This window comes from Xenopus laevis, chromosome 1S, assembly GCF_017654675.1.
Source record: "Xenopus laevis strain J_2021 chromosome 1S, Xenopus_laevis_v10.1, whole genome shotgun sequence".
NCBI lineage: Eukaryota > Metazoa > Chordata > Amphibia > Anura > Pipidae > Xenopus > Xenopus laevis.
This window is the reverse complement of record NC_054372.1, coordinates 985,944-1,058,032: the sequence shown is the minus strand read 5'-3', so window position 1 is coordinate 1,058,032 and position 72,089 is coordinate 985,944. Positions and strand designations below refer to the sequence as shown.

Below are 72,089 nucleotides of genomic sequence, written 5' to 3'. Positions count from 1 at the left end.
TGTGCAGATCCTCTTTCTTTATAAAATGAGGGTTGGTTTAGCCAGAAACCTTACTCTGTTCTACACATGCAGTCCAATCCCAGAATCTCTGTTCCTCACTGCTCTACTGACTGCTGCTGGGGGGACTCTCTGATACATTATCTTCTATTGGGATACATTGTTTTCTTGGGGACTGCAATGCTGGGAGGCTCAACTTCATCCAACCTCCTAAAAGTGCTGATGTATCTGATGGTCCTGTTTGTGGGACCCTGCACATCCGTGGTTCAAACCAACAAAACTGCTTGTCGCTTGAAGACCATTAAAGCAGTTGAGGAATATGAATATATTAAGGAAGGAGACATCATGATTGGAGGGGTGCTGACTGTCAGTGCTTCAGCAGGAGTAGAGCTGAAACGATTACAAGTGGAGTGTATTCGGTGAGTCCAATTTAGTAGAAAAAAAGTGGGGGAAGAAAAACATGTTCTGCTCTGTATTGTTTCTTAATATTTATCTTAGAGCCATGTAGACAAACGGGAAGGACAGAATCTGTACATACTATATATGTGTCAAAATACAATCTATGTGAAAGAAATGTCTCAGTATTTCACCACAGCAACACACTCATCAATGCACATTCTGGGTGTGAATTTTCGCCTCCTCTAACTCCTCCATAGTTTATCCTCATTTTTTTTAGTTATCCTTACCTGACACCCCCCCCAAAAGTTTTTGCTTGCAACAATTAAACACATGGTAAATCCCTGTTACACATTCTACCCGTGTGCTGTGGCTTTTTAATATTTTTTTTTTACTTATATTTTAAGAATTTTTTTTTTTCTACAAGTAAAAATGTACACTACAGGAATAACATAAAAAAGAAAAGAAAAATACAACAAAGAAACAATAAAAATACAAACAACATATAAACAACAACAAAACTCTTTTTTGATATCCATCAAAGCCTGAGCATTTATTTTCATGTGTAATCTCCCTCGAATCCTCCTCCAACATATCTCCATTTGTATATTTTGCTTATTCTCCCTTTCATCACCTGGAGCCCCATCTTTTCCCCATCTATACGTTCTGACATTGGGCCACATTTCATCACTATATCAATGTTATTCCTTATTGAGGAGCTTCCCTCTTTTAAGCTTCAAATTATATATAGGCTTCTCATCCCCCATATAGGCCCCACATACTTATCCAGAGATAGTAACAGCCCATTTCCACCACCCTATCTACCAATTGTGGCTATCAAGTGATAAAGAAAAAGAGAGAGAAGAAAAAAAATACTCCCAGAAAATGTATATCCCCGTTCAAATAAATATAGTGTAAAAGCTTGAGTGTGAGCTTGAAATGTGAGTTTAAGTGTGAGCCTACAGTGTGGGCTTAAGTGTGTGCTTAAGGTGTGAATTTAAGTGTAGTCTTAAGTGTAGGTTTGAAAGTGAGTTTTTGAGTGAAAGCTTAAAGTGTGAAAGCTCGAGTGAGAGCTTAAGTGTGAAAGCTTAGGTGTGGGCTTGAGGTATGGCCTTCAGGTGTGAGCTTGAAAGTGAACTTGAGTGAAAGCTTGAGGTGTGGGTTTAAGGAGTGAACTTGGATGTGAGCTTGAGGTGTGCGCTTGAATGTGAGCTTGAGGTGCAGGCTTGAGTGTGAGCTTGAATTGTGAATTCAAGAGTGATCTTGAAAGTGAGCTTAAATGTGGGTTTGAGGAGTGAGCTTAAGTGTGTGCTTAAGTTTCTAAAGAGAGAAAGACTACTCAGTCTTATTTGCAAAACCTTCCAGTTCCCAAGTAGACCATATTTTAAGATGTTGGGGAATTGTATTTTGTATATGGGCTATATTTGCTTCAAACAGTTTATTAGCATTCACTCTACCGATAATTTCCTTAATGCTCGGACCCTCAGCGGATTTCCATTTCGATGCTATCGATATCCGAGCAGCCATCAAAATGTGATTAGCCAACTTTTGGCCCTGATTTTAATATATTTTAGGTACGTTGGAGGTGCCGTCCTCCTAAACTCTGCAGCCCCGGGATCTACACGTACTACAAAAATAGAGGCATGGGGGTAGATTTATCAAAGAGTAAAGTTATAGATATCTACAGTCTGCAGAGTGAAATACCGTCTCTCTCCATTCATTTCTATGGGATTTTTAAAGGTGTATTTATCAAAGGATGATAGGGAAAGTTTACCATTTGATAAATACGCCATTAAAAATGCCATAGAAATAAATGGAGAGAGGCAGTATTTCATTCTGCAGACTGTGGAGATCTCTTATGTACCCCCAGGTCTGTGTGTGTATCTTTAAGTAAGTTGGCATTTTCACCCCATCTCCCCATATTTCCACAATCAGTCTTATACTGATGCTAGAGAAATGGGATTATTTTTTCCCTTGGTTTAAATTCTCTGTGAAAATTCACCAGTTCATTTTCCCCATAATATTGTAGTGGTGAACAATTTCTAGAGAATTTGCACCATAAAGAAATTCCGTATGTGGGATATTAACATGCAGGAGGTGCTTTATGATGCAGGTCACCAGCCTGAACATGAAGGTTTTTCTTGGCCAAATATCACTGTCTTGGTTAATTGGTGAATATTCCCTGGACAAAACAATACACAGATTTTTAATTTGAGAGATGAGACTGAGTGCCAGATGCAATTCACTTGCAGCTTCTTATTCATGTTATTATATTTGTTTAAATTATATAATGAAATCCTTGTGATTTCCACAATGCACAAAAATCTTAAGAGGGAGTTATTCTACAGAAACACAACACCCTCGGAATTCCCGGCAAAAATCTCTGTATAAAATGTGGTTTACGACCTACACTTGGGCATAATTAATAATGTGATGTGTGATATCCTTGCATTCCCTGGAGCTGCTGAGGGGACTGTGAGCACAGCAAGATACATGGGATCAGTAGGCATGAACATTTAAACATAAGGAACCGTTCTTAGCAAAATAAAACATAAACACTTTGTTTTGTGTGGAGAAAGGCCACAGCCAAGTTTATTAAACAGCATCTGTAATTACTCCATTAACATTTACTGCTTAAATTAACAGTAATAACCAAGCCCAGCTCCGTACAATTGCAGAGCTTGCCATTCAGTGTATATATGAGCCCCGCCATGGTATCGGCCAGGAGCCAATTAACATTTTAAACATCCGCCATTAATGAATCCATTTATTATGAACCATATAATTGGCTGTGACATTTTTTTTTTTTTTTTTTTTTTTTTTTTATAAATTTATATAACATGAGGGTGGGTGGGTGGGGAAATTCTTCTGAAGCTATCCCCAGGCTGCGCTGACACGAGTGCTGCGAGGAGGGCTCTATATATAACTTATTTTCGCGGGCTTTCAGCCAGCAGGGGGCCCTCCAATCACATACCTGCTGGCCCAGCTGTGAATTTAAAGCTATAGGATGCCCTGTAATTAAACTTTTATAACTAAACTTATATAATGATATGAATGTATCTGGGATCTGAGCCCATCTACCTCATGTCATGCCACCATCCCATGCCCACAAGAGGCTAATTTGGCCCCCAATGGGACATGGGATCAGTAGGCATGAACATTTAAACATAAGGAACCGTTCTTAGCAAAATAAAACATAAACACTTTGTTTTGTGTGGAGAAAGGCCACAGCCAAGTTTATTAAACAGCATCTGTAATTACTCCATTAACATTCACTGCTTAAATTAACAGTAATAACCAAGCCCAGCTCCGTACAATTGCAGAGCTTGCCATTCAGTGTATATATGAGCCCCGCCATGGTATCGGCCAGGAGCCAATTAACATTTTAAACATCCGCCACGCCAAGACCAGTTAAAACCTTAACTTGGGCTTGGCCCCCCTCCACAAAACAAGGCTTTTTCCACTGCATTTTGCAGTCCAACATTGAAAATATCCAATCCTATTTCTGACAAGTGGACCTTGTCCTCTCTAAACAATCCTTCAAAACCATTCTCTAACTCATGGTGTCTGTATACAGTTATGTTCAACTTGCCTGCAAACTTGGCAATTGAATGGTTAATTTTACGTCTGCATTTCTCAAGTGGTTTTAATAGTTGGGATTGCCAGCACAGCCGAGGGACAATTTCAGACCAAATCAAATAAACATCAGGCATAAATAAAGAAATTTGGCACAAATCTTGTTTTATGGACTTAATCAATTGGATTGTTTTTATAAACCCTATATCATTTCCACCTAAATGTATCACAATCACCTTAGGGTATCCCCATGTTTTTAACATCACTGTTAGAGTTTGGAAGAGCTTCTCCCATCTCATGCCCCTAATACCATTCCATATTACTTTGTACTTTTTATCTGAAAGGTATAAATTTGCTGCACCCTTCCGGATCTGTGCTCTCAGCTCTGCCCAGTGTACATAAGAATGTCCTAAAATCCAAATTCTCTGAATGTCGCCTGTAAAACAATTGTAAATGTCAATGACAAAACCTCATAACAGAGAAATTAGACCATTGTAGGTCTCACGTATAACTTGTAGCGATTTGATTTCCACCGTCCTATCTTCTTTATTGATTGTTCACTTAGGCCCCAAAGGGCTGCCTGCGTTGCTGCCCCGATCCGAAAGGAGTGTGAGCGGTATTTCTTATCTGCTAAACCAAGGGTTTCAAAACAAAAACTGAGAATTCTGGTGAATTGGAATTTCGATAAAAATTGCAAATTTTTATGTATGAACAATGGGCCTTCAACTGTCGGCCGTCTTTCAATGAAATTCTTGTAATTGGTAACTGGGCACATTAAGGGGTTAACAAACTGACCTAACCAAATTAAACAACCTCTTGCTTCTTGGTCCGTTTTGGAAGAACGTATGTTAATACGCAATCTTCCATTTATTAACTGGATGTCATTTTGAAAAATACCTCCAGGCCTAAATTTGGATGGGGAAACCACCTCGCTAAGCCTTAGTGCAGCAAAATATGACAAAGAAAAAACCAATCTGAATAAAGACGTCTTGTATTCATTTCTACAAACTTGCGGCAGCACCAACATCAGTTTGTTCAGCACTGTTACAGTAATAGGTTGTCTATCATCTTCTCTGGCATTATGACGGGCTAACCCTTTAATTATTTGTTGCACCATCGGGTTCTTTGTTACATTAGCTGGTAACAGTAATTTAGCCCAAAAGGAAACTCCTGCTAATTTCTTCTTGATAGAAGCTATGGACTGCCCATTCTGGCTACATTCCAAAATGAAAATAATTAAGAGATCCTCTTCACTTAAATTAAACTTATTTTGGCACTTAAATTGTTGCCATTCCGACCAAGATGATTTATAATCCACCCAAGTTTTACAAGCCACAGAGCCTTGTAAAATGGCTATCACATTGGATATATCAGGTTCCAAAGGTGAGTCGGATAAGGGGTCCCAACCGCGCTCGCTTGTTCCTCTAGTTGCCAAAAAATATCGAACTGCATACGAGATAGAGAATCAGCAGTTCGGTTAACTAGACCTGGAATATGTTTAGCCTTTATCATTATATTGTGTTTAAGGGCTCTGAGAACTAACTGGCGTAATAGGTTTAATACTGGTGGTAATGAAGATGTTAAATTATTTATTACATGTACCACTCCAAGGTTGTCACAGTGAATAATTATTTTCTTATTTGCCAAATTTGGGCCCCAAATATCAATTGCTGCTAGGACAGGAAAAAATTCCAACAGGACTATATTTTTAGTTAATCCTGAAGAAATCCAATCTTCTGGCCATGTTCCCACGCACCACTGGTTTTGGAAGAATATTCCAAAACCAGTTGATGCTGCGGCATCAGTATACAACTGCAGGGCCTCATTGTCTATGAATTCCTCTTGCCAACATGTTTTTCCGTTATATTGTTCTAAAAATTGTTGCCAAATTCGCAAATCATCTTTCACTTCAGATGTGATGCGAATATGCCAGTTATGCTTAGTCACTCCAGCAGTCAATGAGGACAAACGCTTTAAAAACACTCTACCTATTGGCATTATTCTGGTGGCAAAGTTTAAATGACCAATAAGGCTCTGCAGCTGTTTCAGCTTCATTTTTGTGGCTGATAAGGCATTAGCAAGCAATATTCTCAATTTTACTATTTTATCAGATGGCAACCTACTCTCCATATTAACTGAATCCAATTCAATACCCAAAAAGGTTATAACTGTTCCTGGGCCGACAGTCTTTTCTGGGGCCAAAGGGACCCCAAATTCCTGTGCTATCCACATAAAAGTATGTAGAAGTCTTTTACAAGTGTCTGTCCCCTGGGGTCCCATAAATAAAAAATCGTCCAGATAATGGATGACGAACTGGGACCCAGATTCTGTTTTTAAGGTCCACTCCAAAAAAGTTGCAAAAGACTCAAAATAAAAACATGAAAGGGAGCACCCCATGGGCAGACACCTGTCAAAGAAGAACTTGCCATCAAAGTGGAATCCTAATAAATGAAAACAGTCTGGGTGTATAGGAAGAAGACGAAAGGCAGATTGTATGTCGCATTTTGCCATCAATGTGCCTTTACCGCAGATGCGTAATAATTTAATGGCTTCTTCCACTGAGGAATATGATACCGTGCAAAGCTCAATATCGATGCCCTCATTCACCGAGTTCCCTGATGGAAAAGACAAGTGGTGTATTATCCTAAAAGTACCCGGCTCCTTTTTGGGTACTACACCTAATGGTGAAACTTTGAAATTTTCAAAAGGAAACTCGCTGAACGGACCCATGATTCTCCCCAGAGACAACTCCTTAGAGAGCTTGTCTCTGACAACCTGAGGGTGATTGTAAACAGATTGTAAATTATCGGTTACTGATACTGATGGCTGAATTCTAAATGTTGGAATCCAAAATCCAAACTGAAAACCGAACTTAATTAGATCCGCCTTCACTTTGTTTGGATACTTGCTTAGCCAAGGCAACATTTTTGCTAAATTCACCGGCGATGTTGCCTTTGGCCATCTGTTCTTTTGTATTGGTTTTGCTGTTGGCAGAGAATTTTCATACGCAGCGAAAGGCTGGGTGATTGCCTGCGCAGTGAGAACACTCGTGTTTGTACCTACATGAGTTTTGAAATTTGCATATGGTCTCGTTGAATGCCCAACATGTGTTGGGTTTTGGTGGTACTTGACGGGATGTGGATGGAAATGCCGGCTTTGGTGCCAACATTCCCATCCAAAGGTCCACATCCTTTTGTCCCCATGACAACCCTGGGTGTACCGCTAACTTCTGACGAAAACGATCATCATAGATGAACCATGAAATACCGCCATATGTGCGGTAAGCTTCCAAAATGATGTCAAGGTATTTAAATAAATGAGGGGATAGTTGAGGTTTACTAGAACATAGAACATTGGCAAATATGCAAAACGCTTGTAGCCAATTGCTAAATGTTCTTGGGACTGGGCGTCTATGGATTTCTTCGCTATCTCCTTTCTTATCAGATTTGAGGAACTCCTTGTAGGCTGGTAACAATGAGAGAATATCTATATAATCACCCTTTACTATCTTGTCCTTCACTGAGGTGGACAAATGTAAACCTAATGGGGTTGGCTGACATGTCACTATATCCCTTAAACTGGTTTCTGCCACTCCAGGGGGCAACCCTCCTTCTTACCTATTGACTCTTTCCTGCATATTATCAAATACATCTGATAAACATGTTAAAGCATTTTTCAGAGCATTCATTTCAGTAGCATAATTACCTGCTTGCTGAATGGAGGGTCCTGGTTGTTCCCTGCTCACACTGCCTGTGTCACTCGGTGCCTGCTGGAAAGAGAATAGGGGAGGGGAAGACATAACAGGCAGCGTTTTATTAAACATTCCACTGGACTCAGTGGGCTGGAAAAACTCCCCCTGCACAGCCTGACTAGTGCTAGCCATAGGCGGGGACATCGCTGGCCAGGCATTCCTGCTGTTAACAGTCTTTATTGCAGCCTTCTTTGTCTTTGCTGCATATCTCTGTGTGGAACACTTCAGAGCCAGCTTTCTCTTCACAGTGGGTCTGCCTAACGGACTGGGGGCGTCTTCTGAATCAGGAGTAGCCGCCTCCTCCACGTCCTCATTGGTGTGCAACGCAATGCCTGTCTGCTGCATCATTCGGCTCAGTTCTTCCGGCCGTGCTGTCTGTATCCAGCTCATTATGCGCTCCCTATCAGTCGGAGCAAGTCCCACAGCCTGTCTATTGCTGCTCCCTGGTGCTGACATCTTCCCAGCGACGAGCAGGTCAGAGGTGAAATTCTTCTGAAGCTATCCCCAGGCTGCGCTGACACGAGTGCTGCGAGGAGGGCTCTATATATAACTTATTTTCGCGGGCTTTCAGCCAGCAGGGGGCCCTCCAATCACATACCTGCTGGCCCAGCTGTGAATTTAAAGCTATAGGATGCCCTGTAATTAAACTTTTATAACTAAACTTATATAATGATATGAATGTATCTGGGATCTGAGCCCATCTACCTCATGTCATGCCACCATCCCATGCCCACAAGAGGCTAATTTGGCCCCCAATGGGACAGGAGACATACAGAATAAACAAATAATGTCCTCCGCACTGCCTTTTCAATCTTTTTTTAGGAATGCATCGATCCTCGCTTGGGTAAACCGCTATCCCAACCAGTGACAAATTTTCAAAAATGAGGAGAGCACTTCTCAATAGCAAAATTGCTGTGGTTGTATTTATTTAAAGGCTACTACACGACATGTTTCGGGTTATTACATACCCTTTCTCAAGTGTCTTGAGAAAGGGTATGTAATAACCCGAAACATGTCGTGTAGTAGCCTTTAAATAAATACAACCACAGCGATTTTGCTATTGAGAAGTGCTCTCCTCATTTTTGAAAATTTGATACAGGAGACATACACCCAACTCTAACTCCGAGTAAGAGTGAGACACAGTTGAGCCATACTTTGTAGAGTGAGACATATTAGAAAAGTGAGATTCCATGTTTGCATCTTGATATAAAACACTTGGTATAAAATTAGGGATGTGCTGAATTGAACCTTGGACCCTATACAAGAGTACATTTGTGAGCACTTTGGGGTATATTTATCAAAGAGTGAAGTTAATAGTGAAGTTCCGCCACTTCCCATTCATTTCTATGGGGTTTTTAAAGGCGTATTTATCAAAGGGTGAACTTTCACTTTCACTCATTGATAAATATGCCTTTCAAAATCCCATAGACATGAATGGAGAGCTGCGGAATTTCACTCTAGTGGTGGAACTTCACTCTTTGATAAATGTACCCCTTTGTGTGCAAATCAGCATTTTCAGACCAATTTCTAGGGGTCGCCAAGGATTCAGATTCGGTTTGATAATTTGTCAAAATCGATTTGCCAGGGTTCGATTATTCACTCCCTCTATAGTATCAATTGCTTTAGTGATTTTTGCATTTGTTTTTTTTTTTTCTCCCAGACCTAGTGTCCAGAAATATCAATATCTTGTGGAATTTATATACCTTCTTAAGGTAATTAATGATGACCAACTTAACTTAAACAATGTAACCCTGGGATACCATATACTTGATTCTTGTGGATACCCACTCTGGGCTTTGAGGAGTGTATTACAGATATTATCTGGTACCCGGGAACCAGTGCCAAATTACTCCTGTGTGGGAAAGAGAAAAATTGCTGGATTTATTGGGGATTTAAACTCGGACCCAACTATATCTATGGCACATATTCTTGGTACACTTGGTTATTCTCAGGTGAGAACATTTCAGTAAGATTTAGAACTTAATACTGATATTTGTCAGCCACCTGTTTAGGAAAAATGTATAGTAAAAATGGTGACAATTTTGCTGAAATTTCAGGTTGTGGTTGTTAATTAACAGGACCTTTTTTATGATGTTTTAATTAAAATAAATTTTTGGGGAAACCATTTTATTATAATATCTCCACCTCAAACTGTTTAAATACATTATGGGGCCGATTCACTAAGCTCGAGTGAAGGATTCGAATGAAAAAAACTTCGAATTTCGAAGTATTTTTTGGGTACTTCGACCATCGAATGGGCTACTTTGACCTTCGACTACGACCTTCGACTTCGATTCGAACAAAAAATTGTTCGACTATTCGACCATTCGATAGTCGAAGTACTTTCCCTTTAAAAAAAGCTTCGACCCCCTACTTCGGCAGATAAAACCTACCGAAGTCAATGTTAGCCTATGGGGAAGGTCCCCATAGGCTTGATAAACTTTTTTTGATCGAAGGATTTTCCTTCGATCGTTGGATTAAAATCCTTCGAATCGTTCGATTCGAAGGATTTAATCGTTCGATCGAACGAAAAATCCTTCGATCGATCGAACGAACGTTTAGCGCTAAATCCTTCGACTTCGATATTCGAAGTCGAAGGATTTCAATTCGAGGGTCGAATTTCGAACTATTTTTAACTTCGAAATTCGACCCTTAGTGAATCTGCCCCTAAATGTGTGGGGACTTAAGTTCAATTTTTCCTGAGGAAGTGGGGAGCAAAACACAATGTGTCAAGGGCTTCATATACTTTGTGACTATCGGTTCTATACAATGATGTTGTAGTGATTGGCAAATGAATTCCCCAGGCATGGATTCACTGTGAATTTTTTTCATTTTGCCAGCTGCAATTATAAAATTAAAAATTGCACAATTGACTCTGATGCATTTGGACAAAAGTTGCGTGCGTCAAATTTGTTGTGCATCAACATGATTTTGAAGCACATTGATAAATGCATTACATGGATTTTTTTTTTTTTTTGCAAATTTTTCCACAAAACGGGACAGATTCGCCCATCACTATTAGGTTGCAGATAAATAACATTTCATGATAACTAATGCATCATAAATAACTTCCATTTTCTTGAAACTGCCAAAGGTTTACAGAAGGCTTATCAAGAACATTTTCAAGACTGTAAGAATAATCATTTAATTTTGTCATGAAGAAAGCACAATAATCAACCTTATTCATATGTTCTCCCAATGTCTGCTTGGCTTTCCTCCTGGAAGTTTGGTTTCCTCACACTCCACAAAAATATACAGGAAATTGAATTGGTTCCTGGTCTGAGTGTGAAAAAAACGGGAACCTTAGAACCTGTAGGCTCTCCTGGAGCAGGGACTTCATACAAAGTTTTAATACTGTAAAGCACTGTGGAATGACACTCTATAAATAAAGTAATATTTAATCAACATGCTCATATGAGTGGACCTGTAGCCCCTACTGTAATTTATAAACATTAAAAGTTATGTGACCGTATACAGAAGAGATACAGAAGAGGCCAAAGCCCGTTTTAAAATTCATAACCAGGTTTAATTACAAAGAATTTGGATCTCAAGTTCAATTTGAAAAGGAGTTTTATTAAACAGCTTCTTAATGTGACAGGTGACGTGTCCCCTTAGAGAAAGTTCTCATGAGCTGTGCACATCTCTGCACATTATATCTACAATTATATCAGATTTGAACAAAAATGCATTATTTGATATTCTCTAAACAGATGTCCTAGCCAAAAAGAAAAATACTGTGGCCTTCTTTTGTTTCCCTTTAGAACCCAAATTGAGCAAAAGCTATAGAAGATATGAATGAGGTGGACCAGTCTGTGTAGTGATTCTAACCAGTTTATAAATTCGATAATGAAATAAACATTGCTATTCTAGGCCTATTCCTTACCACTACAATAAATGGCCTCTGTCCAAACTGTTCACTAGAAGCCTAAAATATATTTGTGGGAGGACCACTTGTAGCTGATCTTTACATGCTCACTGTCCTGTACAGCAGCAGTACCTGGTGGCCCCAAACCTAAAAGTGGACAAACTATAAATCCATTGCACCTAACACAAACCACATACTCTTAAAATGTGTCTTTCTGTTACAGATCAGTTATGGAGCTACAGACCCTTCCCTCAGTGACCGAGTCATGTTCCCATACTTTTTCCGCACAGTACAAAATGATGAGGAGGAGTGTATTGCTTTAGCTAAACTACTAAAATACTTTGGTTGGAATTGGATTGGAATGATTTATTTTGATGATTATAGTGGGTACAGAGATCATCAACTGCTGATAAAGTCTCTTTCCAGAGAAGGCATCTGTGTTGAGTTTTCAGCAAAATTAGGCTACAGAGATATACTACGGACTCGCTACATGATCAAACAATCGTCTAGTGATGTCATTCTGATATGTGGAGAAGTTAACTTTGCTCATTCTTCAAGTTTATTCATGCTTCATGGGCTTGTAAAAAAAACTTGTATCTTTTTATCAAAATTCTTAAATAATTTTGAGGAATTAAATGACTATGAGGATTTGTTTTCTCATGGAAAATTACTAAGTGGCAGTTTGACGTTCATGCAGAATAGATTTTATGACCCGTCTGATTACCAATTTAGAGAGTTTTCAGACAGCATGCATCCATCTAAGTACCCTGAAGAGAACTTGCTGGAAAATATTTGGATACGGTACTTTTCCTGTTTGTCTAAAAAAAAGAAACAAAAGATGCATACCATTAATTCCCCATATTACGGTGGTCCTTATAATTGTTCAGGAAAGGAAAAACTTACAGATATTCCTAATTATTTTGGCCTTTATCACTCTGAAAGCTTGATAAATGCTGTGGATATAATGAATATTGCACTACAGGATATGCAAACATCTGTAAAGCACAGACCGATGCCTAATTATAACTACCAGGTAGGCTGGATGCTTTGCAGTGCATTGTCTATTGTTTGTTTTTGGTGTTTTATTGGGTTGATTGGGTCAACAGGCTCAGAGTAACTGATTTTAATAGACAAAAAAGAAATTCCACTGTTTTGATCACATCATAGTTATCTTCCTCAGGGAAAAAAAACTAACATTGTATGTAAACATTGCAAACCCTTAAGAACCCACCCCCTGTGCTAAACATACATGTGGGGGGAGGGTTCTTAATATATTAGGTTTAGTTGGAAACTTCTACATTTGTGTTGGAAGGACAGCGACAGCTCATTCAACTTCTTTCAAGGTTTATATGGCTCTCAGCAAGCTTAGAATATCCACAGACCTAGGAAGCTTGCAAAGGCCACAAGGACTTAAGAATTAAGGAAGAAGCTGGTACTGGGGAAATGGCAGATTGGGCAAAACTCCACCTGTCATATAAGAAGGTTTAATCAAAGGCAAAACTCCACCTGTCATATAAGAAGGTTTAATCACAGGCAAAACTCCACCTGTCATATAAGAAGGTTTAATCACAGGCAAAACTCCACCTGTCATATAAGAAGGTTTAATCAAAGGCAAAGAATCATTCGCTGAAATATTAGATATTATAAAACAAAGTACACCTAAAAACTTGGGAAAGTAAGACCTAGTTAAAGACAATGCAATGGTATCAGTGGGGGCAATAATTACAACAATCTAAGCATGGGGGCTGCACTAAAATCCTTTATGTGGATCACAGAGCTACTGTTACTCACTCACACGGTCTACCTAATACTTATAGATGCTTCTATAACAGGTACTATCTGCCACTAGCTTCACCTTAGTCACAGGGTCCCTTTTACACAACTTCACTAAGGATTTTAAAGGGTTTCTATTATGATTTTATGGTGTAGTTTTTCTCTAAATTGCACTATTTGCACAAATTCACTCTACCATATCAAATTTTATTCCTAAAACAGCAAGTGTATTTAGTTGTAATATTGGTGTGTAGGTGCATCTCAGCTCATTTTGCCTGGTCATGTGATTTCAGAAAGAGCCAGCACTTTAGGATGGAACTGCTTTCTGGCAGCCTGTTGTTTCTCCTACTCAATGTAACTGAATGTGTCTCAGTGGGACCTGGATTTTACTATTGAGTGTTATTATATCTAAAAGGGAGCTGTTATTTGTTTACCTTCTCATTGTTCTGCTGCTGGGAGGAAGGGAGGGGCTGATATTACTCCAATGTACAGTTCAGAAGTAAAGTGAGACTGAAGTTTATCAGAGCACAAGTCACATGACTGGGGGCACCTGGGAAACTGACAATATGTCTAGCCACAAGTCAGATTGGAAAATTAAATATTAAATGTGTTTTTTCTTTTGAAAAAAAAAAAAATTGGTGCAGAATTCTGCTGGAGCAGCACTATTAACTGATGGGTTTTTAAAGACTTTCCAGAGACAGAATCCCTATGTTACATCAGGACTCATTACAGTATTTAGTAGAGAGGTCTAAAGTAACTGGACTTTTTTAATATTTTTAAAACCTTTAATCCATCAGTTGAGCAGATTCTTCAAATGAATATACCCCTCCCACTGGCAATAGACAATTCTCCACAATATCTCCTATGGCTCACTGACTCTGATGTGAGTGTGCATCTTTTTTTAGAAATATACAATATGCCCTATTAATCAAATAATATGCAAATTATAACAATACATCTGTCTGCAATATTTTAAATACTATATTTCTTGCACTCTTTAGCTACATCGCTTCCTTAGATCTGTCTCATATTCAATGGATAGGAGTCCAAAAGCATCGTTTAATGAAAAAGGAGAATTGCCTAATAAGTATGAAATTTCAAATCCACAACTTGGTCCTTTAGATGAGTGGTCTTGGAATATAGTGGGACATTATGTTCCCTGGGCTCCACTGGAGCAAAGATTAACATTAAACCCAAGTAAAATAATATGGAAAACCCCAAACAAGGTCAGAAACTGCTTCTTTCTCTTTCCAGTATAAAAGAAGTGTCAATGTGTGTAATGAATAGAACAGTCATGATTATTTACAGAACTGTTTCAACTGAAATATCTTTTTACAATCACATTATTGAAAATCTAGAAAACATCAAGAACAGTTGAATGAAATTGTTGTTCCTGTATAGAAATGAGAACTTTATTGCATTTTTGTTTTTTGCCCTGCATCTTTCTTCCTGAACGTTAATTCTACCAGTGGTTAATTAATCTTTATTGTAAATGCTACAGGGACTGAAGTGCTTATAAAACAAAGCAATTACATGGAAAACTGGTTTTTAGTGATTGGTTTTGTCACAATGTGATGTATCTGAGACTGTCACAAAACAGGGACATGTTGACATGTGAACAGGGTTTATACAGGGGCTTTATTGCACCAGGGTAAAAAAGTGGGAGAAACAGAAACAAAGTAACACGTAAGATTTACGAGTTGATAAGTGATGCTCCATAAAACGGTCTCCAGGTGAACTAGATACAATCCTCTGATGGCAACCCAGTGGGCACCTAATATAAAGTTCTCATTATTAACTCCAAGGCACAAATCCTTTGATACAGATAATGGGGCAAATTTATTTTTTAGACATAAATACACAAGAAAAGGTACAGCCCAGCTGTGTTCCAAATAGTAGCAGTGTCGGGTTCAATTAGTGAGCTCATTCATTCTGGGGAAAAACAGAAGTCAATTCATGTCTTTATTTAAGGAAAGAAGGAGCAAATGATGTGCTACTGGTTAGTGTATTTCTTTCTGAAACTCACTCGATTGGCTCCACATTGTTCAGAAGAGCAGCCAACTTGGATTCAAAAGTTCATTGGAGAAAACAATTGCAGAAAATGAGATGCTGCTCAGCTAAAATTATTTTAAATGGCACCAAAACTTGAAAGCTGTGGGAGAAAATTGAAAGCAACCATAGGAATGGATAGAATAGACACAATGGAAAAGACTCTGCAAATGACCAGCTCCATGAAGATCATTAAAGGTCGAAAGTTACGTGTGATACTGTTACAATTAGAAGATGTCTATATGAAGGCAAGCAATTGGCAAGAAGCCCCTGCATGTCCCGTTGTGTTTGACGTGTGCTGAAGAGCTTGCAATTTGCCAAAGAACACATTTACTGGCCTAAAGAGAAATGGTGCAACATTTTGTGGACTGATGAAAGCAAGATTGTTCTATTTGGGTGTAGGGGCTGCAGACAGTTTGTCCGATGCCCCCAAACACTAAATTCAAATCACAGTACAGAGTGAAGCCTGGTGGCACAAGCATCATGCTACGGGAATGTTACTTATACTTTGGTGTTGGGCCTATTTATCCCTTTATACCAGGGATCATGGATCAGTTTTAATCCAAATACTTTGAAAAGCTCAAGCAGCCTTATGCCCAAGAGCAAATGCCCTTAAATGAGGGTTCAACAAGACAATGAGCCCAAACACACCAGTAACTGAGCAACATCTTGGTTCCACAAGAACAAGATTGAAATTATGCCCCCCCTCAATCCAATAGAAAACTTGTAGGGGTAAAAAAAGCAAGAAATGCATTTGGAATTGTGGAAGAGGTTGTTGGAAGTTGGTGGAGTCCAAACAACACACAAACACTTTTACACAAATATTAGTTCCCTCATTCAACACAAACATCTTTCACTTGATCCAGTCAATGAGTTGGGAAAGAACAATGATATTCCCTAATATTCCCTTCACAAAATGGTGTGTGTGTATTTGACTATATATATATATATATATATATATATATATATATATATATATATATATATATATATATATATATATATATATATATATATATATATATATATATATATATATATATATATATATATATATATATACGGTATCACAATCCAGCACCAAGGGTCTTGCAGTGTCATTATTATTGCATAGTATGTACAACCAATGTTTTGGTCCACATTGGAACCTTTTTTAAAATAAGGGGTCTCTGTAATTTGGATCTCCATACCCTGAAATTAATTTTAAAAAATGTAAACATTCCATAACCCCAATAGGATTTCTTTGGACCAGTAATTACTCATATCTCAGTTGGTATAGAGTACGAGCTACTGATTTATTACAGAGAAAAGGCAAATAGTGTAAAAAAGGTAAAATAAAGTCTAAAGGAGATGGCCTTTCCATAATTCATGGACAATGGATTTCCAGATATCAGATCCCATACTCTGTATATGTCAACTTAGAGACTCTCATTTCCCATACATAAAATTAGCCATCACAACCTCACTGTCCTGAATATGATGAACCCCCTACTCTGTTCCTTTAAATGAAACTTCTTTTCCTCTAGTCTGAAGGGGAGGCCTCTGGTTCGCGATTCTCTTTATGGGTAAAAAGGTCCCCTGCTATTTGTCTATAATGTCCTCTAATGTACTTGTAAAGTCTAATCATGTCCCCTCACAAGCGCCTTCTTTCCAGAGAAACACTCGGTTTCATTCTTCTGTTCACTTTACCAGGAGTTTTCCATTGACTACAATGTGTTTAGGAGGAATCCTCAATGTGTCACCTCTTAACAAGATGGACCTTTCAGCATCATTGTAACACTCACTGTTTTCTATATTTAGGTCCCAAGAGCACAATATTCTGACAGCTGTGTCCCTGGCTACAGAAAGGCAACAAAGTCCGGAATCTTTCCCTGCTACTATGACTGTGTCCCATGCCCCGAGGGAGAGATATCTAATACAACTGGTACAAATACTTGATTTATTCACTTCACTTTTCTCAGTGTAACAAAATAAAATGAGGGTATGAGGGTAATGCAATGTAATGCTATTTTGATCTAAAATAGTCTGGCCAAAGAGGAAGGGTTACACTTGATTCTAACATACAAAGCAGGGCCTTCGCTAGGTGGAAGGTAGGAAGAAAAGGTGTAGTTAAACAATAAATTACATAGGCTCCATGGAACAGATCCAGCTGATTCAGCAACCAGAAGAGGAAGCTCCACCCCTAACCAGGCGCTATGTTACAGTGTGGCAGGACGTGGTCATGGACCAGTAGGCCAATAACACCAATAAGTAAATGAAGAAACTAGATACATGGGCATCTGCCCAGCTACTAGGGAGATAAGGAAGTGTGTAGGGATTTAAAGCCATAGAGGCATATTAAACCTATGGGTCCCTACAGCAATATAACCATTATTATTGGGGGAGGTATAATATGGACCAAAGTGCCCCAATTTTATGTGTTTTTATTTTGCATTATTAGCCATCACCCAATTTACATAACATACATGTAAACATTTCCACAAAACAAATAAATCACCCTGGGTAGACCGGTTTTGTATTTTAAATAGAGCAAATGACAAGTAAGCAAATGCTTCTGAATGAAACAATCACACCAGAACAAAGTACAAACCTTGTATTAGCTGTATAATGAATGCAAAAACATATTTGAGGGGTATTGAGACTTAATTAAAATAATGTCTGGCTTTGGCAGTAAAGTACTTGAAACCAATGACAGGGAGGGAACACCATTTAGCAGTAGTTTCTAAAAATTTGTTTTTTTATTACCAAACTACAAATATCTCTTTCAGACTTTTCAATCAATTTAAATTATTATTTTGTCCATTAAAGTGTGCCATGTCTGATATCCAATACTAGGGAATCAACTCCCCCAGCATAAACATACAAATAATGGTGTATAGTTCTGTCCAATAAACAAAAAAAAAAATTAATAAATAATCCAAAAAAATGCAAAAACTAGTAAAACTGATAAAATGATTTCTCACCAAAACAACCCCCAGTCCAAGGGTTGCCAAACAGTTTTTTCAATATAGTGGATTGAGGACCATTTCCAAGTGCACAGTAGCTCAAGTCTTGATGAATTAAAAAGACTTTATTAGGAAATGCATAAGCCCAACATGTTTCTTGCCTGTGTGAGCACTTAGTCATAGAAAAATACCTAGCAAATTATATGATTCCAAGAGGCCTTCGAATCAAACTCCCCCAGCATCCTTCCAATGAACTTCAGACTGAGCTTTTCATCCACTGCAGATTAAATATCCCTACAAATAATATATTGGATTGGTTTGGATTAGTTTGGTGGGTTGGACAGTTAACTAAAATGATTTTATGCACCTTGGTAATAGCAGTCTATAATGGAGTATTAATGATATCTATAAATAAGGCTGGATTCTTCCCAACACCAAGAAATAAAACGTATTTGTGGCTCATAAATAACCTCTTGATCAAGAGAATCATTTAATAGACAAAACTCAGGGGGTCATTTTCAAAGCAAAACTACAAAAACGTTATCCACCATCAGCAATTTGCTTTGTGCTCTGCACATTGTGTTCTTCCTTTTTCAAATACCCATAGGCCTGTGCGCTTCTTTATGGAATGTTGAGACCTGTGGCTCCCCAGTGAAATTAGACAGACATTAATTTTACGTTAAATTAGACATTAAAGAAGTACCAAGTCCTGTATCAGCCATTGCCAACGGGCCTGAGCTGAGCAACTGCAGAACATTCCTGAAACTCTTCTCTCTTCTATTGTAGAAATCGAATGAACTGCCGAAGCACAAGTTCTCATTCACAGTCCATTATTCTCACTTATCTTACATTTTAGAATGTTGGTGGAATGTAAAACAATCTAGAACATGTTTTAATCAAGAGAATTGTTTATGCACATTGATCCAGATAAATATTGCTGAGGAATATGTTGGTGCTTTATAAATACATATTGAGAATATTAATAAATTACACTTCTTATTTTGACAGTTTACTCAAAATAATTATGCAGCATACACTTTTTAAACAGGGTTCAAATACAACATGGTCTTTAGCACTGTATTGTCCTGCAAAGTTTTCAAATTCCTGATGTAGCTGGCTTCAAATTATTTTGTTTTTTTTAGTAAAGTAAATAAATGGGCAGTGTCAAAGTATCTATAATTTGTATTGTAACATATACAGTATGAACAGAACTAAGCTTTCAGTTTTGCCCCTTTCTTATAATTATCACCCTGCAGACAGTGAAATGTGCTTCAGATGCCCAGACTTGGAATGGCCCAATGAGAAGAAGAATACATGTTTAGCAAGGACCGAAGAATTTCTCACTTACAATAATGATGTGATTTCAGTATTTTTTTCATCATTTTCTGTTCTCTTCTTTATTTTAACTGTGCTCATATTAGGAGTGTTTATTACACACTGGGACACCCCCATAGTGAGAGCCAACAACAGGAGCCTGAGCTTCCTCCTCCTTGTCTCCATCAAGCTGAGCTTCCTCAGTGTGTTTCTGTTCCTCGGTCGCCCTGTGGATATAACCTGCATGCTGCGTAACATCACTTTTGGAATCACCTTCTCCATAGCTGTCTCTTCTCTCCTGGCCAAGACTATCATGGTTTGTGTTGCTTTCAAAGCCACCAAGCCAGGGAGCTCATGGAGAAAATGGGTGGGAGTCAAACTGTCCAATTCTGTAGTCTTGTTCTGCTCATCCATTCAAATAATAATCTGCATGACTTGGTTGGCCATTTCTCCTCCCTTTCAGGAACTGGACCTTCACACTTACCCTGGAACCATCATCATTCAGTGCAATGAGGGCTCAGCTATTGGCTTTTACTCAGTTATTGGGTATATGGGGCTTCTGGCAGCTGTTAGTTTTGTTTTAGCATTTTTAGCTCGGACATTACCGGACAGTTTTAATGAGGCCAAGTACATCACTTTCAGCATGTTGCTCTTCTGCAGTGTTTGGATCACAATGATCCCGGCCTATCTGAGCACCAAAGGCAAAAACACTGTGTGTGTGGAGATATTTGCCATACTCACCTCAAGTGCTGGACTTTTAGCCTGTATATTTCTGCCAAAATGTTACACAATATTGTTTAGACCTGAAATGAACACAAAAACCCATTTACTTGTAAACAAACCTTGAGAAAATGATAAATACTATAATAACATTAGCACAGGAAGCTCTTAATATATTCTTGAGTAGAGATGTCTGCTACACAATTAACATTTTTCTAATGTTGAACAGATTCAAATATCATACCAGAAGTGTACATGTAAAATTATCTGTCACATTTCAGTATTTATTACATCATTTTGACAATCATGAATCTCTACTGTACATGGGTTCAGTCCAGTCAATCATAACTAGTACTGCAGTGGACAGTTAAGAAGTAGAATGTGCTTTAACACTAGAAATGGCATGTGGTGGTGTTTTTGATCTAGTCAGATACTGACAGGATCCTATCCAGGCAGCAAACCTCTGGTTTTAAAACTTTTTTCACGAACAAGAAAAACACCAGTCTAACATAGCACATCTAAAGTGGCAATTTTGTGGACCTTTTTAAGCTACAATTATCCATTTAATGTATGTACCCCCAAAATGGGCCAGCCCAAAGTCCCAGGAGCATAAAAAATTATGGAAAAAGGTTTATAGTGTGTTCCTTGAAATTTTGGTGAGGGGTTACAAAGTTCATGAGATCTTTTTGCAGGGATAGCAGGGACAAAACATCTATACAATGCAATAATTAGTTGGAAGAATGTGTCATAGCTGAACTGAGCTGAGCCATGATGAAATCTTTGCTCCTATTCAATTGGGAGAACCTATACATTTGTCAAACAATCTCTGCAACCAGTAGTGACAAACAAGAAAATTACATCTAGAGATGCTACCAAGCCAATGTGTTGGTGGTGGGGCTTCTGTATTTTCTAGCTGTCCTTTTTATTTCAAAGTATATACCCCAAAGTGGACCACCAAGTTTCAGGAGACAAAAATCAGTAGGTATGCTGAGGAATGTCTGATGTGTTTTCCTCAAAACTTGCTTTTTGCTCACATAGTTAAAGGGTTTTATTGAGACAGAAAGCATGGTGGTAGTTGCACTTACTGTGTCATCTGCTTTAATTTAATTAATGAGATAGGCACAGGCTATTGTTAGAGGTTATAAATAGCTTAGAGATAAGGCATTATAAGCCAAAGTTGAAAATCATGACAATCCAGTCTCACAGCACATCGACAGGTGTTTCTATGCCAAAAGTGCCAGAAACTAGTTTGTGGTAATTTGTCCATGCCAAACTTATGTGGTGAACTTCTCTAGTAGCTCATCTCACCCCCACCCCATTGATGTTAGGAAAGCATGCTGGGAGTGGAAGTTTAAACTGACCTCGAGAATTACGGTTAAGATGAAGGGATTCAGGACTGAACCATTTTATTTCATTTAAATTGATAAGACACAAGAAGAACAATTAATATTTTATTTTCTGGTCCTGAGGGAGGTGAAACCAAAATACCTAGCAAATTGTTGGGAGAAAAAATTCTCCTTGACCTCAATGAAAGTTATTGGATATTTCCCTGGACCAAGTTAAAAGTTTTAGGTGTAGATAACATGAATGCTGCAGAAGCTGAATTGTTTCCCCCCCCCAGATATCTTATAGACTACCAATATCTTCAACTTCTCCATTGCTAACTGTGCTTCTTTCTTTAAACCTGAAAAAAGATACAATATACTACAATGGCTGAACTATATGCAGTAGAGAGCAGAGGGAATACGAGAGTGGAAGGTGGATAGAGGATGTAGGAAGTGGAAGTTAGGTTAAAGAAGAGTAGATATATGGTGGGTTAAACTAATAGACTAGGAAATCACAAAATTTAAAAGGTTTAGGGCACAATAAATTAACCTTTGGCCATGATTTTCTTTTCCTCAAACAAACTGTTGGTTTCGGGTGTAGATTTAATGATTATGATAAGTGATGGCTACTCCTTCACTCAAGTGCTGACTTTGTCCTGACCACTCTGATTTCCCTCTTCCTGACCTCCTTTTTTCAGTTCTAAAGTATATAATATGTATTATGAAAGAAAAATATTATGAATCTGTCGGGTAGATTTTTAAACAAACATGCCCATCTGCCAGTCAAAAAGATTCAGCCAAGAATAGAAGAATGTAAGTAAGTTGGTGTTATCTACAAAGAAACAAATACATAGAAGATATGAGTGCACAAATAAAGAAATAGTTTATATTAAAACAGGATGATGACTGGGGTGTATGTTATTGAAAATCCAGTAACAAATATTTTGTAAACATACGTTTATCATATAATTTATATATAGTCTGTCTGATTTTTTTGTAAACATTTAGCATGCACACATATACACAAATATACACATGAAACGTTACACATAAGTAATTGCTAAGTAGAATTGTTGTTTTCAACAGAATACTTTTATGAATAGTTAACATTACCCTGATAATGGTCTGCTTGTGTTTCACAGTTACTAGTGATCAATGCTATCACTTAACCCTTTCCATTAAAAACTTTGAAATGGAATAGATTGGAAAAATATAATTCATTACAATATCTTGATGAAAACAAAAGCCATTTGTTGTAAAACTATTCATCATATTAAAAGTAATCACAATAAATAGGTTGTAAATATATATATACTGTTGAATATGATATATGTAGTTGAATTGTGGCATGGTACTTAGAGATGGAATTACAGTTACAACAAACAATATCAATAAATGTTTTAAAGAGTTAATTAATGCAAAGTGATGGTACATTGATAATAATAAAGTTAATTGATACTAGAACTATGTAACATGTACTAACACTCTTCCACATGGTCTAGAATCATGTCCCAAATTATACATGTTATATAAACAAAAAATGTTCAGATATCACATTTTTAGACCATACCATAAATGAAAAAATATCCCATATAAACCATAGTACAATGTTATTATACTAGAATACTTATGTTAAAATATCACAGTAAACTGTGTTTAGGATAACATTTATGAAAAAATAAAAATATGTCAATAGAATATGTGATGGCAAAAATCTTGGGCTTTTGCTTTGCCAAATGGTTTTTTACGTATTGTTTTATATTAAGTGTTTAGACTTGGAATTGGTTAGTAAAAGTTTAGTAGGGATACTGCCATTCATGCAAGTTAGTTAACAATCAATTAAAAAGGAAATGCATTAGTGATATTAGAGAAATTAGTAATTTTACAGTAGAGCGACAAAAAGAAATAAAAAAAAATAATTAGAAGTGATAAAAAGCATATAAAAGTAACTATACAGAAAAGGAATATTAATTAAACAATAGAAAGTTAAAACAAATACAGAAAGAATAAGAAGGAAACAAACATGACATTAACTTAGAGATGTCCGATCTCTCCTGCAGACAGATATCTGTGATCTCGAGGTTGAACAGCTGTTAAAGAGATAAACTGATCTACTAATCAATCTGTCATTGTTGTCAAATCTTCTACTAAGAAAATTAATTATAGTGCATCTAAATTTTAAATGCAAACTAATATTACTAAAAACATTACATTTAGTCCTTAAGTATTATTTGAATGTCTTTCAGTAGCGTCTAAAACTACTCAAACAGATCAGGTTCTCTGGTCTGAAGCTTTAAACACCTGCAAAATAAAACCTACATTAGAGAAATTCACACCAGTGCTGATGGTTTCCATTAATCAAATAAAACAAACATTATACTAGATTCCCAACTCTGATATAAAAAGAGATGTATAAATGCAAAATTATTTAATTTAATTCATTTACAACCTTTTTCAAATATCATAGAATCCAGAATATCTTTCTTCTACTTTAAACCTAACCTCCATTGTCAAAACAGAACACGAGGGTTACATTTGTACATTTACACTTTTTGTGTAATTTATTTGTATGTATAATTGCTGCTCTCATGATTTTTACATATACATTGCTGTATGTTTCAATTTTACAAGGAAAAGTGGGAATAATTGCAGAATTCAAGTTGTTCAAATTGTTGAAACCCACCAAAACCTTTTCATTATATTGAAATAACACTGGTGCAATATTAGATACTTCAGAGCCAGTTGGATTAACCCTGTTAGTTGCATCAGTTGAAATGTTACAATTAGTGATGGGTGAATTTGCGGCGTTTCGCCGAAAAATTAGCTAATTTCGCGCGAAATGCGCGTCTCGTTTTTGACGCCGGTGCCCATTTTTGACGCCGGCATGCGAATTTTTGACGCAAATTTTTGCGGGCGTTTCGCGAATTTATTCGCTGGCGGTGAATCGCGCAAATTCGCCACGAATTCGCGCCTGGCGAATAAATTCGCCCATCACTAGTTACAATGATCATTTTCTTTAGTAACAACACAATTCTTATTACTTCTCCTATTTAAATGTCAGCTGTCAGTTTGTTGATCCTGTGCTGGAGGAGGAAAGCTGAATGTCTACAATTTTTTGACTGAACCAGCAGTCTTTCTATATAAGAATAATGTAAATTATAACTGACCAGCAGCTTTACAGTTAATGATTGGGAAAGGATTACTAAATCCATAATTTACCTGTAAATCCTTCCCTTTTTTATTTATTCATCATTGGGATACAGTAACCAGACTGTCCTCAATTATCTATAAAAGGCCACTTATTCATATAACCTGCAACAAGACAAAAGGAATCATTAACAAGACAAGGGTATAAAAGCTTCTGTGCTGCCTTGCAAAACATTACTTTTAGATATATCATTACTTAGACTAATAATATCTTCATTAGGTTGCAAACCTTGTGGCACCATTCTCTCGAGTTTTTAAAAAAAGAAACTTACCAAGAGCTGAGATGATCAATCCTCATGTGATCAGAACCACAGGACCGTAACGAAGACCCCATAAATGTCTGATAGATGTCATATTCAAATTTAGGCATAATATATATAGAATATATTCTTGTATATATTGTATCCATATGATTCTCAACTAGGGATATATGATTCTCACCCACAATGAGTAAGTCCCTCTTGGATTTAAATAAATAAATACTCAAATCGAGCCTGACCCCGAAGTTCCCCCTGGGCCTGACTTGAACCAATCAGATTCACTCAGGATATTAACCAGACCGCTTTATTTGAGGTATACATTAATACAGAGTATTACAATACAGAGTATTAAATAATAGCTCACACACCCTGAAAGCTCGTGAGGACGTTGGGGGGCAATAAGCAATACAACAGATGACTATTTAACCATTTCTTCTTCCATGGGGCTGATCCAGAGGCATCCAATCATCATTCTTGTTTTAGCATAACTGTGTCACTATTTCCATCTTAGGGTTAGTCTCATTACAAAAGCCAAATAAGGTACAACTACTGTGTCAGCTCAGTGTCCAGAATGGTATCTATGCTGTTGTTTCTGAAACTATATGTGTCTTACTTGGCCTTGCATTATACTTGTGACATGAGACAACAGACGTATTCCTTGTTCTGTGCAAACATTCTACATTCTAATAACAGAATGGCCTTTAACCTTGAGCTTCTTCTACAACACAGCAATTCTGTAACTAGTGTTGTGTTCTATAATCTTTGTTCTTTGATAATAACCATTTATGGCTTAAATCTAAAACCCTGATCAAGGGGTAGAAAGAATGGATGGCTAACATGTCCTTTAATGTAAGGAAGACCTCAGTTTCTTTAGGTTGTACATACTCCTTGGCAAGTTTACATCCCAGTTTCAACAGAATAATGGTAGACACCTATTTTTTGCCCATCCATGTTTTAAGAGTTCATGGATATGTTTAATTTCTAAATACATAACTAGTGACGGGTGAATCTATTCACCAGGCGCAAATTCGAGGCAAATTTCTGATTTTTGCCACCTGTCAGTTTTTTTGACACCGGCGACAATTAACGGACACCCATTGACGTTAATAGGTGCTGGTGCGAACTTTTAAGCTGGTGCCCATTTTGATGCCGGCAAATTGTCGCAGGCATCAAAATCCGTTATGTGAAATTTTGACCCATTTTGCAAATTTTGGAGGAAATTCGTGGTGAAGCTAGACGGGACAAATTACAGATACTAAAATAGAAAACTTGGCAAACTCTGGTAAAATGTCAATGTATATGATTTTTTTCATCTTATTTAAATGTAGTTATGAGTGTAAAGATTTAAATCGATAAAGAAAACATAACATGTTTTAACACAGTAAGTTATCATTAATTGTATTAGTCTTTCAGTTTGTACTTTACTTGTTTTTCACGTTACTCATAATTAGGAACGAGAGAAGCAAGAGACATGTTTTGCAATGAACTCACTTTTTTCAGGACGTTCAGCTGCAGCTTTATTTTGTGGCATCTGCTTCAACAGTCTTTCTTTTGCTTTGGATAAACTATCTTAAATCTTTTTTCAACCAAACTTGCCGATGATGCTTGTTTTTTACAATGGCTTGTTGTCTAAGTACGTTTCTGTTGTATAACAGAAGACAGCAAGGCTGGTTCTAGCAATTATGGAGTCCATTCTGAAGGACAAACGCTTTGGCCAATACTTCAGAACCTTGCTGTGAAAATGTTCAAGTTCTCCTGTATGGCAACATTTTTCAACTTTGCAAAGGTCCTTTAAAAACAAATTGTATCCATAATGATCTTCCGCAAGGCTGCATGTGCAGGGTGTGTGGGACCAATCTATTTACAGTCCTTTCTTTGAGCTGCCGCTACCTTTTATGCTGCCGTTTTTTGTAACATACAAGTGAAGGAAATCTGTGTTTATCCGCTAAGTGAAACCGCATCTGTCACCATAATTTTTACATCAATTTTTCTTCACAAAAGTTTAGGAAGAGGGTTTCCATATCAAAAGGTTTACTGGTTTTTACTGATTGATTTTCATCATCGAGTAGGTACAATACTTTGCGCAGTGACCTGGGCTATCAAACTGCCATCGCCAGCTAATACAATTGTTTGACCTTCCAATGTTTTTTTAATACTGTCATGTTTTTTTCCATTGAATGTCAATGGCTGGGAAAAGATTTTTGTATTTTTAGAAAGTTGTGTGTCAAAAGAATCATTTGGTAGGTTTATCCTACCAGGATAATACAGTTAGCCAAAGTGATGTTTAAAAATTGATATTTCACCTGAAATAGTCTGAGAATTCTAAAGCAGAGAGGCATGTCCATTAAGACAAGACAGTTGAATTTTTAACATACCATCATTAAACTTTATTTCAATAATTGGAGCAGTACAGGGAGGATCTGTGTACCAGATTTAGCAGCATATAAAGCTGTTGTTCATATGCTATGAACTTTCATTGCTTTATATAATCATAATCCTCTGTAATATGTTGGTTCATCCTGAGATCCTGTTGTAATATCTAAATCATCTGAGGATGACTGAGATTGTATTTTAAATGTAGTATCTTTAAGATCTGCTACAGAAGGTGAAGTTTCTATTATGGACCTTTCTGCAGGACCCAAAACTGTTTATTTTGTAGGTGAAACAAAACCAAAGGGAGGGAGACTGGGGGGGAAAAAAGCAGAGGGAGTCTGTACAATCGGTGATCCCAAATCGCTGGTCTGGTTCAATGTTTGTTTTAGTGAAGTGGAGAAACAAACCAGATAAGTGTGGTCTTTAATAACATTGTACATTTCTGCGGGTATAACATCATTTGTTTGTGTAGAAATTGACTTCATAGTGACAGAATTGTATATGCCAACAGTAGAGGAAAATTGATTTGGCGATGTCATAGTTCATTTGGTAGAAAAAAACATATCTTTTGTTTGTGTTTGAAGTTGTTACAAGCCTTGATACTATACCAACTATAGTTTGGGAAGTTGATGGTTGTTCTTCATCTTCTACTGTTTTCCATTTTGCCGGAGGAATAGATGTTGGTAAAGGAAGAGCGGTAATTACTGCAGGCCTTGGTATCATTGGAAATATGGTTGGCACTTTTTTGTTCTTCATCATATAACAATTTTCTGCTAAATGGTTTGAACACATTTGAAAACTTGAATGTTTGAGACCTTTGACTATTTTTCCAGTCAACATCTACAGATCTTCAGAATACTGCCCTGTCTGCAATAGCCATTTTTTTATCTATTCTGTGTGGAAATTGATGTAAGATAACAACATCTGGATGTAATGACTCTTGTGTGAACAATGTTTGACTATGCAGCACGGCATTGTGAATAATATGCTGAAATATAATAAAATATAAATTATAACTTTGATAATAGTTAATCAACGATCTATGTTTACATGATATACAAGAACAAATGGAGATGTTGGAGAAGGATTGGAAATGGATCATTGATTATTTAGGGCAATGGCACAACAGGAGATTCATCAATTACATTTAGGGGGTTATTTACTAAACGCCAAATTTCAAAAACCCCCGTTTTTTTTGTATAAAATCATAATTTTTTGTAAAAAAAAAAAACAATTCTTTTGGAATTTATTATACCCCGAGGATGGAAAAAGACAAAATCTGAAAATGCCCCATCTTAGACCTTCTGAGGTTGCATATAAGTCCAGTGGAGAAGTCAAAAACATTTTTTGATGTGCGCTGCATTTCATGCAATAATGCAATATTTTCAGACAGAAATCGTGAAATGCGTATTTAATAGAAGAAAGTAAGTAAAGGTGGTGTTATCTACAAAGAAACAAAAATATAGAAGGTATGAGTGCACAAATAAAGAAATAGTTTATATTAAAACAAGGTGATGACTGGGGTGTATAACCATGGTATAAATGCTATTGAAAATACAATAATAAATATTTGGTAAAAATATAACATTTATCATATAATCTATATATAGGCTGTCTGATTTTTTTTTTTGTAAATATTTAGCATGCACACATATACACAAATATAAACATGAAAAGTTACACATAAGCAATTGCTGAGTAAGTAGAATTGTTGTTTTCAGCAGAATACTTTTATATGACTACAAGAAGTTGTTAACATTACCCTGGTAATGGCCTGCTTGTGTTTTAGTTACTAGTGATCAATGCTATCAATTAACCCTTCCATTAAAAACTTTGAAATTAAATAGATTGCAAAAATATAATTAATTACAATATCTTGATGTAAAAATTGCTGTAAAATCATTGTCATCATCATATATAAAGCACTCACAATAAATAGGTTGTAAATATATATACTGTTGAATATGATATATGTAGTTGGATTGTGGAATGTCACTTAGAGATGGAATTACAGTTACAACAAACAATATCAATAAATGTTTTAATGAGTTAATTAATGCAAAGTGATGGTACATTGATAATAATAAAGTTAATTGATTCTAGAACTATGTAACATGTACTGACACTCTTTCACATGGTCTAGAAAAATGTCCCAAATTATACATGTTATATAAACAACAACAAAAAAATTCCGATATCAAATTTATAGATCATACCATAAATGAAAAAATATCCCATATAAACCATAGTACAATGTTATTATACTAGAATACTTATGTTAAAATATCACAGTAAACTATGTCTAGGATAACGTTTATGAAAAAATAAAGATATGTCAATATAATATGTGATGGCAAAAATCTTGAGCTTTTGCTTTGCCAAATGGTATTTTAATTATTGTTCTATGTGAAATGTTTAGACAGCAATTGGTTAGTAAAAGTTTAGTAGGGATACTGCCATTCATGCAAGTTAGTTAACAATCAATAAGAAAGGAAATGCTTTAGTGATATTAGATCCGCTCCAAGCAGTCGGCACTGGCTTCTCTGTTACTCAAAGCCGGCGATGTTTCCTGAAGTTCTTGCCGCTCCTCTCTGTGTAGCCGGCTCTGTGTGCAAGTTGGGGGGCGGCACTGCACATACATGAGATACCCCGAAGGCTTTGAGAGTGATTCGGAGAGTGGTGGGTTATTTGTGAGTCCGTCTGGTACAAGATGAATGCCATGCAACTCCCCTCTGCTCACCGTGCGGGAGGATAACGGAGAGATATCGACAGGGAACAGCTGTGCCAGAAGAATTCCAACTCCATAGAGTTTGATGTGATGCTGTCAGTAGCCAGGGAGGAGAAATCCAGCGCCGCACAATGGATGGTCGCCCTTTCGCCTTTTCTGAACAGGACAGGAAGTGGAGTTTCGGTAAGTTATTTCTTAATAAAGTCTTTGCAATTTTAAAGTTTTATTTGTCTTGGTGTTTATTTTTTGATGTGTAGTAACGAATTTTTTAAAAATGTTTTTTGATGTTACTGGTCCTTTAAGCACAATTCTTCTAATCTAAATGAGTATAACACACTGGTACATTCTTATTTTACAACAGCGCCACCTGCTGGTCAGTTTCCCACCAGTCTGACCAGCAAGTAGTCAAGGAAGTTGTCAGGAGAAAGAAAGAGGCTGATGTTCTTCTGCTTAGGAAAGATGTGAGAAAGGTTTCTAATTTTATTCCTAAACAGAAGAACATCAGCCTCTTTCTTTCTCCTGACAACTTCCTTGACTACTTGCTGGTCAGACTGGTGGGAAAATGACCAGCAGGTGGCACTGTTGTAACACAAGTCATTCATATTAACAGCACATGTATCCCTTAATATCTTGGAATAAAGAAAGAATAAATAATGAATGTAAATTAGAAAACTGCTTAGAATAGCCCCCCTCATCAATTTTACATTTACTTATTTTAAAGGTTTACTTTTTCTTTCAAGATCCCAGGCCAATATCCGGTTTGCTGAAAACTGCAGCAGCATCATGTCGCAATTGTCTTCTACTTCTATCTTCTTCCATTTAGCCCCAGGGCAGTACACATGCACTTTAGAGTAAAGAGTTAACTTTTTATTTCTACGTTTGGCTTTCCAATTCACTACCCATTCGTCTGGCCCAGGGTGAAGAACATGGTTACATGGTGTTCCTACAGAAGTGCCCCAACTGGTGCAGGATTCTGCAAACAGGAGCATCAGGCTGGGGTCACAGGAAAGGAAATATGTTCACTGGGAGTTGCTAACATTTTGGCACCCCCTTCCCCCGGTGCTTAAAACTTTCATTTATTGGAGACGATCCAACCCTACTCCTACCCTAAAGTCTTTGGATTGTCTGGTGAACTCTCAAATGTTTTTGAAGGCTGTAGAAATAGTAAACTTACTGTCTCCAAGTTTATGTAAAGAAAATAAAAATAGAAAACAAGATGATTTTTTGAGATTCAGTGGGTGTTTCAAGTGCGGGCATAATCGTTGTATTACATGCAAGTACTTGAAAACCTCTAAAGAATTTAATTCAACTGTGACCAAAAATACATGCAGCAAAGGTATTGTTTACCTCATTACTTGTACCAAGAGTGGTAAGCAATACCTGGGCTGTACAATTAGATCATTAAGGGGCCGATTCACTAAGGGTCAAATATCGAGGGTTAATTAACCCTCGATATTCGACTAGGAATTAAAGTCCTTTGACTTTGAATATCGAAGTCGAAGGATTTAGCGCATATAGTTCGATCGAACGATTCGAAGGATTTTAATCCAACGATCGAAGGATTATCCTTCGATCAAAAAAAGTTAGCCAAGCCTATGGGGACCTTCCCTATAGGCTAACATTGACTTCGGTAGCTTTTAGATGGCGAACTAGGGGGTCAAAGTTTTTTTTAAAGAGACAGTACTTCAACTATCGAATGGTCGAATAGTCGAACGATTTTTAGTTCGAATCCTTCGATTCGAAGTCGTAGTCGATGGTCAAAGTAGTCCATTCGATGGTCGAAGTAGCCCAAAAAAAACTTTGAAATTCGAAGTTTTTTACCTTCGAATCCTTCACTCGAAGTTAGTGAATCGGCCCCTAAAAGTACGTATCAGAGAACATATTAACCAAGTGTGTAATACTAAACTAAGTAACAAAACCAATGTCACTAGACTTTTCCATGAATGCAATGAGAGTAATTTACAGTATCTTTCTATACAGGGGATTGAACAAATTAAGACAGGTATTAGAGGGGGAGATCTTCTAATGAAATTAAAGAAAAGAGAGGTTTATTGGATTTTCCATCTACAAACCAGGTTGCCACTTGGACTTAACTATACTTTTGATGTCACTTGTTATATTTAATTATATTTATATTATTTTATATTGTGTAAATTATACTTTTTTAAATGCCCCGCAACATGGATTATTTAACACATAGATCATTTGAAGTTTAACAAAGCCATTAGCCCTGTGGATGATATATGGCAGTTGTAACACATGTGTAAGATTGTGATTGGTTTTATTGAGGGGAGGGACTATGAGCGCTAGTATTTAAGGAACAAAAAAGGAGAGACTAGTCAGATTTTGCCTATGACTAAGTGCTAGGTAAGCATGAAATGCGTTCGGCGCTATAAGGGGATTTTCTAATGTTTTTTAATACCTTGATGTAATAAACTATCTTTTAACTTATAAGCATGCTTTGGAGAATTATTTAAGAATATATGGTTGTACCTCTGTTTGGTCACTAGAGGACTCCGGCATGCTCAAGATTAATGTTTATTGGTCTCTACTTCCAAGTTAATTAATATACTTAATGCGGTAGATGACATCTGCACCAACACACGTAAAAGAACCCTTAGATGTTGTGTTTAGTGCCTTGTTGTGGATGTGTAATGGTATTACCCGCTATAATACCGTTACAATGTCCACAATTTCTACATGGAAATGTTCCTGTTGACTTTCAATTTATGTTGATAGGGTTTTATCAGTCATATTGTATTCCTGCCTATATGAAAAGAGCGGAGGTGCTTGAAATATATGACCATACTTAGGGTCAATTTTCAGTATCTCCCAGTGTCTTGTAATAATACGCCTGATAGTTTGTGTTTTTGTCAATTAATAAAGAGAACTCTGTATTTTAGTTATTAGTAACCCTTTTAGTGACCAACAATTAATTTTTAGGGATTTGTTGCACCTCCTCTTTTTCTCTATGAGGTTATCCACATTATAGCCTTTTTCACAAAATTTAGATTTAGTAATTTAGTTGCTTCTATCTCATACAAAGAATCTGTAGATGCTACACGTCTGGCTTGCAGGAATTGACTTTTAGGAAGGCCTTTAACCAAACCTGGCGGATAGAAGCTATTAGATAATAGGTTATTCCTATCCCTAGGTTTTGTGTAAACAGTAGTTAAAAAGGCTGACCCTGTAAATGTGATATTGAAGTCCAAAAAGTGCAATTCGGTAGGACTTACCTCTAATGTAAATTTAATAGAGGAATGTGGATTGTTAAGATAATGTAAAAAACATTATTCAACATGTCAAGGCTCCCTGTCCAGAGAAAAAAGGTATCGTCCATGTAATGCATGTATGAAATGGGCAAACTCATTCTTGGAAAAAATAAACATTTTTCAAAGAAATACATATAAATATTGGCATATGCTGGAGCCATGTTTGCCCCCGTGGCACAGCCTTGTAACTGTAAATAAAAATTCTCAATGAATTGAAAACAATTTTTCTTCAGTACATTTTCCAGTAAGTCACATATGAGGTTTATCTTAAAATTTAGCAAAACCCCCTGGGATAGATATGTGTGAATGCACTCAATACCTTCATTGTGAGGAACAGGTGTAAAAAGATCCTTTACATCGAGGGAGCAAAGGAAAAAAGCCTTAGTTGGCAATGTTACATTAGCAAGTCTGGTTAATAAATCAGTCGTATCAACTAGACAAGGTTTTAGCTTTGGCAAAATCTCTTGCAGAAACATATCCACATATATCGCTATTGGTTGCCAAATTGATCCAACATTAGAGACAATAGGCCGGCAAGGTGAATTACTTCAACTTTTGTGAATTTTTGGGAGAAAATAAATATATGGAGTTGATGGATGTTCATTAAACACAAGAAGATAAACTTCGTCTGTAATTAATCCCTCCATAACTGCCGCATTTAACATGATATTATTATTATAATATTATAATAATAATATTATAATAATATTATTATGATTATTATTATAATATTTTTAAATGTCAAGGTAGGGTCTCCCCCCATTAGTTTATTTAACATCGTATTAGTCAAATGGCGATCTGCCTCCCTCTCATAATCGCTGGTATCAAGAATTACTGTACCCCCTCCTTTATCAGCTTTTGTAATGGTTCTAGCTGTATTGGTTTGTATAGTTCTCAATGCCATTCTTTCATCCATAGATAAATTATTAAGATGTTGTTTAGGCTTTCTTTGTAAAACCTTATTCAATTCCACCATCACAACTGTTTCAAAAGCTTCAATTGCTTGATAATTACCTGGTGGAACAAAATTACTTTTATAACCCAATTTGTTTTTAAGGGCCAACAATGATTGATCACTAGGATTAACATTCGGTTTTCACAAAAATAAGCTTTTAATTTCAATGTTCTCACGAATTTAAACATATCGATATGCAATGAAAACGGGGGTGCAGTATAGGGAGGTACAAAGTTCAGTCCTTTGTTTAGCGCAGTCAATTCAGCTTTGTTAGGGCTGTAGGTGGAGAGATTAAAGACCGTATTTACCTGTGGTTCTTTAGTGGGCCTTTCCGTCCTCTCTGCGTGATGGCTGGTTGGCTGCCGGCGACCCCTCCGGGTTTTGCTTAGGCCCCATTTGCCTGCCCCTAAAAAGACTGCTGTGATGGGACGGGTGAGTCTTGCATAGACTCTAAGGACTGTTGGGAAGTTCTGTCCGATGAAGCTGCTGATAAAGTGCGATGTCTGTGGGTTGCGCGTCTGACCTCCTTCCAAGTGTATATTTCTCCTTTGTTTTAGTGGATTGTGTCCCGCTTAAATTTGCACAATTTCACCTCTAGGATCTCCTGTTTCAAGCGCTCCATTTACACTTCGTTATCCTGCACTTTTGCACAGCAATCCACCATGCTTGAGAAAGGGGCGTGGCCCTCAAACGTTGCCCCGCACTTACGCATTAAAAATTTGTGCATGGTTTAACCAGCAACAAGATTCTTGTGTGCCAGCGTGTTTCCATGTATTTCTATAGAGACAAACATTGTGCAGGTGTCAAGTCTTCTGTTAAAAATATATAAGGGTGGCAAAGATACTAAAGTGACAATGTGCAAAACACAATGGTTTCACTATTTGTAAAAGATCATAGTCGTGGGAAAGGTGTTACAGTTATGCAGTTAATCCACTCAATTGATGCTGGCAATGTGCAAGACACAATGGAATCACTAGTCTTGGGAATAAACTGGAAACACCATATTTTACCAAAACGAAAATTGTTTATTTTTTTGCACACACGTACAGAGTGATATTAATTGTCCCGTGTCCCTCTTTCAGCCGTTTTTTCATCTGCCCTTCTGTCTCATCTCTATAGCATTAAAATCCGGAGACTCTGGGGGTGTTCTCTCCCATCTTATTCCACGCAGCTCCATGTGGGAAGCAGCAGCAGAGTCTTGGGGTCATTGTCCTGGAACAGTCTGTAGCCGGAAGGTCAATGTTGCTCGATGTATGGGACTAGTGAATTGTCGACAATATTTTCAATAAAGAATGCTTTGTCCATTATACCTTCAAATATAACAAGTGGTCCTGCACCTTTTCGAGAAATGCCTCCCCAGGCATGAACGTCTACTGCTTTGGTCGTGGTTTAATGGACAGATGGTCTTTTCTTTTGAAGGCACGTCTGGCAAATCGTTCCAAAGCTACAGAAGTTTCATCTGTAAAAATGGCATCATTAAATGTTTCACCTGAATTGAGCCACTGCTGAGCCTGAATCCCCCTCTTCTCTTTGTTTACATCCCCTATCATTGGAGAGTATCTGCAGTAAAATAAATAAGAATTAAAAGGTTTTGCCAATATTTGGATTTCTAAGAGACACTTACTTTAGGCTAATGCCAGACGTGGGTCTCTTCACTGGCGTCTTTCTACTTAAGGGTAATTACACATGGGAATTTTTCTCAGCCACTGAAAATGATTCCAGTATTGTACATACCTGACTTTTCTATATCTCCAATCAAGCTTGTGACGCATATGCCGAATTGTAGTAAGTGAAAGGTTTTGTTGATATTTTGTAGCAAGAAAACCCTGATTTGTCTGGCAGTGGTTTCATCATTTTCCTTTATTTCCTCCACAAGAGACATCATTTGTCTATATATTGTACTGTGCGGTGGAATACAAGAATAAGTGAATCAATGAAACATTGTGCTACATAAAATATCAATACAGCAGTAGGCAGGATGGTGGAACAGTGGCATATTAAGTTACTGGACCCAACTGTAAAATATTCCCAGCCCCTGCCAAATTTTTAAAATAATACATAAGGCCATATTAACACTGCTTATTTGTCAGTTGTGCCTCACCTGCCAAAGTCCTAAAGCCACAAAAGGAGCCAAAGTTGAAGTCCTGAAGCCACTAAAAGACCCAAAGCTACAAAAGGAGCTGAAGTTGAAAGGGCCTGTAAAGGCAAAAAAATAAAATCCCATTTATTCTTAAATGAAAAAGAAACCTATCTCCAATATACTTTAATTAAAAATATGTACCGTTTTTCTAAGAAACCTGACTGTATGCAGTGAAATTCTCCCTTCATTTACTGCTGTGGATAGGAATTGTCAGACGGTCCCTAACTGCTCTGCAGGGAAACAATCATACTTATGAACAGCAGGGGGAGCCCTCGCCTTACTTCCCAGCCATGCAGAACTCAAGCAGCTTTGTTTAAGTTCATGTTTATATTTAGTAAACAAAATACAGCATTTCTAGCCTTATTCTATTTTAGACTTTACATGCCCTTTAAGTCCTGAACCCACAAAAGGAGCTGAAGTTGAAGCCATGAGTTCAGTTCTACTGAACACCAATGTGTTTTGTTGTTTTTATTTTTATAAACCCCTGGCCACTAATGTATTTTACTACTCTATAGGCCTCTGCCAACAATGTTTTTTTTAAAAAAAATATTCTCTGGGGCCCCAATGTTTCTTTTTAGCTTGTAAAGGGGGCCCTCACCATCAATGGATTTTATAACTTGTGTTTTTAGTGCTGATGCCTTTGTAAGTGATCCACAGTTCACAGCTCCAAAACACAAGCTCAGGCAGCAGCTAAGACAACTATGTGCAGGTGGGAACAGACACAGGCTGTGGGAGGAGAGGGGTTTCAGCCTGTCAGTCAGTGCTGTGACCACTTCCTGTGAGAGTGTCACCATCATTGTTCTATTCTATAACATCTACTGAAGCATTTTTGCTGCACCTTGGTTGGAAGTCTTTGCAGACTCGATGAAAATGTATTTTGTTTGGTTTCAAATCTAACACTTTGAGGGGGTACCACATTATGAACCAAATGTAACAAGTGCTTGGGAGGTACCTCAAAATCACTGTTACTTTGAATGATGTACCTTGGGTCCAGTCCAAAAGGACTAAAATGCCCATCAACTTCTGGGCAAAAAAGACTCTGTTTAGGGAGGGCCCTTGTTACACTATTGGATGAAGAGTTAATCACATTGTATAGCCACCAATACACTGACTATTCAAATAAACTTGAAGGACCATTGAAGGCAGATCTCAGATTAATCCCACACTTTCTATCCATACGCCTATATGATTGAGTCCCTAACTGGCATTGCTTGCTACAGACAAGTTTATCATCTACAAGGACTCCAAGCTCCGTCTCCATTATGGATTTGCCTAGTGCAGTCCCATTAAGGGTATAAGTGGATATTGTTACATCCCAGGTGCATGACTTTACATTTATCAACATTGAATCTCATTTGCCACTTAGCTGCCCAGATTGCCAGTTAGTCAAGATCCTGTTGCAAGTGCCACATCCTGGATGGAATTAATTGGGCTGATAGTTTTGTCTCATCTGCAAACACTGATACATTACTTACAATCCCCTCCCCTAAGTCATTAATGAACAAGTTAAATAAAAGTGGCCCCAATACTGAGCCCTGGGGGACCCCACTAAGAACCTTACTCCAAGTAGAGAATGTCCCATTAACAACCACCCTCTGTACCCGATCCTGTAGCCAGTTTCCTATCCATGTGCAAACGACTTCATTAAGCCCAACAGACCTTAGTTTAGAAAGCAGTCGTTTGTGGGGCACAGTATCAAACGCTTTTGAATTTTAATTTCAACCCATCAATAGTTATGGTACATATATCCCTTTATCTCTGCATCAGTAGCGATATTAAACTTGCCACTCTCTCTCCATTAATATGTATATATACCTAGACCTAAAGGTCTTAGGAACAAACCAAAATTTTGACCCTCTGTTTTAAAGTGGATTAGACGTAACTGCAGCAGTTACATTGAAAAACAAAATATAATGTGGATTGGGGGGGTAGGGTCAACTAAAAAGTAGAATTTGGAAATGAATAAATTGATGGCTGATCTAGAATTGTTTCAATAACCAGAGGGATTTGAAGTGTACAGGAAAATAAGATTTTTATGGCAGAGCAGAAATAATGAGTAAATGTTCCATTCCCAGAATAAAGCAGAGCTCCTCCGGTGGCTGTGTCTATATTCAGTCTACTGGATAAATCCTCTGTCTGTTCTCTATAAAATGAGGGTTGGATTAGCCAAGCCCCTTAACTCTGTTCTAAACCTGCAGCCGATTCCTGGGGCCCCTGTGTCTCTGTGCTACTGACTGCTGCTGCTGCTACTGGGGAAATGTGTTGATTTACTGCATTATTTTGAGGTGCTTTGAGCTTTATTGGGGTGCAATGCTGGGATTCAATGCGGCATCGAAGTGTCTGATAGTGCTGATCCATATTATAATGCTGTGTGTGTGGCCTTGCAAATCTGGGGATCAGCCCCCCAATCCTGCCTGTCGCCTGCAGATCATTAAAGCAGTTGAGGAATATGAATATATCCAGGAAGGAGACATCATGATCGGAGGGGTGATGACTGTAGACATGAATGCTCAAATCATAACTTTACCATCGGACAAATCTAAATTCAAAACCAAATTGTTATGTTTTGGGTAAGTATCATATTTTATAGATACTAAGGGAAGGAAAGAAAGGGTTAATTGACTGGTACAAGGGGAAGAGGTCTCTGCCTGGATATGGGGATGGGAACATGCTGATACATTTCTGGGATACAATAAAATATTGCCATTTGATTGTATTCTAATGGAATTTCCCTTTCTTACAACAAACATTCTCCTAGAAGTATTCTATTCTGATCTAGGGCTGCAAACATCACACTCGCAGTCATTGTACAAAGTATAACTTTAAAGAGCCAATATCCCCCCACTTTGTTCATCATGACCCCAATAAATTGTGCTTAATCTGGACATATTTAATTCCTGTTCCTTTCATCATGCAAAACCCATTTTTTGTTATTTCTTGAGCTAAAAATGCCAAACAAGGATCTTTGTTATGAGGAGTCCATCAAGTCCTTTCCCAGATTCCCAGGCATCTATAACCTTGTTTATTGGCCTCATAGAACTCAATACAGGAACAGTGATATAAAAAGCAAACCAAACTCAATGTCTGGGATTTAAATAACATGGGTTCTTCCAAGATTCTCTTGAACAAGGATCTAATTATTTGCACTTGATCTTGTGCACTGCTCATTTTTGAAATGTTAAGGGGTGCTTACTTTTTCCACATTTAAAACTTGCATTTATGTTTATTCAATTGATACAATCACCAACAAAATGTAAAATAAATCTTGGACAGAAAATCTAATGGTGTCACTAACTAGTGCAAGCCAAGCTAAATTTTGAAGAGAAAATAGATGCTTGGGACAGAAATCAAGATTGTATAGCACATCATTCATTCTATCAACAAAATTAAAACTCAGTTTCACAAAACTGAAAAAATATCAATTCTGTGAAGCAAAATTTTTTCTGGCCAGTTAAATAGATGAAGCCATTGGGATTTCCCATTTTCTCTCACCATGTCATTTGTTAGTGCTAAATCCTGTCTGTAGGTGGTGCTACAGCGCAATGGGCTGAGTTCAGAAGCAAAGTAATGTACTGGAAAGAATTCAACTCTAGCACCATCTAGAGGCAAGATTTACTACTAAAACATGGTGTCTGGACAGGGAGTGACAAAATGTGGAATTTTATCTGTACATAATGAGGTATTGTGAATCTAGATTGTCAGTTAACTGCTTATTTGCCACATTTTTTTGTGCCCGATGCTACTGTACCTCTGCCTATTCTAGAGATTCCATTTGAAAGAATAACTATGGATTCACATAAGTGGAATCTGCTAGAAGACACCAATATATTCAGGTAATTCTGATATATGGCACAGGCTATCCAGAAGCCATTCCTTTACAGTATTCATCTTCAAAAACAATTGCTCTTGTTCTCTTGCACTGGTACCCCCCAAAGAAATCCTTACTGATCAAGATGTTCCTAAACATTATATTATGTTAATCATGTAGAATAATCTAACACAGAAACTCAAATGTTCAAAATAAATGCCTAAAAGTTGGTCTCCAGTTTTCCCCACATAACAATTGTCCTGCTGATCAAGACTCTCACATGTATTTCATGCAAGATTGTAGTTCCACACTATTTGCCTGATATAAGATTCCATGGGGCTTTGGATATAACCTGATCTATATTATTCAGCCCCAATGGCCAGAATATGAAGTACTTGGTGGACTTTCGATTTGCTGTGGAGCAAACTAACAAGGATCCAGAGCGGTTACCCAATGTGACTTTGGGGTACCATATATACAATTCCTGTGGGAGTTCACTGAAGGCAGTGAGGAGTGTATTACAGATATTATCTGGTACCAGGGAGCCGGTTCCCAATTACTCCTGTGTGGGAAAGAGAAACATTGCTGGATTTATTGGGGATCTCACCTCAGAGACAACTCTACCCATAGCCCAGATTCTCACTGTGTATGGATATTCCCAGGTAAGAGAAGCAGAATTTATTAGAATTCATTCTGAAAAATATTCCCAGACAAGAAAGGAGCAATGTCCAGGGGTTCCCCAGTCATGGTGGAATTTCCCCGCAAGTTACTGGGGTGGTATTTTGTTCTCTGTACTATTGATGCACCCCAACCCCTCCCCGCAGAATGTATTATGTTATATACCTGTACATGTTTATCTGCAATGACATTTTTTGTATTAATTACATTTATTTTCCTTTATTTTACAGTTTCACTGCTTCCTAATATTCAAATTAAGTCTACAGTGGTCCATCAATAGTTAGTTAGTTTTCAGGGTGACTATTTATAAATCGTGGGGGGGGGGTTGATATTGCTCTGTCATTGTAGCACCTTCCTCAACAAGCTTCATGTTCAGTTAAAGGGAATGTCACCCCAAAAAATAAAATCTTGCCTAATAAAAAGTAAAACAATTCTAAACAGATACTGTCATGGGAAAACATTTTCTTAAAACACATCAGTTAATAGTGCTGCTCCAGCAGAATTCTGCACTGAAATCCATTTCTCAAAAGAGCAAACAGATTTTTTTATATTTAGTTTTTAAATCTGACATGGGGCTAGACATATTGTCAGTTTCCCAGCTGCTCCCAGTCATGTGACTTGTGCTCTGATAAACTTCAGTCTCTCTTTACTGCTGTACTGCAAGTTGGACTGATATCACCCCCAGCAGCCTAACAACAGAACAATGGGAAGGTAACCAGATAGCAGCTCCCTAACACAAGATAACAGCTGCCTGGTAGATCTAAGAACAGCACTCAATAGTAAAATCCAGGTCCCACTGAGACACATTCAGTTACATTGAGTAGGAGAAACAACAGGCTGCCAGAAAGCAGTTCCATCCTAAAGTGCTGGCTCTTTCTGAAATCACATGACCAGCTGAGATGCACCTACACACCAATATTACAACTAAATACACTTGCTGCTTCAGGAATGACATTTTATATTGTACAGTGAATTATTTGCAGTGTAAACAGTGTCATTTAGAAATAAAAACTACACCATAAAAATCATGACAGAATCCCTTTAATTTAACCAGTAACCTTTTGTGTGGTACTGTATCAAATACTCAAACCCAAATCAAACCCTTGGATGTTGCTCTCAGTGGCATCAAAGCAGGTGCATATTTTTTAGTTTCAGACTTTAAGACAAGTTTTAGTTGCATAAAACCAGTTGTACTGCCAAAGAACATCCTGAAGTAGGGGCTACTAAATAACCAATCACAGCCCTTATTTACCATCCCCAGGAACTTTTTCTGATCTTTGTTTTACTCCCACCTCTTTTTACTATTGAATTTGGCTGACAAGTAAAGTTTGGGGACCTCTGGCCTATCTGTCTGACATCATTATCAGAGTGGAAAACAACCCCAACTGCCCACATTTGCTGCTTAGGATTCACCAGTAACTCTTCTGTCTCATTCAATGGGCACATTTAAATACTTACTAAATCTTGCAGCTTCCACATTAGGAACATTTCTTGCCTTCAGCCTTTGCCTCACACAGGAGGAACATTCTCATCCATCCCCTCATCATATCGTCTGTAACTCACTGATCTCTGGAATTTCCCTCTTTCACTTTCCCTCTTTCACTTTCCCTCTTTAAACTGACCCCATTGAAATGAATCATAACCAGCGCTGTAAAATGTTATTTTTAAGGCCCCCCTCACATGTCTCTTTCCTGGTGCTAAAAAAAAAAAAATCTGTGAGGTACAGAATGTGGTGTCTATGGGTACAGGCCAGTCCTCTCCTTCCCCCTTCCCATAGGAAAAGCATTACAGTCTGCATCCACAGAGACACAGCAATTGACTCAAACTGGAAGCCAAGGTGCCAAGTACAAAATACTCTTCCTGTTTGACAATGATCCCTTATAATTTGCAATTTATATTATTTACCTCCTTAACCAGTTTATGAACCTTTAGCGTACTATTCAATTTTTAGTGAGAGAAGTTCCAAAGGCAGATCTGACTTATATGACTTTTACATGATGCAGTGTGACTGGCCAATCTGTAGGACTCCACTCATCCTTCTCTCCATCCCTACAGATCAGTTATGGAGCTACAGACCCAGCGCTCAGTGACAGAGGCACCTTCCCGTACTTTTTCCGCACCGTACAGAACATTCACAGTGAGTTTTATGCTTTAGGGCAATTACTGAGACATTTTGGCTGGACCTGGGTTGGAATAATTACATCTGATGATATCAGTGGAGAGGAAGAATATAAGCTCTTGGCCAAGTATCTCTCCAGCGCTGGTGTCTGCATTGAGTTCACATTAAAACTTCATAAAAGTCGTCAAAACTATGTTCACAGTGTAACTGATCATTTCAAGAAAACTATCGCCTTTTCCTCTACCAATGTCATTTTAATTTGTGGAACTGTCATTTTATTATTTTTTACCTATTTAACAAATGCAAATTTTTACCAGAGAGAGACAATAATCCTTTCATCAAACTGGGGGGCTAATGATGCATTGATTACTTACAACCCAGTATTATTTAATTACAGCCTGGTGCTTGTGCCAGGGTACCATTATGATCTGGATACTCCTGAAATGAGGAGCTTTTTAGAGACTTTCCACCCTTCTAATTACCCAGAAGACAAATTACTTGGAGATATATGGATGATTTATCTGTATTGTTTGTCTAAAGACCCAAATAAGAATTATATTTACCAATATATTTACTTTGCTGTTCCACTTCTCCAAAACTGCACTGGGCAGGAGCGAATTACAGACATTTATAGTTTTGGAGGAAATTCCAACTCTCCCCGAGTGCATCTGGCAGTTGATATGATGTCTCGTGCTCTGCATGATATGAACATGAAACTTTATAAGAAAACTGTAAGGAACAGAGAAAGATTTTTGAAGTCTGAGGTAATAATTGTGATGTGTTGGTAGCTGAGGATGAGTAGAGTATAGCAGTCTTTATTAGCAGGTTCATGCAGCCATTACACTTCAACTCAAATACTTGAAAACAGTATAGAAAGTACTATGTACACAGTATAACTCTTGTACACAGTGACACCTACAGGCCCTTTGTATAAACATCACATATTCCCCTATAGTAGGAAAGCATTTGGACAAATGTAATAAACAGCAACAATTAAACAGTATGCAACTTAAAGCAATATTATGTATTATTCACAATAATGAAAGGCGATTGGGAAATCACATGATGAGTGAGAATTTAGAAGGAACTAAAGTCCAGTAAAGAAATAGAAATGCTTTACCTTGAGTGTTGGAGTTTCTGTAGAAGAAGCATCATTGCTTCCTACTTGGGCACTGCACATGCTCAGTTGTTAGCTGCTGTCAGTTACCTGAATTTAGAGACCAACTCATTTGTCTATGTATCATCTGTTTAGATACAGTAAGTAAAGGCTCAATAGTTAACCCTGTTTATTGAGGCCTAACAGCAATCAAAAAAAGTAGATGGCAGCACATATTAAGTTCTCTATGAAACATTTGATGCAGTTTTTTATTTCTAAATTACACTGTTTACACTGCAAATAATTCACTCTACAATAAAAAATGTAATTCCTAACCCAACAAGTGTATTTAGTTGTAATATTGATGTGTAGGTGCATCTCAGGTCATTTTGCCTGGTCATGTCCTTTTCAGAAAGAGTCGGTGCTGCACTATGGAACTGCTTTCTGGCAGGCTGTTGTTTCTCCTACTCAATGTAACTGAATGTGTCTCAGAGGGACCTGAATTTTTACTATTGAGTGGTGTTCTCCCTCACTACTATAGAGCTGATATCCAGTTACCTTTCCATTGTTCTGCTGATGGGGGGGAAGGTGATATCACTCCAGTACAGCAGTAAAGAGTGACTAAAGTTTATAAGCTCACAAGTCACATGACTGGAGGCACTTGGGAAACTGACAATATGTCTAGCCCTATGTCAAATTTCAAAATTAAATATAAAAAATCAGCTTGCACTTTTGAAAAACAGATGTCATCAGCACTATTAACTGATGCATTTTGAAAAAAACATATTTCCCCTGAAAGTATGCATTAAGAGGAAAAGAAATGGTGCTCCAGAACATCTATGTAAATAGCTCACAAAGTAGATCATGTGGTCCAGGTGCACCAGCCCCAGACCCTGAACTTTAGGGAGCAGCAATCAAGAATGTACAACAAGAAAAACATGGCTATCCAGCATTAAGAGGAATCCACAGGGTAAAAATAATGTCTTTATTAGTCAAAATTAAAAATATTCTTACATATCCATAGGCCCTATATTTTTTGTACCCCAAGGGTAGTTAATCATGGGCTGAAAGTATCCCCCATGTCCTGAAAGTATCCCTTTTATATTTCATCTCATACAGTATGGTTTTGTATTTGTTGTAAATACTCTTAAATATAAAGCAAATTACCTTGAGAAAAGTCTTGGAGAATATTTCCGTCTGGTGTGTCAGGTTTCACTTGGGGTTTTGGCTAATGTTGTCATGATAGAAAGTCTGCAATATGCATTTGCTTTTTTAGTAAGTCACATACTGTCTATGTTGTACTGTTGTAGCTGAAGCATCATGCACTGTAAGAGGCAGATTTATTAAGGGTTGAATTGAAAATTTGAATTTGAGAATTTTTTTTCAAGTAGGGAATTATTCAAACTTGATTTGAGTTTTTTTAAAAAAAATCAAATACAATTTTTGAGATGTATCATACTCTGGCCCTTTAAGAATTCAAATTTGCAAGGATTGAAATTTAAGATGTGAGTGGGCGTGGTCTGATGGCGTGCTGAGAAGACCCACTACCTGATCTCTCCCGGATAGAGCCGACATCTTTAGCTATCTCTCAGCTTTCCGATAGCCTGAAAGAAGCAGAACTAAACACCCACACGTCTACACAGAACAGCCAAAGCTCTGTCACCATTTCTCCACAAACGCCACAGCTCCAGAATGACCAAGCATGCACCCAAGATGGAGCAGGCCGCAGTCCCAGCCCATTTGGCTCCGTGGCCTCGGAGTACAGCACGGCATCAGTCCCGCCGGACTTGCAAGCTATACTGGCTGCTCTTCCCACTAAGGAGGACTTCAGGGCCATGGCCAAGACTATTCAGGAGGAACACAAGGCGGACCTGGCTGAGATCAAGGCCGACATTTGCGCCAAAGGAGAAGCCCAAGGTATGCTTGAAAATAGGCTTGAAATAACCGAGAAGGCCCACAATACCCTCATCCATAGGGTTAACGACCACCACAAATTTATCTGTCTCCTACACAAGCACATGGAGGATTTGGATAACAGGGGTCGGCGCAACAATTTGCGTATACGGGGCATTCTTGAATCGGTCCAAGCCGCGGACCTACCTAATACCCTGCACACCATCTTTAACGCTATTCTGGAAGTTGACACAGACATTCCCTTGGAACTGGACAGGGCCCACAGATCTCTAGGGTCCTTCAACAACAGGTCCGAAAAACCCAGGGATGTTATATGCTGCGTCCACAAACATACGACCAAGGAAGCAATAATACGGAAAATGCGCAACACTAAGACCTTTAAGTTTGAGGACTATGAGGTGTCCATATTTCAAGACTTGGCCTGGCTCACTATTCAGCAAAGATGACTACTAAAACCACTCAACGTGGTTCTTCGGAACAAGAATATCGCATACAGATGGGGCTTCCCCTTTGCTCTGCTAGCCACCAAGAATGGCAAACAATATAGCTTACGGGAACCAGATGAAGCTGAGGCATTTTGCGCCTCACTGGACTTACCGTTGCCTGATTTACAAGGCTGGAGAGAGCTGGCATATAATGGAGATTTTCTAGACCCACTTCCCTTACAATCTTGGCAACTTTCTCACAAAAAACGAAAACAGCTGGAAGATGCAGCTTCTGAAAGATCCAACTGAAGGACAGTGACTGGAAACATCCCTATACATCTATTTTTTTCTCCTTATTTCTGTACAGATGAAGACTTCGTATCACTATCCTGGTGAAGGCATTATCTACGCTGCGATTGTCAGGATTTCAAAGACAAACTATCGAGACTCTACACCCTCGACTGAGACTCTACAAGATCGCATCATCTGCCCCATCCCCCTATCCATTATTTGATGAGACTCGTTGCCCATATTCTTTTTTCCCCTATATATTTTTTCCTACTGTTGTTGGCACTGTAATTTGAACTTAACCTGTCTATTACTTGAAATATAGCAGTAGTTGAAATAGACGAATACAATCTACTGCAGAAGATCCCATCCCCCCCCCCAAAAAAAAACAAGAATATTTAAAAAAAAGAAAAATCCAGATTCGGGGGTAACACTTACCTTATAGCTCCAATTTTTGCTAACTCACCCATCTTCCTTCACTCACTTCCTATCATGTCACTGGGAGTTCCACCGTTCCATCGAAGTTTTAGATGTACTGAATGTTTTACTCGACCTCTTTCCCCAAGTAGTGTTTTGATTTCTGTGAGACGGCTCTGTCCCGGGAGGGCAGAAGTTTTATTACTGTTCTTTCTATTTTGTTTTTTCCCACGGCGACGCTTTCGCCCACAACCCCATGATTGTACCAATGGGGTTACCACGACCAGCTAGGGTTTTAGCTGAAATTGTGTTTTGGTTATGTACGTATGTCTCTGTTTCTGTCCTTCTCCACTACCTACCCTCTCCCCTGTTCTTTTTCCCACCACGGCTCTCTTTGACTTCTCTTTGAATCTCCAACAGATATACCATAAGGGGGAACATCCCTGGAGACGAGACCATCTGAGCCGGACACTACTTCTCAAAACAAATGGGTGATTTAACCATTGGATCCTTGAACGTCAGGGGCCTGAATACACCACTCAAACGCCATAATCTCCTCAGGGATATGAAACGCCTGAAGGTAAAAATTATGTTTGTGCAAGAAACCCATTTCAAAAGACAAAATGTTCCACTCCTCAAATTTCGGGGTTTCCAACTGCTTAGACATAGCCTGCCCTTGACTTCCAAAATAAGAGGGACCATGATTTTAATTGCTGACTCTCTAGGTTTTTCTATACAGGACACTAAAACTGACTCCCTTGGCAGATTTAATATAATTTAAAGGACATATACAGAATGTAACCTACACACTAGCTTCAGTATACCTTCCGCCTACAGATCAACACCAAGCTCTTCTTGCAACCCTCCAGGCCCTTTCTGATATAGCGGCAGGCACAATAATAATTGGGGGTGACCTGAATGTTACCTTAGAACCCACCTTTGATTCCTCGTCAGGTCACTCCAGCATGTCCCATAGGAACCTAGAGGCAATCAAGTCCCAACTTAGAAAGCATACTCTTATGGATACCTGGCGGCTGATCAACCCTAATGGCCATGACTATACCTACTACTCTCAACCCCAGCAGGTGTATAGTAGACTAGACTATATCATGATTAGATCCCTAATCTTCAAAAAGCACACATAGACATAATATCCTGGTCCGACCATGCTCCCATAACTTTTACCCTCAAAAGACATACTTCACTAAGGAAAACTACACACTGGAAATTAAATGAATCTCTCCTTCGAGATCCGACCATTAAACAACTCATTGCCCAATCCCTCAAACATTATTTTGCTGAGAATAAAACTGAAGGCCTCTCCCCCTGGACGATCTGGATGGCCCACAAATGTGTCATTCGAGGAGAATTGATCAAACGCGGTGCCAGACAAAAAGCTAGACCCCTTCGCCAAAACTCAGGATCTCATAACGAAAATTCACAATCTAGAGAGCCAACATAAACAATCCCGCCTCAATCTGGTCCTCAAGGACCTCACTATGGCTAGACAACAATTACAAGACCTCCACTCCTCCTACCACAATAGAGCTATAGAATTATGCAAATCGCTATACTTTGAACATGGCAACAAATGCAGCCACATACTGGCCTCTGCGCTTAGGACAAAACAGCTCAGGAATCACATTACTAAACTGAGAAAACCTGGGGGTACTCTAGCGACCTCTACTGTAGATATAGCTGATACCTTCACCCACTTTTACAGCAAGCTCTACCAAATTCATTCTCCCCTCAAATATCCACCACCTCATCTCCAAGCATGTAAAGACTATATTGCAGAGGCTGCCTTACCCAAGATCACAGAAGATGAAAAACATATCTTAGAATCCCCTTTGTCCATAGAGGAATTCCTACTAGCCCTCAAAACAACTAAATCTGGTAAAGCTCCAGGCCCAGATGGCCTTACCATTTCATACTATAAAGAACTAAGTGATCAACTCCTGCCCCATTTCCTAGAGGCGGCTAACTCCATCTCCCCAACAATGGCAGTTCCCCCCGAGTTTCTGGAAGCCCATATCTCTCTTATACATAAAAAAGGCAAGGATCCTGTAGACCCTGGGAGCTACAGACCCATTTCCCTTATGAATACTGGCATTAAACTCTACGCAAAAGTACTTGCCAACCGTCTAATACAGATTGCTCCTACAATAATTTCTCCAGAACAAGTGGGCTTTATTCCAGGAAGGGAAGCAAGAGATAATCTTAATAGACTCTTCAGTATCACCCACTATTGTAAACGAAACAACACCCCTCTCATGCTTCACTCCCTGGATGCAGAAAAAGCCTTTGATAGACTTGACTGGTCATTCTTACACGCCACTCTTGAAGACATCAACTTAGGCCCGAATCTTCGCAACAGGAACACGCCAGGGTTGCCCCCTCTCCCCAATCCTATTTGTTCTCTCAATAGAAAGCCTTCTTAATAGGATACGCTTAAATCCCAATATACAAGGGATACAATGTGGAAAAACAGTACACAAAACAGCAACATTTGCTGACGACTTGCTCATTTTTGTTAGGCAACCCCGAATCTCCCTCCCCAATCTTATGGCTGAACTTCGGCTCTTTAACTCGGTGAGTGATTTCAAAGTTAATTTGTCCAAGTCAGTAGCCCAAAATGTATCAATCCCTAACCTGGAATACACAGATCTGATGACTAACTTTCCTATAAAAGCACATCGTCCACGTTCACCTACCTAGGCATCAAGATATTTTCTGATTTAAAAACTACGGTGAAACAAAATTACTCAGACTTCCTGCTAGCAGTTAAACAAGACCTTAAAACATGACAGCGACCTCATTCTCTTGGATAGGCAAGGTTAATATTCTTAAAATGAATGTTTCCTATATATCTCCCAGTCTCTGCCATATCCCCCACCCGCTGGCATGATTAAGGAACTGACAGCATTCACCACCAAATTTATCTGGGCCAATAAAACACTGAGAACAGCTAGATCAACGCTTACAGCCCCCAAAGACCAGGGCGGTCTGAGTCTTCCAGATTGGGTAGCCTACCATAAAGCTACAATGGTGATTAGATGCTTAGACTGGGCATTCCATAGACACAATAAACTATGGGTGAGAGTTGAACAAAATTCAGCAGTATCCCCACTATGGGCTCTCCAATGGCTATCGCCACAAACTAGAGTGATTCTAGATAAAAGCGATACCAAGCTTACATACACCATTCAGATTTGGGACTCTCTCACAAAAACTGGTAAGTGGCTGAACAGTCCAACATTACATACCCCAGCCATCGGAAACCCCTCTTTTACCCCAGGTTTAGATCTTAGTTACTACAAGGGATGGGCTATGGACCTTCACCAAGGCAACGCTCTTAAAACTTTGGAAGAACTGATACCAAACCGCCCAATTACAGACCTAGACCGATTTAAACACAGACAAATTTCACATTTTATACACTCCCATTTCCCACATAACAATGTAAGGCCAGACCCGACAACTATCGAACGTATATGGTTTTCTGAAATGGCGCCCCCGAGAGGCCTATCTACTCTACATAAACTCATTCAACAACTGCGTCCAGACCCATCACCAAAATTGAAGGACAAATGGGAGAGGGAATTGGGCACACTCATAGCAACCGAGACCTGGAGTAGAATAATAAAACTTACTCATTAAACCTCCAGATGCACAAAGCTTCAGGAACTTAATTACAAATTGCTAACACAATGGTACCGTAATCCAACTAAATTAGTCATAATATTTCCCTCCGCCTCCCCTTTATGCTGGAGATGTAAGCAACACCCTGGGATGCTCATTCATATTTTCCACTCCTGCCCCTCCCTTAGTGACTATTGGACTTCTATCCGGGATACTATTGAAACACTTACGGGTGATAATATTCCCAACACTGCACTAGCTCTTTTATTACACGACCAGGGGTGGATTAATGCCTAGGCTACCCTAGGCTATAGCCTAGGGGGCCCATTAGTGGTAGGGCCCCATGGCTTTTTTTAAAAAAATTAAATTTTTTTTTTAAATTCCCCAGGGTCACAGGCTCACAGCATCTCTCTGCATCACAGTGTAGTGCAACCAATCTCTAGACTCTGCCAGGCTCACTATCTTCATGTGGAAGGGCAGTCGCTCACCAGTGACGTCACTGCTGTGCGCCGATGAAAACCCGCGGCTACTTAATAGCATTGAGCGCGGCGTGCTCTCGCACACACGCGGTCAGACACAGGCAGAGGCAGCAGACAAGCAGTCTGTCTGTCTTCTTCGTGACTCCACGTCCACTACCAATTTCTTTACAAAGCCACTGCCCAAGTTCAAGTTGCCGCAACTTGTCTCAGGCCCAGGCATGCAGCTAGCCTAGCTAGAAAGCAAGGCATGGGTGGGGGGGGTCCCAAATTTTGTAGCCTGCAGACAGTAAAATAATTTTTGTAGCCTGCAGACAATGAAATAATTTCTGCAGACAGTGAAATAATTATTGTAGCCTGCAGACCGTGAAATAATTTCTGCAGACAGTAAAATATTTTTTGTAGCCTGCAGACAGTAAAATAATTTTTGTAGCCTGCAGACAGTAAAATTATTTTTGTAGCCTGCAGAGCGTGAAATAATTTCTGCAGACAGTAAAATATTTTTTGTAGCCTGCAGACAGTAAAATTATTTTTGTAGCCTGCAAACAGTGAAATAATTTCTGCAGACAGTGAAATAATTTCTGCAGACAGTGAAATAATTTCTGCAGACAGGGAAATAATTTTTGCAGACAGGGAAATAATTTCTGCAGACAGTGAACTAAATTTTGTAGCCTGCAGACAGTAAAATTATTTTTGTAGCCTGCAAACAGTGAAATAATTTCTGCAGACAGTGAAATAATTTTTGTAGCCTGCAGACAGTGAAATAATTTCTGCAGACAGTGAAATAATTTTTGTAGCCTGCAGACAGTGAAATAATTTCTGCAGAGAGTTAATTTACACGGCGGGTGGCGGTTTTCTTTAAAAAAAAGTGGAGCTTACCGCGACAATATAAATCCCTGCCCTAGAAGGGGGCCCTGTGGAAAGTGTAGCCTAGGGGCCTCACATGTCCTTAATCCGCCACTGTACACGACACAACCCATTCACTGAAAGGCTATCGGAAATCCCTCACACCTATTCTACTGGACACAGGGGAAATCCTTTTTCCACTCCACTGGAAATCCACCTTAAGCCCAACTGTCAAGGACTGGCTGGTCAGGGTAAAGGAGATCCAGAAATTCGAGGAGCTTAAATCGAACTCAGTAAAAGATACGACTCGGTTTACAAAGAAATGGTACTATTGGTTCTAATTTATGGAAACAGACCAATTTAAAACCATGTGGCTAGGGACTCAGTGACCTATGAGTGTGTATGCTTGAACCAAACCTTCAAGGCGATCAGACCACCTTCTACACTCATACTGCTAATCAGCACTTCGGTTCCTCACCAAACCAGGGTCAATGTCTTCCGGGGATGCCTCGCCTCCGGAGCTGGTTCTTCCTCCCTCCTATCTCATTTCGTGAGAGATAGTCAGGTATGTACCATTACTTACCACTTGACAAGCCCACTGATCCGTGTTGGGAACCCCCTACTTCTTCTCTCCCTCTCTGCTCCCATTTTTTTCTTCTCTGGTTCTAACCATGTTCCATACATAGTAGACACAAGGTTGTTTTTTCTATAGGTGGAGGAATTGTGATTTACTTATACATCCTGGATTCACTCTGAAGGGCCATAGCTGCCCCCTAAGGCCCGATACTTCAGGAACCAAATATTCCTTACCATGTGTAACACTAAGGGTTCCATCAGCACCTCCTTATTCCCGCTATTGACCATAGACTATTATGCTTTTCTTTTGTAGTGTGGCTCTGTGTACTACTGTGCTATTGTTCTATATGCTAAAAATTTTCTCAATAAAAAGACAAATTGAAAAAAAAAAAAGAATTAAAAATCAACTATTTACCACCTAAAAACTGGCGGATTGTTTTTTAAGTCAATGGAAGAGGTCCAGGGATCAATTTTGAGATGTTTGAAGCCTTCCTGACATTCAAGTTTGTTTTTGGAGAAAAAACTCAAATCAAGCTTGATCTAATTTGAATCTAATTGGATTTGAATTTTCAGGTAGTTTACATTTGTCTGACTTTGCCAAATTTGATTTTATTAATAAATTTCCCCAAGTTGAATTTCAAATTCATTCGAATTCGAAATCCGGCCCTTGATAAATGTGCCTCTAAGTGTTTGAGGCTCCTAGTAGACTCAAAGCTGATTAGGTTTTTTTCCATGTAGATAATGATCCAATTTCTGATAGCAAAACACAATAACCAGACATTTGTTTTCAATCTGTGCATATCTTTGCTCTGTGGGACACATGGTGCATAATGTGAAGGAAACTGGCTGGACTTATTGCACTAGAGTTGCCCCTAGTTCCTTTTAACTGGCATCACATTGTACTGTCACTAATACACTCATTTACTGTACATCATTGTATCATTTCACTGGTGTGGCAGTTTTATTTGCTCCATGGATTCCTCATGGCTGGATTGCCGACCTATGCACTCCTTAATGGTTCATATACATCGGAAAGGTGGTGTCACGACCGACACCCAATGCCAGAACAAGTGCCAAGCACCCTGGTCTCGGCTTCACCAGTAGTGTGACCACCATTGGGCTTCGGGAGGGAGGAGCCCTCAGCTTACTTGGGTGCCACCTGGACTTAACAAGGGGTGCAAGGCGAGATGTTCTGGCTGGCAAAGGGGCATGGCTGTTAGCAAAGCTGGAAGATTTGTTGTAGGCAGGCAAGGGTCTACAACAAATAGTAGTCAAGAACAGGCAGGAGTCAAAACTGGATAATCAAACAGACAGGATACAGATCAGATGCACAAGGCTCAGGAACCACTAGAAACCAAGTTCTATCACGGGCATCTGTCAGCAGTCAGAATGGGCCTTTTATAGGGGAAGAATTTTGTGCCAAAGAACGTGCGTTTTTGCGCCAAAGCGTGCTGGCGCAATCACGCCAGTGCACCTGAGCCTTTAAGAGGCGTGCCCTAAGAACACTAATGGCGCTGGGAGGAAGAAGGGGAAGGAGCGCAACGGCGAGGCGGCCGTCCACGCCGCCACACCACTAGACCACCAGGTATTTTTATTACATTACTCCCCCTCTAGGGGGGGCCACTGGACCCCCAGGCTTCCCAGGAAATTTTTGATGGAATTTCTTTGAGTTGATCAGCCTTGATGTCATCGACTGAGACCCAGGAGTTCTCCTCTGGGCCAATAGCCCTTCCACTTAATAAGATACTGGAGCTTACCCCGTACCAAACGAGAATCGAGGAACTCCTGGATCTCAAATTCAGGCTGACCTTCGACTAACACTGGGGGAGGAACAGGAATATGATGGACTTGAGTGGCTGGTTTTAGGAGAGAAACATGAAAAGAATTAGATATTTTAAACTCTGCAGGTAATTGGAGATGAACAGAAGAAGAATTGATTATTTCAGTTATTGGGTATGGACCAATGAACCTGGGCCCCAGTTTGAGAGAGGGGGCCTTCAACCTAAAATTTTTGGTAGATAGCCAAACAGAATCTCCCACTTTGTATTGAGGAGCCACTCTACGAGATCTATCTGCAGCTTTCTTTTAAGCAGAGGAAGCTGCAGAAAGAGAATGATGAACTTGGGACCAAATTTTAGAAAAATGATTGACAGAGGAATTAGCAGAGGGTACAGAGGAATCTAAACCAGAAAAAGAAAATGCTTTTGAATGTAGCCCATTTACAATAAAGAAAGGAGACTCCCCAGAGGAGGAGTGAGTGGCATTATTGTAGGCAAACTCTGCCCAGGGCAACAATTCAGCCCAAGAGGACTGGTTATCAGACACATAACACCTGAGATATTGCTCCAGGGATTGATTCACTCTTTCATTTTGTCCATTGGTTTGGGGATGGTAAGCAGTTGAGAAAGATAAATCAATGCCAATTAAAGAGCAGAAAGCTCTCCAAAACTTCGAGACAAACTGAACTCCTCTGTCCGAGACAATATTAACAGGGAACCCATGCAACTTAAAAATTTGAGAAATAAACAGATCGGCTAAGGTTTTAGCAGAAGGGAGGTGTGGGAGAGAAACAAAATGGCTCATTTTACTAAACCTATCCACCACCACCCAAATTACAGTTTTACCCTGAGAAGAAGGCAGATCTACAATGAAATCCATCGAAAGATGGGACCATGGCTTCTCAGGGATTGGTAACGGATTTAACAGACCAAGTCACAATTGACGAGAGGATTTAGACCTTTGACAAATTGGACAGGAATTTATGAAAACCTTAGCATCTTGTTTAAAAGAAGGCCACCACACATGACGGGCTAACAAAGAAATAGTTTTGGCTATGCCAGGATGCCCAGCCATCTTGGAGTTATGAACCTCTTCCAGAACTTGTTCCCTCAGCTCCTCAGGCACAAACATTCTCCCAGCGGGAGTGTCTGCAGGAGCAGAAGATTGGACAGGGGATAACAAGGTGGAGAGGTCAGAATCCAATGCGGCTACAATCAACTCCCTAGGAATGATGGGGATGCACTCACTAGAGTCAGAGGAGGTAGATTCAAAACTCCTAGAGAGTGCATCAGCTTTGGTGTTTTTAGATCAAGGCCTGCATGTTACGGAGAAATTAAACCTGGTGAAGAACAACGCTCATCTAGCTTGCCTAGGATTTAGCCGTGTGGCCGATTCTATGTAAAGCAGGTTTTTATGGTCTGTATACACTGTTACAAAATGTTTAGCACCTTCAAGTAGATGCCACCATTCCTCAAAGGCCCACTTGATAGCCAACAATTCCCTGTTCCCAATATCATAGTTTGCCTATGCAGGTGAAAACATCCTTGAGAAAAAGGCGCAGGGATGTAATTTGTTGGTTATCGGGTGCCTTTGGGATAGGACTGCCCCAGCACCCACTTCAGAGGCATCTACCTCCACAATAAATGGTAAGGCAGTATCTGGATGCTGCAGAAAAGGGGCAGAACTGAACTCCTTTTTAAGGTGTACAAAAGCCTGGACTGCTTCTGGGGGCCAAATACTAGGGTCAGCACCCTTTTTAGTCAAGTTGGTGATTGGGGCAACTACCAGGGAAAAATTCTTGATGAATTGGCGGTAATAATTTGCAAAACCGAGGAATCTTTGGGTTGCACGCAAAGAAAGGGGTTGGGTCCATTCTAGGACAACTCTCACCTTCCCAGGATCCATCTCAAGACCCCTGTTATAAATGTTAAACCCCAAAAACTGAACAAAGGCAACCTCAAAAGTACACTTCTCAAGTTTTGCATACAGATTATTTTCTCTAAGTCTACGTAAGACCTCACAGACATGATTCCTGTGTTCACTAAGATTGGAAGAGAAAATAACAATGTCATCAAGATAGACCACTACGAATATCCCCAGCAGGTCCCAAAAGATGTCATTGACGAATTCCTGGAACACTGCGGGGGCGCTACAAAGACCGAATGGCATTACCAAATATTCGTAGTGGCCATCCCTGCTGTTAAACGCTGTTTTCCACTCATCCCCTTCCCTGATACGAATGAGGTTATAAGCCCCCCTAAGATCTAGCTTAGTAAAAATCTTAGCATTCTTGATCTGATCAAACAGCTCAGAGATCAAGGGAAGGGGATAGCGGTTCTTAATGGTAATCTTATTGAGCCCCTTATAATCTATACAGGGACAAAGACCCCCATCTTTTTTGCCCACAAAACAAACCCAGCCCCCGCAGGGGAACAGGGAGGCCGGATGAAGCTTCTTTCCAAGTTTTCCCAAATATAATCTTTCATTGCCTGGGCTTCTGGCAATGAAAGGGGGTAGGTTTTCCCTTGAGGAGGGGTAGACCTGAAAAGCTATATAACGCTTGCACATTTGTAACAGAATCGAAAATGTAATTGTGTAAACTGTCACATACAACCTGTACTGTTTCCTTCTTATAACAAAATAATATTGATAAATCATAACCAGGAAAAACATTTAACAACTTCTCTCTTGTACCTTTATATATATATTTATATTTTTAGCCTAAATGAGAATGACATAGACCCATTTTAGTAGCATCTTTTATTTCTACAAATTTGGTAGTGAAATGACTGGTTGTCAGATAAAATCAACAATAAATCCATTAAGTCACTTCTGCATTTTCTCACACTTGTGATACACGTGTATAGACGTGTGATACAAGATACACAAGTGCGATGATTACGGGAGAATTATTTCTATAGCAGCGGCACAAGCACATAAGCTGCATTTTTATGAACTGAAACTTATTTAATTAGAAAAAACAGTAACAACAACAGAACCCACAATATAATACTCCCCTCTTGTTGTACTGCAAATACACTACAATAATATGAAATAATAGATTCACATCTGTCTAGAGAATAATGAAAATAATTTAACCTGTACCAATGAGTGAATCGGGTATAGATCCAAACTGCATCAAGTTCACCTTCATGTTGGTGAAAAAGATCCAGATTGAGGAGATACAGAAAAAAATACAGATGAGTATGAAATGGTAAAGTTAAAAATATTTGCTGTGGTTAAAAGTTCCTGAGCCAACGGGCTGACAAAAGAGGAAGTTACAAAACAGTGAGAGAAGTTGAGCATCTGAAATATTGTGCAACGGAGGATTCTGGGAAGTGTAGTTTTTTATGACAGTTCCAGCAAATAGAATCCTTCTTGTTATTGTTTGGACTATGAATTAGATTTCCTGTAAAGGTGCTGTAAGTCTAATGCACCATTAAGTACTTCAGTGTGAGTGGGCCCTGGTGTTTGAAACAACTGACTGTGATTTATTTGGTCATCAGGATGTTTGTCTTCAGAATATTCAGGGGAAGTATTACTGTTACTACTGTTAATATACTACTGTTAATATACTACTGTTAATATACTACTGTTAATATACTACTGTTAATATACTACTGTTAATATACTACTGTTAATATACTACTGATAATATACTACTGATAATATACTACTGTTAATATACTACTGTTAATATACTACTGTTAATATACTACTGTTAATAAGCTTACAACATCCTGAACCATTAGCTCAATAAGAATCTTCATTACTGGGGCTGCACCGTCTGTGGAACCAAAAGTTGTGAGATTGTGTCACTCTAAGGTTGCCAATAGGCACATTTAAATGGCATTTAATTGCTCCTGAGTTTCCATATTAAGGACTAGATCTAGGTTTGCTGAGCAAGGAGCGGAGAATAGGTGTAATGTCTCAGCTGAAGTATATGTGAGAAATATCACTTTCTATTGGTTGGCATAAGCCTGCTAGATCTAATGGCATGTAATTTTATAGTAAAATATTTACTCTTACACTTATCCTTTATCTGTCACAGTAGAATGTCAAGTTGTGAGGGAAGAAAACTATCGCCTTCTGGCCAGGAAAACGCAGTCTTGTCCCCTCCACTGTGACACTTAACAAAGGCTTTGAAACTTAAAATGTTTTGGGCACTCAACTAGCATATCTAGGAGGATTGGTAGATATTCTAAACTGATGGAACATGTTTATTTCAGATCACAAGTCAAACATAATACACTTAGAAAAGAGTTATTAATCTGACCCAGAAAGACAAAAAATAAGTAAGGTTAGTTTGAGACAAAAAACTGTAACAGAGAACATTTAAAGAGACAACACTAATATTTCTGTTTAATACTATAAAGACAAGTGGAGTGTATTAACCTTATTCACGAGTAACCCATTCACAAACAGAAATACACAAGAGAACTAATATTACTATGAGAATAATAACAAAGAAGACAATGTTAGGATAAGATAAGAATAGTGACATGATAGTCTAAGACAAAATGACAATATTTTAGTGACAGACACATAGAACAAATATTATAGCACAAGTGGTACCTACAAAAACATATAAACATTAAAGAGAACCAAAAACAGTAAGGCAAACATATTCATTACAGACACATCAAATTCATATAACCGTCAAGTCAAGTCCTTTTCTTTGTAACATACACACAAGTATTACATTCACAATATGCTCTAACAGACCTGTAGGATGCAAAAAAGCTTAGCCGCGAGCTATTAACATTGGTTTATAAAACAAACAGGGAAAACAAACAGACATATAAACTGGAGTCACCTGCAGGAAAAAATGATAATTTAAGAGGCTTACAATTGAGTGGAAAGGAAGAAAACAGGTTTGAAGTTGCAGTTGGACAACACCTAAATGTTTGTAGGGCTCTCGTGTTTCATCTGACAATTCAAACGGACAGGAAAGTGATTCACACTTCACACTCTACAGAATTTCCTTCAGAAAACCTAGTTTTCCGTATTTCTGGCCTGCTAGGTCGCCCCATAAACAGGAACCGCAGAAAAACTCCTAAACAGCAAGCAGACTCTGAGATAGAGCCACAAATTCTCTCATGTACACCATCACACAGATGACAGTTACACTAAAGTTACTCACGCACTCGGCTAGGCAAACATCCAACATTCATGGATCCTTTTGCATACATCAAACAACATACAGTACACGTGTAATTTCTATTTCAAGATGTTTTAGACTACTCTTCATGATAAGGAATAAGAGACGAACAAAATACAAAAACAGGAAGGAAACTGCGGATTCCTATCATGAATGGCAGATCATTTCAGCTGATTAACACAACAATTAACAAAACAATGGGCAAAAAGAAGAAGTTAGAAAAAACATATATGCCCACCCCAGGGGGCTTTACCGCGCGTGTATCAACCATCCGGGAGTAAAGCTCCAGGGAAAACCTTCTGGGAGTAGAGAGCTCCACTGGTAGACTCCAGTTGCACACAGCCTGGAGCCCTCCATTGCCTGAAGAAATGACTGGAAAAAAACTGGTTCACAGTCGGCGGGTCACCATATGAAGGTATTTTTAGTAGCACCATTTTTGACCTCGTGTAAGACAAAACTCAGTAAAGGAAAACCTTTAGTAATAATCAGGCAATTTATTCATACAGAATACAACATAACAGTTTTGTCTGGGTAAGCTGTTGGAGTAACACACAGAATGTCACCCAAGGACTTACCAAAGACCTCTTGGTCCAAGCAACATAAGAGATTCCTGATTCCAACTGTCCACAGCCTCGTAGACATCTGTTGGCTAAACATGGCCATTGTGGTAATGCCAGTAATTGAGCAACACTTCTGCAAAAGGGCATAAGAGACATGCTGACACTCTGCTGACACTCTGGAATCTAAGTAACAGAGTGGAGATCATTTATTTGTATGGCCTACTATAAGTTATATGAGTGACCATTGTCCACTCATTATGGCGTCATAGAGGGCGGGGGTAATAGATTTCAACCCTCTGACACTAGCCATTCGTCCGTCATAGGAATTAGACCGTTCCAGATATATTTTATATAAACAGACCCTGAAATGAGATCAATTGGGCAATCGTATGGCCAGTGTGGGGGTAAGGTTTCAGCAGCCTTTTTAGAGAAAACATCCTCAAACTCAGCATAAGCTCCAGGTAAACCTTCTAGAGAGGTAGTGGCTACTACCTGAGGAATACAGACCCCATCACACGCTGAACCCCACTGAACTACCGCTTTTGAAACCCAATCAATTAGAGGGTTGTGCCTCTGGAACCATGGTAACCCCAAGATGAGGAGAGGTAGCACCCTCAATGAGGTACAGCGCTATATCCTCACCATGCATATTATTTACAGACATAGAAAGCAAAACAGTTTTCTTAAACACTATACCTGACCCTAAGGGTCTTTTGTCCACTGCCCAAATTTTTAGGGGGGAACTTAGAGGAACCAATGGAATATTGTGTTTGGCTGCAAATGCAGCATCCAAAAAGTTCCCCTCAGCCCCTGAATCCACAAAAGCGGACATCTTGACAGAGCCCGTAGGCCAGGTTAGTTTGACTGGTAACAGAACCTTAGAGGCAGATTGGGGAGAGGAAATTCCTGCACCCAAATGGAGCTCCCCATCTCCATTTAGGCTTCAGAGTTTCCCGGCCTCTTAGAGCATTGGTTTAGAAAATGTTCCTTTTCACCACAGTACATAGAGACCCAGGGAACATCTGTGTGCCTTTTCCTCAGGAGTTAGATGGGATACGCCTAATTGCATAGGCTCCTCCTGAGGTAGAGGCACAGAGGGGTTAGAAGATTTTACATTGGTTACCACATTGGATCTTATATTAGTAACCCTATAGAAGTTTGTACTCTTCTCACCCCTTCTCTCCCTTTGCCTTCTATCTACCTGGATGGCGAGGGACATGAGATCATCCAGGTTAGAAGGTTGGGGGTAATTAACCAGACTATCTTTCACTGAATCTGATAACCCCAAATGGAATTGACTCTGTAGAGCCAAATCGTTCCACCCAGTTTCCAATGCCCACCGGTGGAATTCGGTGCAGTACACCTCCGCATCCCTTTTCCCTTGGCGCAATTTATAAATCGCGGTATCGACAGAAGATGTACGATCGGGGTCATCATAAAGAATTGCCATGCTGTTAAAGAAAGTGTCTAGGGAATAACGAGCAGGGTCAGAGGAAGGCAGCCTGAGGGCCCAAATTTGGGGGTCACCCAAAAGCAGGGTCATGACGAACCTTACTTTCTCCTCACCAGATTGGAAAGAGTGAGAAAAGAAACTAAGGTACAGCTTGCATGCCTCTTTAAAGACAAAAAATTTAGTGCGATCCCCACTGAACTTTTCGAGGAACATAATTTTGGGTTCATGGGACCTAGTTGAACCCACCGGAGGAGGAAGAGGAGCAGGAACAGAAACAGGTTGCTGCTGTGAAGCATGCATAGTCTCCAGCTGTCGGGTTAGGTTGTGGAAACCCTGCAGGAGCAGAGTGGTAAGAAGCGCTTTGGTGGTAGTTGGAGGAGCAGCAGCAGCAGCTTCATTGTGACTTTTGTCCTTCATGGCCCGTGATAATATCATGACCGGCACCCAATACCAGAACAAGTGCCAAGCACCCTGGTCTCGGCTCGGCTTCACCAGTAGTGTGACCACCGTTGGGCTTCGGGAGGAGCCCTCAGCTTACTTGGGTGCCACCTGGACTTAACGAGGGGTGCAAGGTGAGATGTTCTGGCCGTCCACGCCGCCGCACCACTAGACCACCAGGTATTTTTATTACAGGTGGGTAAGAATTTACCTAAGTAGTTTGGAGATGCCAAATTTAGAGAATGTGCAAACAGTCCAAATAATGTCAGGATCTACACCTTGTCTGGATCTGGGTGTAATCCTTTAGATTTTCTTTGACTTCCACAACAAACAGTAATAACCTACACACCTGGCAGACCTTGAACTGCTTAGTGTTGTCTATGATAACAAGTTGTCTAATTCTGGGCAGTGTCATTCTGTGGCTACTAAAGCAAATAAAGTTCTTGTATAAAAAAGGGCATTAACTCAAGGGATGAAACATAATTGTGTCTCTTTATAGGTCCCTGGTGAGGCCTCATCTGGAGTATGGGGGCAGTTTTGGACTCCAGTCCTTAAGAGGGATATAAATGAGCTGGAGAGAGTGCAGAGACTAAGTGCAACTAAACTGGTTAGAGGGAGGGAAGAGTTAAATTATGAGGGGAGACTGTCAAGGTTGGGGTTGTTTTCTCTGGAAAAAAGGCGCTTGCGAGGGGACATGATTACACGTTACAAGTACATTAGAGGACATTATAGACAAATGGCAGGGGACCTTTTTACCCATAAAGTGGATCACCGTACCAGAGGACACCTCTTTAGACTAGAAGAAAAGAACTTTCATTTGAAGCAACGTAGGGGGTTCATCACAGTGAGGACAGTGAGGTTGGGGAATGCACTGCCGGGTGATGTTGTGATGCTGATTCAGTTAATGCCTTTAAGAATGGCTTGGATGTTTTTTTGGACAGACATAATATCAAAGGCTATTGTGATACTAAGCTCTATAGTTAGTATAAGTATAGGTATGGGTATATAGAATTGAATTAAAAGTAGAGAGGGGTGTGTTTATGGGGCTGGGTTTTCATTTGGAGGGGTTGAACTTGAAGGACTTTGTCTTTATTCAACCCAATTTAACTATGTAACTGTATGCTGATATTCCTCTGATACAGTCATAATCCCTAAAGGCATGTAAGGCTTGAGCTCCACCATTACTTTAACTATTGGCTTTACCCCTATAGTTGCTCTGGATGAGACCTATTACTCCTAGAGATTGAGCCCTCGCAACGGTGTGGAGGCAAGGTACAACATAAGAGTAATCAGTGATATAGCCAAAGAATGAGCACCAGTGGTTCTTGGAACATTACAGAGCTGAATTATTGTGTGATATATCATAACCAGTGAAATGATGCTACATAGGGAATTTCTTGTAGCACCCTTGAAATGGTTCAGCCCTGTCATACAAGTGTTTCCTTTAAACATTAAACATTTAACATCGTATATGTGTAATATGCTATTACTGGTAAAAGTTACCTACATAAACTTTTTTTTATTTATTTTTTTTTTTCTAAAGTTGCACCAAAATTTAAAGAAACTTCAGTTAAAATCCAAACATGGTGAAATCTTCTCATTTAATGAAAATGAAGAGTATCTCACTAGGTACAAGATCTATAGCAACTTTATTACTCTTGATGGAATGGTGACCAGAAACTTTGTTGGTGAGTTCTCTCCATGGGCACCACTAGATCAGCAGCTGAGTATAACCTCAAAGGCAATTCCATGGAAGACAATAGACAGCAAAGTAAGATAAGTTTAAGATTTCTTAAAACTCTTCTTTTAGAACTCTATTGGGTTTTGTCAGCCTCATAGACAATGTGGAATTATTTTGGGTTTTATAAGCCATATAGAACTATAGTAGGTTTCATTAGTTACACAGAAGTCATACATTTATATATACCACTACTGTGCCCCACATACTGCCTTACAGAACTTTCCTGCTACTCATTAGCCATATGTCACTCTACAGATTCTCATATACAGTATATGGTTCTGCTCGTTTTTATAAACTCTAGACAACTCTGCACAGTTTTGTATACATGAATGAAATATATGTAAGACACTGTTTTATTTAGTAGCCACAGTGCCATAATCTTGTGTTAGCATCTCCTCTTTTAAGGGCTTAATCAACTCTGCACTCAATGAAATGTTTAAGGGAAAAAATATAAAGTGAATGACAACATAAAAGAATAACAGATATGTTCTTTGGAAATTTACTTTTAATGTTTTTAGATCCCAAGAGCTCAATGTACGGATAATTGTCTCCCAGGATACAGGAAGATGCCAATTCCTGAAGTCCAACCCTGCTGTTATGATTGTGTTCCATGTTCTGAGACAGAGATCTCTAATATAATCGGTATAAAGAAAATACTTTCAGTTTAATGTTTTGCTTCAGAAATAATTGAAGTTTTCAACCATCAGAGTATTGGGTGTTATGCCTAAGGAAAATATCTTTAGGCATAAGAGATTGTCTGCTGTTGGGTTGTTCTTCAGCTGTTGGTCAGGCACAAACCACTTATACCTGTATCATTGGTTGGAGCAGATTTGTATTGGCATCTTGCAATAGATAAAAAATCTAAAGCACAGAGCTGTCAGGTACAAGGGAGGGATAATTGACAACTGGAAATAAAGGATGTGCATTGCAAATAATTCATTACTATTAAACATTTTATTTTGCTAACATTTTTAGCAGTGGTGTTTGGCAGCCATCTCAATTCATGCAGGGCCAAGTCATGTTGATCCAGCCAATGATCAAATTATTTAAAAGTTCTATTGAGACAAATCAGTTGAAGACAGTATTAACATCAATATATTCCTCAACTAATGGAAGACACATTTCTCCTTATTTAAAGTAAAGAAGCCTGGTAAGAACTATAATAGAGAATCTTAGCACTTAGCACTTAGCACTAGCACTTTGTGGGATGAATCATTAAAAGGGGGGGACCTATAGATACTGAATCACGAGATTTAATAATTTAACCGAAATCAAATCACACAGTGATAATATATAACTTTTTGTGTTTTTTCTGATTAAAAAGACGGGGATACTTTCCTTCTTTTCTCCTATACAAAAATTGAACACTGACAGAAGTCAGATCCCCTCTTTTTAGTAAATTTTATATATCTGAAGTTAGATCATTCCTTTTTTATTTAGAGAATCTTATCAATTACACCCAAAAACCAACAGGACTAAATGTTCTACTTTGCTGTATGGAAGATTGGTCCTGAAACTCTTTATTTTTTGTCCGATACCTGTTCTTAACCTTGTACCCTTACTTGTTCAACCAAAGTCATTTATAATTATGTGGATTCTCAGCCTTTTCCACCACTCATTGTGGCAGAAAGTCTGTTACTGAGTGGTCAGGCTAGTACTCTGATAGTAAAATCACAGTGGTAGGTCAGAGTAGTGTTTAGCATTGAGCTGGGCTATAATACTCTCACGGAAGCTTTCAGGTCTTCCAGGGAACATGGAGTCTTCTACTCAAGCAGAGGGCAGGAATTCCAAACTATATTATTGGGTTATCAGGGTAATACTAATAAGGACTAAATGGAGATTTTAGTAAATGGCAATTAATATTTAATAAAGATCTAAAAAAAAAAAACTGTAGATTATGCCTACACTATATACATGAAAAGATATCCTAGGTTTTAGAGAGTTAGTATTGGTTCTTGTTCTATTGTTACTAGTATAATGTGCTGTATTGTTAAAAAAGTTATAATTAGTTTCTTTATAATATTATAAAGAAACTAATTATAACATATTTTACATAACATAATCTTCTTCTTAATTTTCTATTTTCCTTGCTATTCATACAGACAGTGTGAGCTGCACCCAATGCCCTGACATGGAATGGCCTAATGAGATGAAAGATCAGTGTGTACAAAGAAATGAGGTTTTTCTATCATACAGTAATGATGTGATTTCCATATTTTTCACAACTATTTCTATTCTTTTTTCTCTAATAATTCAGTTGATATTTCAAGTCTTAATTACCTACCGGAACACCCCCATTGTGAGAGCCAACAACAGGAGCCTGAGCTTCCTCCTCCTTGTCTCCATCAAGCTGAGCTTCCTCAGTGTGTTTCTGTTCCTCGGTCGCCCTGTGGATATAACCTGCATGCTGCGTAACATCACTTTTGGAATCACCTTCTCCATAGCTGTCTCTTCTCTCCTGGCCAAGACTATCATGGTTTGTGTTGCTTTCAAAGCCACCAAGCCAGGGAGCTCATGGAGAAAATGGGTGGGAGTCAAACTGTCCAATTCTGTAGTCTTGTTCTGCTCATCCATTCAAATAATAATCTGCATGACTTGGTTGGCCATTTCTCCTCCCTTTCAGGAACTGGACCTTCACACTTACCCTGGAACCATCATCATTCAGTGCAATGAGGGCTCAGCTATTGGCTTTTACTCAGTTATTGGGTATATGGGGCTTCTGGTAGCTGTTAGTTTTGTTTTAGCATTTTTAGCTCGGACATTACCGGACAGTTTTAATGAGGCCAAGTACATCACTTTCAGCATGTTGCTCTTCTGCAGTGTTTGGATCACAATGATCCCGGCCTATCTGAGCACCAAAGGCAAAAACACTGTGTGTGTGGAGATATTTGCCATACTCACCTCAAGTGCTGGACTTTTAGCCTGTATATTTCTGCCAAAATGTTACACAATATTGTTTAGAGCTGAAATGAACACAAAAACCCATTTACTTGTAAACAAACCTTGAGAAAATGATAAATACTATAATAACATTAGCACAGGAAGCTCTTAATCTATCCTTGACTAGAAATGTCTGCTACACAATTAACATTTTGCTAATATTGAACAGATTCAAATATCATACCAGATATATACTGTACATGTTAAAATTATATCTGTGAAATTTCAGTATTTATTACATCATTTTGACAATCATGAATCTCTAATTTTACATGAGTTCAGTCCAGTCAATCATAACTAGTACTGCAGTGGACAGTTTAGAAGTAGAATGTGCTTTAACTAGAAATGGCATGTTTTTCCATCTGCATACCCATGCTGGAGTGGTGGTGTTTTTGACCTAGTCAGATACTGACAGGATCCAATCCAGGCAGGAAATTCAAACCTTTGGTTTTAAACCATTTTCCATGAACATGAAAAACACCCACATCTAAAGTGTTACCATGGCAATTTTGGGGGACTTTTCATGCTATATTTTTTCATTTAATGTATGTACCCCAAAAGGGGCCACTTTAAATTCCCAGGAGTCTTAAAAGCCACATGATGGAGAAATGAGGTTTATAGTGTATTCCTTAAAATTTCGGTGATAGGTTACAAGTTCATGAGATCTTTTTCAGAGATAGCAGGGACAAAACATCTATACAATGCATTAGTTGGTGGAAGAATGTGTCATAGCTGAACTGAACCATGGCATCTTTTCTCCTATTCAATTGGAAGAGCCTATACATCTGTCAAACAATCTCTGTAACCAGTAGTGACAAACAAGAAAATATCCAGGATGACAGAGCACATCTAGAGATGCTATGTGGTGGTGGTGGGGCTTCTGTATTTTCTAGCTGTCCTTTTATTTTAAAGTTTATTCCCCAAAGTGGACCACCAAGTTTCAGGAGACCAAAAATCAGTAGGTATGCTGAGGAATGTCTAAAGTGTTTTCCCTGAAAACTTGCTTTTTGCTCACAGAGTTAAGGGGCTATATTGAGACAAAGTAAGGTGGGAGTTGAAGTTAAACTTACTGTGTCATCATGTTTTACATGAAAAAAGTTGACAAAAGTCCAAGTTCAACCTCTCTAAATGAAAAGCCAGCCCCATACACACACCCTTCCCTACTGTCACATAAATGATATATACCCATACCTTTACTAATTATAGAGTTTAGTGTCCCACTGGATATGAACACAAAATAACACAAAGGTACAGAGGGGAGAAACTGAAAGAGAAATAGAGTATAGAGAGAATAGTAAGATTGAAAAAGCAAAATAATAGGAAGGAGTGAACTGACAGATGAGAGGAATCAGGAGGAGTTTTTGAGGAAGTTACTACAGGGGGAATGTATACTAGACTTTCTGTTGGCAGTCCCCTGGGGTCACTTTCAGTATTGAACTCTGGGTCACTTTCAGATGTGCAGAATTTATTGCTTCCATAGAAAGAGATATTGAGAGACACATCAGAAATGCAAAGGGTACAGAGAGACACCACAGAGACAAATTGCAGAGGGGGCATACTGGACTTGCTATTGGTGATCCACTGGGTCACATTCACTTTCAAATGATTTGGGGGGGTTCTTCGTGCCCCCCCCTTTTGGGGATTCTACATGTCTTTAAAAGGAGAAGGTAAGATTGGTTTTTTTTTTTTTGGTTACACAAATAATGAGATGAAAGCCAAAACTGTGTTTTTATCTTGAGGTGACTGCTTGACTGTCTTGGCTGCTACTTGTACCTACCCCTGAGACGAGTAGGTATGTATGGCATATGTCCTCCAAGGTTTCCTCCCAGTAGCACCTCTTTGCTGGTATGGTATGTTCTCAATGTTTGTAAAATTTTCTCCCGGAGTAAAAGTTGTTACACTGTAAATGTTTCCCACATGCAAAATCTGAACTGGACACATTCGGAATGTTGAACCTAAAATAGGAATACAAAAAGAGACAATATTGAGAAATGGACAGTGAGTGTTTTCATATACATTGTATAGGATATTCGAAACAATTTTTGTTTGGTCAATTGAAATGTTATGAGTCTTCTTTCCTTTTCATGATCAGAAGAAAATGTCTTACATTCTCATAGTATACCTTCCAACATTTTCAACAGTTGTCTATCATGACACACATTTATAATTACCATTTCTTACTCAGTGTGAAAGTGGACACTTGAAGATGTGCTGCCTTGTACATCTATATGCTAATAATGATTAACTCTACCTGTATTACCACTGACACACTACTGTATCTCTGACAAACTCATTTTTCCATTCAGTATAATTGAAGAGAATGAATTACTCTACTGTAGCAAAAGACAACAGGAGCTAATATTGGGTGGGGATGCTCATAATTAAAGCATTAGGGTATTAACAACTTTCTCTGCCACTCCTCCCCAAAGCTACCCCATAAAGACAAAGTCTAAGTAAATAAAAACATGAAGAAACTACAGGTCTCAAGCTGCAACAGACATGTTAAACTCAATAAAAAATGGTGGCTGGCCCAAGTAGAAGTCAATAAAAAGTTTTATAAGTTGCTTACCTCCTGTTTGTACCTATTGACATCCAATGTATATATAAGATAATCCATAAACTCTATATGGATGCATAAAGATGAGGGGCATTTGTGTGCAAGTAAGGCCTAGATTCCCAAGCCATGAAGTATAAATAGAGGTGATGCACATAATATGAAAATAAACCTCATAAGTATAAAATATAAAAAAATAACCGTTAATACACCAGAGCTATGGATAGATTATAACTTGCAATGATGCTACCATGAGGCCGGATGTGGTAGGATTATTGCAGATAGAGAACTTAGACTGTTAAATGGATGAAGATGGCAGTAAGACTGATCATTTGCTGGTGTTACACGTGGTCACATGGTACAGTATGGTAACCTAAGAGACATTTCTAAATGCAATGCACATAAATCACTGACTTAACCACTAAGTGGTGCTATACAAACAATACAATGATGCTGGAGACATAACACAGGCACTACTTCTCTTCTCACCAAGCAGTAAAATATTAAAGGGATACTGTCGCGGGAAAAATTTTTTTTTACAAAATGTATCAGTTAATAGTGCTACTTCAGCAGAATCTGGCATTGAAATCCATTTTTCAAAACAAGAAATGGATTTTTTTATATCTAATTTTAAAATTTGCTATGGGGCTAGACATTTTGACATTTCCCAGCTGCCCTCAGGTCATGTGACTTGTGCTCTGATAAACTTCAGTCACACTTTACTGCTGCGCTGCAAGTTGGAGTGATGTCATAACCCCTCCCTCCTACAGCTGCTGTAATGTAAATAGAGCCTTGTCTGCTGAGCCTGTCAATTGTACAATAGGCAGGAATCAAGATAAGCTCCCACTGACACCACTTCAGAACTGAAATAACATAGTCCTGTGATCACTGCCCCCACTTACGTTTCAAATATATATATATATATATACACACACACAATTCATTTTGGGCACTGGAAAAAATATTTTCTATAGATAGTTTATTATATTTGTTTACACAAAAATGAATGGCAGAACCACAGGAGTCCACTCCCAGGACTGATGACAGGGAATAGAAACAAAGGATAAAATAAGGACATACTTGAAAACCAGGGAAACTTAGGAGGAAGTCTAGGAAGGGTTAAAATAGCTGAGGAGAAAGGAGGCAGTAAGTAGTTAAGTAAAAAAGAAGTATTGCAGGCAGGAGAGGAGCGCAGTGTGTGTGAGGTGGATATTAGCAGAGGGAACTCACAGCTCCTTTAGCTCATCTAGTAACCAGTAAAACTAACTAGGAAGGCAACAAGGAGAGAAAGCTCCTCCCTCCAAAGGAAAGCAGAGAGCAAACTTACAGAAGGGGAGGAGCTTTGATAGTGTCTGTGGGAGGAGGGGCTGCTAGTGCAGCTGTAGAGCAGAACGTAGGAAAGTGAAAGTAATTGGTTCCCTGCAAACCATGTGCATACCTCCCAACTGTCCCTTTTTCGGAGGGACAGTCCCTCTTTTGACAGCTCAACCCGCAGTCCCTCATTTGTACTGGAAAGTCCCTCTTTTCTATGCACTGAACAGCCAGAAAAAGAAACAAAGTTTGTCACTTAATTGGCTTTTAGCAGAGAGCCCAGAACAGCTAACAGGTGCAAATAAGATACTTTGTAACAATTTTGAGACACAAAAACACAGTTTAGATAAGGAGAAATATTTTCAAACTTTCATAACCTGCCAAATTTTGTAAAACAAACATGGTAATTAGGGGGTTTGGCCACAGAAAGGGGTGTGGTCAAAAAAATTGCTGCTCTACGTGCGGAAAAAATTTTTTTGTCCCTCTTTTTACTTCCAAAATGTTGGGAGGTATGCATGTGACCTCTCTCCTACAAACATCACAGGCATGGGGGGAGGGGGAGTGTACAGCTAGATTGTCATGTGGTAGTGCAGGGACGTGGCTTTTCATTACAGAGTGGCTGCCTCCAAGCACACAGGTAATGCTGGGCCTGCTGTTAGAGCAGCACACGATGAATGTGTAATGAGCACAAATGGAAGCCCCCATGACAAAATACAAACTAAAAGAACTTATGCATGGATTTGTGGATTAACATTTTATTTGCCACACAGTGTTTATGGATGTGTGTTTTTTATAAAAATGCAAAAAAAAAATTTTTTTTAAATGACGACAGATTCCCTTTAAGAATATATATGAGAATAGGCACAACTTATTAAACAGATCAAGACTTATGTGTAAAAACCAGCTCCTCTTTAAAACAGGGCAACCCTATACCACCTAAATAGGGGGGGGTATCAAATGTGTTGGGTTTGATCAATAAATAAAACATAAATGTAAACCAATGATAACCTTCAAAGATATGTTTGTTGTATAACTTAAATTCTCACACCCAGTCAAACTTAAAACCAGAGTGGCACACATTTGAATAGGTCTGACAAACAGAATTGAAGCTACAGGGCAACCCTTTTGAAATAAAAAATAACAAAAGTGGTATAAAGATGATCCCTTTATTGACTAACTAATATATAATCATAGCAAGCTTTGAGAACATCTCAGTTCCTT

At 38.7% G+C, this 72,089-nt stretch overlaps 2 protein-coding genes across 2 annotated transcripts; one reads left to right on the top strand and one right to left on the bottom strand.

Annotated features, from left to right (window-relative positions):
* Positions 1-3,601: 3,601 nt before the first annotated feature.
* LOC121399255 lies at positions 3,602-8,496 on the bottom strand. The gene is made up of 2 exons (XM_041579315.1): positions 7,675-8,496; positions 3,602-4,405 (listed from the first exon to the last, which is right to left on the bottom strand). The coding sequence occupies exons 1-2, from the start codon at positions 8,174-8,176 to the stop codon at positions 3,813-3,815; spliced, it is 1,095 nt and encodes a 364-aa protein (XP_041435249.1). The 5' UTR covers positions 8,177-8,496; the 3' UTR covers positions 3,602-3,812.
* A 30,407-nt stretch (positions 8,497-38,903) lies between these two features.
* On the top strand, positions 38,904-67,070 carry LOC121398255 (vomeronasal type-2 receptor 26-like). Its single transcript, XM_041577199.1, has 6 exons — positions 38,904-39,216; positions 40,825-41,116; positions 43,188-44,015; positions 63,866-64,093; positions 64,582-64,705; positions 66,166-67,070. Exons 1-6 carry the CDS (start codon positions 38,957-38,959, stop codon positions 67,068-67,070), a joined length of 2,637 nt encoding a protein of 878 aa, XP_041433133.1. The 5' UTR covers positions 38,904-38,956.
* The last annotated feature ends 5,019 nt before the right edge of the window (positions 67,071-72,089 follow it).

Bases quoted from the DNA above. Each gene is read 5' to 3' on its own strand.
- LOC121399255 (XM_041579315.1), bottom strand. From the start codon at position 8,176: ATGTCAGCACCAGGGAGCAGCAATAGACAGGCTGTGGGACTTGCTCCG. The intron at 4,406-7,674 runs GTAATTATGCTA...ATTGTTTTACAG, and splicing joins ACCCTCCATTCAGCAAGCAG to GCGACATTCAGAGAATTTGG.
- LOC121398255 (XM_041577199.1), top strand. From the start codon at position 38,957: ATGCTGGGATTCAATGCGGCATCGAAGTGTCTGATAGTGCTGATCCAT. The intron at 44,016-63,865 runs GTAATAATTGTG...TTTTTTCTAAAG, and splicing joins AAAGATTTTTGAAGTCTGAG to TTGCACCAAAATTTAAAGAA. The intron at 64,094-64,581 runs GTAAGATAAGTT...TAATGTTTTTAG, and splicing joins GGAAGACAATAGACAGCAAA to ATCCCAAGAGCTCAATGTAC.